This window comes from Adiantum capillus-veneris, chromosome 17, assembly GCF_014529385.1.
Source record: "Adiantum capillus-veneris isolate H3 chromosome 17, ASM1452938v2, whole genome shotgun sequence".
Lineage (NCBI taxonomy): Eukaryota > Viridiplantae > Streptophyta > Polypodiopsida > Polypodiales > Pteridaceae > Adiantum > Adiantum capillus-veneris.
Window position 1 is genome coordinate 6,690,622 of NC_140947.1, and position 72,089 is coordinate 6,762,710.

The following is a 72,089-nucleotide window of genomic DNA, read 5'->3' on the forward strand; positions in this document are numbered from 1 at the left end:
AAGAAGAGGTGTTTCACGACATTCCCGATCATCCAGAGTGGGGAAATGAAGCAGACAACGAGTCAACGGACAATTCAAGCGGAAACGAAGAAACTATAACGGATGTCCGATTTTATGATTTTCCGAACCAAACTAAACAACGCCAGAAACGCTATAGAGCAAAGAGAAAAACAAAGGGGGTTAGAACCAATTCGATGCCTAGAATAAGAGGAAAAAATCAATTCCTAATGCTAGTAAAGGCGGAAGATTGTGTTAAGGACAACATTTCTGAAAGAATGAGAGGCAATGAGCAAAAGAGATTACGAAAAGACAAAAGAAGCTCAAGAAATCAAGTTCAAAGGAATGAAACAAAAACTGAAACAGAAAAATAAAAAAAGAACAAGCGCAACAGAGAACACACGGAGTCAAGTTAGAACGTAGAAAAAAGTACAGAGAGCTCAAGAAAACTCCGAAAGAAGTTTGGACGACAGAAATTGAGAGTGGAGAGGACGAAAACGCCAAAATCAAGGAAAACATGGATGTTCCCTCTCACTACACGAAATTCACAATAGAGGATAGGAAGGTGGTATTAACCCAACCTATTCGAGAGACAAGGGAGAACGAATCTTATGACGGACCGGAGGATGCAAAAAAAGTTGATTTAGCAGCTCCAGGTGAGACACCTAGACCGGTGTACATAGCCACAGATTTGTCTCTAGGCGAGGAAGAGAGACTTTTGAGTCTTCTCAGAGAGTACAGGGATGTGTTTGCATGGTCTTATAAGGACTTAAAGGGAGTTGACCCATCAATATGCCAACACACAATCCCACTAAAACAAGACGCAAAGCCTAGCAGACAGAGACCATACACATATAATGATACGTTTGCTAAGCGAATCAAAGAAGAGATAGATAATCTAATGGAAGCTGAATTCATATACGAGATTGAACACACCGATTGGGTATCTCCGATTGTGGTGGTACCCAAGAAGAACGAAAAACTCCGAGTGTGTGTCAACTTAAAGAAAGTGAATGCTGCAACAATCAGGGACAATTATCCCCTGCCAATAATTGATCATGTTCTAAAGCGTGTATCAGGGAAAACAACATACTCCTTTCTTGATGGTTTTTTAGGATATAACCAGCTAGCCATAGCACCGGAAGATCAACATAAAACAGCTTTTGCAACGGAGTGGGGAATTTATGCTTATCGGGTTATGCCTTTTGGTCTAACCAATGCTCCCACAACCTTCCTGAGGCTGATGACGCATGCTTTCAAAGAATACTTAAGGTTGTTTCTAGAAATATACATGGATGACTTATGTGTACATTCTCTTCTGAGAGATGAGCATCTAGAACACCTAAGAAAAGTATTTGAGAAATGTAAGACATATCGTATTTGTCTCAATCCTGAGAAATGTGTGTTTATGGTCCGACAGGGCAGAATTCTGGGACATATTGTCTCACAAAACGGAATATCCACGGATTTAGAGAAGATAAAAGTTATAGTGGATATGCCTAAACCAACCAATGCGAAACAAGTACAGAGCTTTATGGAACATTGCGGATATTATAGACGATTCATTTACATGTACGCTATAATAGGCCAACCACTTTACAGGCTAATAGTGAACTTTGAATGGACAGAGGAGTGTGAGGAATCATTCAAGAATTGAAAGAGGCACTCATTAATGCTCCAGTCTTGAAATCACCAGATTGGGAGAAGATATTCCATGTGCATATAGATGCTTCGGCATATGCAATAGGATGCATTCTGGCTCAGCTAGAAGAAGGAAACATGGATTTTCCTATCTGTTACGCCAGTCAACAACTCAACAATGCAGAGAAGAATTACACCACAACAAAGCGAGAGGGATTAGGAATGATATATGCTGTGAAGAAATTTTGGCATTATCTTCTAGCCAACAAGTTTGTGTTTTTTACGGATCACCAAGCCTTGCTCTACCTAGTGAATAAACCATGCAATACCGGGAGAATAGTGAGATGGTTCATTATCTTACTGGAATTCGACTTCACGGTAGTAGTAAAGAAAGGAAAAACACATCTTAGAGCTGATCATCTTTCGCGATTGACGAATGGAGAAGACCCTATAGGAGTGGATGACGACATGCCAGACGCGTACTTGTTCAACATAGAAATGATACCGAAGTGGTCTCAAAATGTCGTTAGCCTATTAACCTATGGAGGAGAGTTTGATAGAAGAGAATACAACCAGAAACATATTGCTATTCAGCAATCCAAGAATCTTCAATTGGTTGCAGGAAGGTTGTATCAATTGGGAAATGATCATGTTTTACGACTATGCATCAATCCTGAGGTATATAATATATATCTGCGCGAGTCAGTATATTGTTGAATATCTCACAAATAGAACTGTCCCACAAGGAACGTCAAAAGCTTGTCAGAAATTTGTAGAGACAGAATCTAGAGATTACGCTTTAATAGGAGATCAACTCTATAAGAGAGGTAAAGACAACCAGCTTAGGATTTGCGCATCAGAGTCTGAGTATGTGATAATCCTGGAGCAAGCTCATGGAGGAGTAGGTGGAGGCCATTTCTCAGGTGATAAGACAACAAAACTTGTCTTAGCCGCAGGAATATGGTGGCCAACATTACATATGGACGTTGAGGAATACGTTAAACGGTGTGATGACTGTCAGCGGACCAAAGTACCACTTAAAAGAGATGATATGCCTTCTAGACCAATGATGGAGGCAAGAGCTTTTGCAAAATGGGGGATTGATTATGTCGGACCCATTTCACCTCCTGCATATAAGACTCATGCACAATACATCGTTGTGGCTACAGACTATCTAACAAAGTGGGTCAAAGCAAAGGCAACTCAAAAAGCAGATGCCAGGACCATGGCACAATTTCTATATGAATACGTCTTTGTACGATATGGATTGCCAATAGAAATTGTGAGTGACCGAGGCACACATTTTATAAATGAAGTGATAGAGATCCTTCTAGATGAATTCATGGTAATCCATAGGAAATCAGCCCCGTATCATCCACAAGCAAACGGACAAGCTGAAGCAACAAACAAAACCATATGCACGGTCCTTACCAAGATTGTATCCGAGTCGAGAACTGACTGGGACCAGAAGTTGCATTCAACATTATGGGCATATAGGGTAGCATATAAAACATCAATAGGAATGACCCCATATAACATGGTTTTTGGGCTAAATGCTATCCTACCAATAGAATTCTTGATTTCAACCTTAAGGGTGGCTAAGGATCTAGAGTGGATAGGGCATGAGCTTTTTGATAGAATAGATGACCTGGAAAAGCTAGACGAGCTTCGCCTAAAAGCAGTAGCTTCTATCTACGCTCAAAAAAGGCGACAAAAGGAATTTTTTGATAAGCATGTGCGGACTAAAGAGTTTAAGGTTGGGGACTATGTCCTAGTTTACACTCTGAAACAGCATGCTAAGAAGCTTAAAAAACGAGGGATGGGACCTCTGGTGACTAAAGATCTATCACCAAGTGGAGCCGTCAAGCTTGCTATATTAGACGGAGAAGAAATGCCCAATTGGATTAGTGGATGCAGAGTGAAAAAGTATCTTTTGCGCTAACCCAAGACATGCTTCTCAAAATACATCAAGAAAAGCTGCGTGTCCAGAAAAAGAAAAAGATTGTGGAGGAAGCGCAAGCCGAGGCGAAGGAAAGAATGGAGAAAAGAAGACTACTACGTCAGAAACAGCGCAATGAAGGAGCAATACGAATAAACGCAGTCGGTATAACAGAAATGGATAATGACAAAGAAGAACCCATCATTGAATGCAAAGTAGGAACCAACCAAATCAAAGCCAGAGCAGTATTGGATTCAGGAGCTCAAACTAACCTACTTTCACTCAGTTTGTATAGACAATTGACAAATGACACTAAATTACAAACTGCCAAGCAAGAGTTAAAGAGTTACTCTGAGAATTCAATCAAAACTGTCGGATGCACAGTTTTACATAAACAGATTAACCAGTATGTGTATCCTCATATGTTTTACGTGGTTGAAGACCAAGCTACACAACATCCATTATTGCTAGGACAACCATGGCAGAAGCAATACAATGCAATGATTGACTGGAGTTCTAAATCAGTGCTTATCAAATACGAAGGTGAAAGTCAATCAGTTAAGTTCACCAAAGGAGCAGAGCCAACTCCAATGGAAGAATCCAAGAACAAAGGTAAACAACAACCAGAGAAAAAGAAGAAGCAATGGCAACCAAAAGTTTCTATACAACTGGATTGCTTTTCGACGAGGAACTCTCAACATTGGATAAGGAAGACAAGCAATAATATAACAGCTCAACCTTGGGAAAAAACGGAGTCAAAGTTGGTATGGAGACCAAAAAAGGTTGTGCCAGAGAACACAAAGGTGGAAAACAGAGTCTTCAATACCAGACAACAGAGTGATTCCAGACAATCAAGGACAGTGAAACAGATCTGGATTCCAAAGACGTTCATGACGGCACAAAGCTATAGCAAGCAAATTTGGATCCCAAGGATTTGTAAACAGGAACTCCCTTCAGTACAATCCACAGAAACTCCTAGGTATTTCAAGGCAAGGAAATCAACACAAAGAACAAAGCAGGTTTGGGTCGCAAAGATTTTGTGGCAAGCACAAGCAAAGCGGAAGCAGATTTGGATTGTGAAAAAGAACAACAAGGTAAAGAAGAATCCATCTACTGATTCTACTACCGAAGTGCCAAAACCAACCCAAAACCCGACCACCAATCCTTCAATCAAACAAAGAGCAGCTTTATTGGAAAGACTGTTGTATCATCGCTCTACAATTGCATTGGGAACTTATGACCAAAACAACTACAATGCTTCGCCCACAGACACTTCATAGTCGTCCGAGAGGACTCAGACTAGGAGGGGGGGAGGTATACAGGTATACAGGAGCTACAAAGCAGCTACAGGCGACAAAAACAAAGAAAAACAAAAATTATATTACAAGGGCAGTGTCTTACATGATTTTACAATTTTTATGTTTGATTGCGGATATTGATAATATTTATGCACTTATATACCTTGTTTTGCAACAAGAAGAGATCAAATGATGAATTTGGGTCTCTAGACGTGTAAATATCACTAAATAAGAGTGTTTTTGGAGCTAAAAAGTGGAAAAAAGTGGTAATCCAAATCCAGAAATCACAAATAAGTGTATATTCATATACAAAGGGTTACCAGCTATTTATTGTGTATGTTTGGAATTTTTTGGCTTCAATTTTCTATTTTCCTTTATTTTTTATGATTTTCTTAATAAAAGTAAAAGAAAAATAAAAAAAAAGCAGGTGAAATGAGATCGGAAAAAAGAAAAGAATAGACGGTGATGGTCCTAATGACAAGGGCAACCCATGGTAAAAATTGGGTACAATTCTGAAAAAAATTGTGGAAAGTCCGAAACGGCAGAATTTTGGCAAGTGGACGGAATTCTAAGAAAACAGGTCAAACGGAGTCCGATTTGGGAAATTTCAGATCCTAAAGCGCATCTCACAACGAAATAGGAGCACATGAAAAATTTGGTGGCAAGTGAACTGGGAAGTTCGAAGTTAAGTATTTTTCACATCACTTTCAAGCTCATTCACACTATTACCTTCTTGGAGAAGGGCAGAGAGCCACAGGAGCACAGATCTTCTACGACCTTCTACGACTTCCACGAGAGCTCAGAGGACACTAGACATGAGAGGTAGACTCGTTGCCATAATCTTTTGATGCTTATCATTAACTTTTGTCGCGAAAACTGACCAAAACCAAGAAACAAGAGCAGACGGGGAATGAGGTAGAATGCTAGGTAGTGGCACAACCGCCTAACCAAACCTTGCAAGAACTTATAGGTGGGTTACCCTAGTATAGAAGATGGGTTTCTAACACTCAAAGCTCGAGAAAGAACGACTGGAAAAACCCTAGGTCAACAGAGCCTGCAAGAGGCAAACAGGAAAAAGTTGTCGAAACAACACGAAACTTCACAGGAAGTTCAACCACATCAAGGACAATGCAACCATAGAATATCTCCAAGTTTGAATCACAAAAAGTAGGTCGGAACAACCGATTTGGCTGCGGACACACAAAGCGTCATTTTGGCATAACGGCTGAAATTGACGACCGAATGAAATGAAACTTCACAAGCAGCTTCAAGTAACTATCGATGACTTATGTTTGCAAGAAAAACCCAAAAGAAAGCTGATTCACTTACCGATGGTGAAAAAGACGCTTTCGGGCAACCAAAGGGAGAAAGATGGAGAACGGGGAGCCAAAGTCAAGTTCAACCAAATAGAGGGCTTCACAACATATCCAATGAGCTGGAAATGCAACTCTCGAGAAGAAAAGTTGAAGAAATTCAACTCCAAGGCAAAAAGACGACTTCGGAGACTGAAATGCCTATAAGGGGGCTTTTTAGCTAAACTGATGACTTTTTAAGTTGAAAACTAGTTAGCAGGGCTTAGGGCACTAGCACAAAGCATTCTTTGCACAAAAAGACCAACATTTCAAGAAAAGACATCATACGCGTATGATGTCTCACAACATGAATTTCACATCCATTTCAACATTTGAGTGCATAGCCTCATTCCACATGTTAATCACATCCTATGAACCAAGTATCATGAGAATTGGAGTTAGAAAACCCAAGGAAAACCAAAAAGACGCAAAGTAGGCCATAAAATTGATTTTTGGTCCTAATTTTGTCAAAATAACTCCAAACTCATTGAAACTTTGTAGGATTGTTGTTAAACACATCTACAAGCTATCTGGAACCAAAAAGCACCATTTTGACACAAAAGACATCATACGCGTATGATGTCTATTTGCACTTACAGAGCCAAAACTGCTCATTTGTCATCATACATCCATTATATATATCTAATACATGCTACATATGAAATTTGGAACCATTTGGTCAAGAGGATCACCCCATTAGCCCAATTGAGGGAAAATCCTTCACCTAAAGCCTATTTTTGGCCCAAATCCAACATACTCAAGTCCAAACCAAGATTTGAGTAGGAACAGTCCTTCACTAGTACATGGGGAATCCACAGAACCAATCCCATGCAAAATTGATGAAAAAGACATCATACGCGTATGATGTCTCCAGAGCCATTTTAGCCCAAAATCTATCCAAACTTCATAAATCCACTGAATAAGCCTATCTAAAGCCAAATCCAAGCTTATAGAGAAATTTGGTCCAAAAATACACTAAAAGACATCATACGCGTATAATGTCTCACTATGTGATTTTGGCTCCTCAGGGCTTCAACCACCAAACAGAAGTGATCTACATGCCATTTGAAAGTGAACCACCAAGTTTTATCCAATTTGGATCATAAAATCCAATTCCCTTTCAAAATTTTTCCAGAGCCGGAACTAGACTAAATTGGCCAAAACTTGACCAAATGGGATCCAAACTCAAATCCAAGCATATGATAATCATGTATACACTATCAGCTACAAGCACAACCAATATGAAGTCATTTTGACACAAAAGACATCATACGCGTATGATGTCTCCAGCATGATTTTGAGCCCATTTTGCATATTTTTTCACCTACCTTGCATCCTTAGGCCCTGAATAGCTCATGTTTCAATTTTCAAGTCATTTGGATAGTTAAAAGCTTTATTTCGGCTTTCAGTACTAAAAAGACGCTAACTTCTGAAATTGGAGTTACAGGATCCATGGATTCCACCAAGTCATCGGCAACGAAGAGAAAAAGACCGACAATCAAAGATTCTATTGCAGAAGCGGAACCATTTGACATTCCAGCAGAAACCCTCAAGCCAACCAAAACTTGGGTGGAGGAAGCAGTATTGGAGAAAGAGGGAATAAAGATCTACCAGGGGACTTTCAGAGATCCTCAAGGGTAAGCGGTGGATGTGCCGATGATCCCACAGGAATTGGTAGATTATAGTAGGTCAAAAGACATCAGCAGGTACCTAGAAAGGGCAGACTTACACAGTTTCTTCACCTCGAGACCATCAAGTGTGGATACAAGAAGAGTGTACGAGTTGGAAACATCTATTCAGAAGGATGGAAAAGCCACATTGACAGCCATGGATGGAGAGAAGGTAGAAGTACAGATCACTCCGCAGCTAATTGCAGATGCATTGAAGCTGCACAACAAAGGGAGCTCGGTCAGGGAAAGAAGGGAGGCCTTAGAGGTCTATGGGCCCAAGAAACAGAATGCGACCTATGGAGATATGAAGGACCCAAGAGCGGCAACCCTTTGCCGACTGTACAACCAATTTCTTCATGTTTGCAGTAAAAGACCGCAAAAGTATACGACACCACCCCATGCCATTGCGACCACCATCACATGGGCATTAAAGAGCAATATGCCAAAAGAGGTGAATTACGCTCAACACATCCACGAGCAAGTAATTGCCATGCACAACGAGAAGCCAAAATACATAGGAGGAGAGGAAATTCTGACAAGAATAGCTTATGAAGCTATTGGAGCTAGAGATCAGTGGCCAAAGGCTCCCTCCCAGAATGAGTGGCTTAGAGAAGCCGACGAGGAGGAAGAATAGCCCGAAGTATCCAAGAGGGCATCCACAAGAGCACGCCGGAAACTAGAAGTAGTTTCAGAACCTGAAGAGGATGTGGACGAGCCACTTAAGAAGAAAGTAAAGAAGAAGGTTGCTCCCAAGCAAACCAAAAGTTAGAAAGCGGCAAGAATGGAAAGATTAGTGGAGCAGTTTAGAGCGGAAAGAGCTCTAAAGGGTGACTTTGAAGAAAAGTGGGTGCCAGACCCCACTAAAGTCGGAACTAGCTCGGCCAAGCCACATATTGATCAATACGATCAATATATTAAAGCTTATGAGGAGTCAGAGGCTATTTTGGAGCAGCAACCTGTCGAGCCATACACTGAAGAGGAGGTACAACAATTAAAAGCTACGCTGAAAAAAGACGACAAGGGGAAAAGGAAAGTAGATGGGTCTACTAAGCCTCAAGAGAAAGATGGGCAAGCCGACAAAGGGAAAGCCAAGGAAGCTGAGGACAAACATCCCTCTATGACTGATGTACCAAGCCCGAAGAAGACGGAAAAAATTGTGGAAGAGACCACAGTAGAGGTGGACACAGATGTTTTGGAAAAGCCGAAAGCTGAGACCAAAGAAAAGAAGATAGATCCAGTTCAGCAAAAGAGAAATGATTATGAGGATCTAGTAGAGATAGGATACACCGAAGAAGAGGCCCTTGAGGCAGCTTATGGGATCACCCTACAAAAACAAGATGAACGGAGAGGGACGGAGAAAAAGACAAAGAGCAAAAAAGAAAGTGAAGAGAAACTGGACGAACCGAAAATACTAGAAGAGCCAAAGCCAGTGGAGGTGGTGGCAGAAAGAGCTTTAGAGTTGACAGATGATGATGAAAAAGACATGCACATGGTGCATGAACTGCTTAGCAAGATAAAAGAAAGGTCCAAGGCAAAGGAAGTAGAGATTGAGACAACCAAACAAAGGGAAGCGGAGTTGCAGAGAAATTTAGAGAATGCTATGACTGAATCTGAAAGTCATAAAGCATCACTCCATGACGCGGAAAACGAGAGAGACGGCTTGATACTCCAACTAGCCGAGGCTTCAAGAGAAGTAACAAGTGCACAGGAAGCAAGGGAGCGGATAGAGGATGAGTTGGAGGCGGCTAAGGATGAGCTCATTGAGCTAAGGGAAAGAGTCGAGCTCCAAGAAAGAACAACCACTAGACTCAGGTCTACCCCTAGAGCTAGCAGAGCAGGAACCGAACAAGAGGGAGCTATCGTACCAGTTTTGGAAGACAAGGTCCGAAGCTTACAAAGAGAGCTAAGATTAGAGCAAGTGCAAAGGTTGCACATTGCGGAGGGATCATTGTCCGCAGAGGAGAGGCTCACATTAGAAAATCAAACACTACGGACAGAGAATGAGGCCCTCCGCAAACATCTCCAAGATCTACAAGAGAAACAAAGAAGAGAGACAGAGACACCACAAGAAGAATCAGGTGGAGCAGCCATAGAGCTACCAGAAACTGGAGAGGCAACCACAATTGAAGATCCAGCCCCAGCTCAAGAGGTGGCCTCGACTTCAAGAATCTCTGAAGAAGAAGAACAAAGGCTCCATGACCAAATAGAAAAGTCAACAGAGGAGAGTGCCAAGGCGGAAATGGAATGGGAGAGGAGACTCCTAATCTCCATTAGACTTCAGGGACTAGACACAAAAGTGCTCCATGAACAGTGGATGCAACCCAGCTTGCCTTTCCCTTTGATGAAATTTGAAGTGCTAAAGACGAAAAAGAGACTAGAAGGGGAGCAGTATGTCGCTCTTTACGAAGGCGACATCACAAAGGAGGAACAATCAAAGAAGATAGTAGATTCACAACCTAGATGGAGGAAAGGTTGGTTGGACAAATACCCAGCCTACCTCATCTACTTGGGTGGAGTCACCAAAGGAGATCCGGGAGGATACAACCTTCTGCCCGGTGCCAAGAGTCAGAAACTAGAAAGAGCATGGCAGGATTGCAGAAAAGAAGCCAAATTGGCTTAATTATCCCAGGATGCCAGGACCAAAGGCAGGAGAGAGAATAGGTAAAGCCTACATGGTGAAAACCCTAACGGGCACCATCAAGCTCTTTACTGGCTCTCCTAACCTTTCATGTCAGATGCTCAAGAAAATCTGCATGACTCTCTTAGCTTGCATTGAAGTGTTCGCGCCAGATAAAGCCACGACCTCGAGTCTACTATCGACGGCCGATACGATGTCTGATATGATGTACAATCTTTCATTGCAGCCTTCTCCAAAAGTGTTACACCTCCTATACCAAAGGATTAAGTTTTTTCCTAGCTTCCACATGCAAACATTCGAAGAAGCTTTCTACACCGGCTTTTTCACCCACGAAAGCAAAATATTCGGCCCAACCTTGACCATCGGCAACCTACGATACGAATCACATTTGCAGATGCTCAAGACGACAGGACTTTATTGACCAAGCATAAAAGTCATGTCAGGGACGACATGAACGTGGAGGGGGGGGAGTGTTGAGCCAGCAGAGGATCACACCCACATTTTTGCTCACACTCATCATTTTGTAACCATTGATTGTAATAAATGTCTTTCCGACATTAATTTTGATTTGAGCCATTCATTAAGTAACGGGACTCGATTGAGTTTCTAGCTTGTAATCCCGAAGTAATTTCACTTTCTGCTGTAATTAGTTAGAGATGTTCTCACCTCCAAGGCTGAGGTATATAAGCCAAAGTTTTTGTAACCTAAGGGGGATTATTAATCAAAGTGAATTTTTGAGCGCCGTGACTGTGTCTGAGAGAGAGAGAGAGAGAGAGAGAGAGAGAGAGAGAGAGAGAGAGAGAGAGAGAGAGAGAGAGAGAGAGAGAGAGAGAGAGAGAGTCTTATCTACTTGCTATGCGAGCTACGGAGCCGCCATTGGAGAAGCGACACCGCCATTGTGTTAGCAACGGCGAGAGCTACGCACAGATACCAAGAGTGCGCGCTATCGGCTTCTATGTGTGGTAAGTTCCTACGAGCTTCGGTGTGAGTTTTCTTCCAACTCGTGTGTCAGAATTGAGCGTGCAGCATATCTATAGAACCACAACGAGTAGAGCTACACATTAGTACCATCGGGGTCAAGTTTCGGTCACTTGTATATTTCGGCCTATCTTCATACGCGTTTACCGCATGGAGTGGTTATAGGTTGAGTTTGCAGTTCAAGTCTTTAGGGTGTTGTTCTTACCTAGTGTATAGACTTCCCCTTGAGTTTGAGATCGATTCAATGATTCTAGATCCTGTTTCGTATAGCATTCGTTCGTAGTTTGGATTTCAGTCACTTGCGTATTTTAGAACTTAGATTTGATTCCTTAGTAGTGATTGTCATTAGAAGGTCGAGTAGGTGATTTGACACCCACCTAGTTGTTTCCATGCGCCTGCGGGTCAGCGCCTGCGGGTCAAGCTCCATCCTCGTCTGACAAATTCTATTGTTGGTTGAGTTCTCGCTATTTAGCTTCCGCTAGCGGCGTAACCGCCTTAACACACTGTGATGGTTGAAATTTGAGGGATTCTTGAAAGTGCGTCTGCGACCACATTGTGCTTGCCAAGAGTATATAAGATTTGAAAATGAAACATTGACAAAAAGTTTTCCCATTTTGCATGTTTTTCCTGTAAGTGCTTTTGAGTTTTGAAATACTTCAAGCTTTGGTGATTGGTTCTTACAAGGAATTCATTGCCTAAGAGATAATGTTTCCACATCTTCAAAGCATGAACAACAGCTAACAACTCTTTCTCATAAATATCATTCCTCTTCTCTGCGTCATTTAGGCGTCAACTTTTGAATGCTACTGCATGGCCTTCTTGATTGAGCACATCACCAATGCAATTGCCCAATTATTTGCTTCAACTATGAATGGTTTTGCTAAGTTGGGGATGATGAGAATAGGGCCCCGAGTGATTGCAATTTTCAGCTTTTTAAAATTTGCCTCCTCTTTCTCCTTCCATTGAAAAGTTCTTTTCTTCTTGGTTAGGTCATGAAGAGGAGAAGAAATTTGGGAATTTTTTTTGATGAAGCGGCGATAGTAAGAGAATAACCCAAGAAAAGATCACACTTGACGAACATCACAAAGATCCGGCCATTCTTGAATTATTTTGATCTTTCCTGGATCCATTTGAATACCTTCTGAAGAGATCACATGCCCAAGATAATTTATCTTCTGCATGAAAAACTTACTTTGCTTACCATCAACGAGAAGCTGGTTCTCATGAAGAAGTTGTAAAATAGTTTCCATATGTTGAGGATGCTCCTCTTCATTCTTGCTAAACACAAGAATATCATCAAAGAAGGTGCCGACATATTGGCGGCGGGACCCCTAAAGATGCGCTCCATCATGCGATTGAAAGTTTTTGATGCATTAGTTAATCTGAAAGGAATCCCCAAGAATTTGTATAAGCCAAAAGAATTACGGAAAGCAGTCTTGTGGGTATCGTGTGGAATCACCCTGGTTTGGTGATAGTTGCTCTTTAGATCAATCTTGTTGAAAATCTTGGCGCCACCAAGGCGATCCAAAATGTCATCGATTTGTGGAATGGGAATCTTGTTCTTATGGGTTATTTTGTTTAGTGCACCATAGTTGATGCGCATTTTGAAGGTGACATCCTTTTTCTGAATAAGAAGAACTGCAGAACAAAAGGGCGAGCTACTAGGCTTAATCAACCCACAACCAAGTAGGTCTTCCACTTGCTTCCTGATTACCTCTTGTTGAGGATGGCTCACTCAATAAGGCGCAATGTTGGGAGGAGAGATAACAGGGATGTTATCTATTTGATGATCTTCAAGCCTTTCTAGAGGTAGTTGATAAGGAAGATCTTCTTAAAAACAATTTTTTTCCTTTTTAAGACTTTGAGTTTTCTTGATGTTCAACATGCATCTTATCATGACTATCATTTATATAAAGAAAACAACATTTCACACAATCCTTAATTGCTCTAGAGGGTTGAGTATGGCTTACCATGGGTATGGTGTCCCCACTTATGCCTGCTTTGATCTCATACTTTCAGCCTTTATGGGTGAACTCGACGGTCTTCTCTTGAGAGTAGATAGTTGAATCCACTCTATGGTTCCAAGGCATGCCAAGTATTCCATTTGTGGCGTCAAGATCTGCACTACAAAAGGTGTCTTGATCTTTGAAACCTTGAAGCTCAAATTTAAGCTTGCCAATGTAGGGTACAACTATCTTCAATGTGTCTTTGTCATTGGCATTTAGGGCTTGGTGAATCTCTAGGGGTGTCTCCATCTCGTCATTCTTCAAGCCAAGTTCTTTGGCTCAATTCCAAGAGATGAAATTTTCATTTGCCGCCCCACAGGATCCATTAGAAACAAAGCTTGCTTTCCTTGAAGTTGTCCCCAAGCCTTAAATAATTGACGCATTGATGGAGTATGGTTTGTATTGCCAAATAAATCTCGTATAGTGTTGATTGTGGCCATTGGCTTGGCTTTATCTTTAGAAGAAACCTTGTTGCTTCCTTTGTTTGCACACTGCTTTGCTATGTGTCCCTCTTTACCACATTTGAAGCACTTCCCTTCTTTCATATATTTTTGTTTCTCTTCCTAACTAAACTACTTCCTTGAAGGATATAAGGTTGAACAAAGCTAGGGAGCACCAGAGGACAAGTAGGGCTTCAACTTATTTGGATTTGGGACTGATTTTTTGTGATGATTTTGTCCCTCTTTTGCGGATGAATTTGTTTCCCAATTGGCTAGCCTCTTCTTATTTTTGTTTGAAAGAGAGTCTCCACTATTGTGCTCCAACTCCCATGTCTAGGTGCGATCTATGAGTTCCCTAAGATTAGAGCAAGAGTAGTGATTTAGAGCAGTGCAAAGTTTAAAATGCAAACCTCCCTGAAACTTCATTAATTTTTTGGAGTTGCTGATCTTCTTGAAATGTTGGACTTTTAAAAGTAACTCCCAAAACCTCTTGGTGCAGTCTTCCGAAGATTCATTCTTCCTTTGCCACACGTGGTCCCCACTCCATCTTTACATCCCTCCTGAAATAGAATGGAAGAAACTAGGTTTGTAGCATGCGGACAAAGATCCTCCATGATCTTGGAGCAACACCATCATACTCCAATCCCATCCACCAAGTGTGAGCTAGATCAGTCAAATGTAGAGTTGCAAACTTAATCTTCTCTTTCTCTTTATACTTATCACGACCATATAAAATTTAAAATTGACAAACAAATTTTAAAGGAAGATCAAGATTGTGGACCATCATACGTACTAAACTTGATCTTCTTCTCAAGTTGTGAGAGAGACTTTGTCTTCTTTGTCTTGTGCTTTCTTCCATGCCTAGATCTCAAAGTAGAGGAGGATGAACTTGTCTCCAAAGATGAAGAAGAGGGTGAAGAATATCGACTAAATGAGGTATCTCCTTGTTGCTTGAAGATTACCCATCTGAAGAGGTATTGGATGAATTTGATGAAGAGGATGTACTTTGGCTTTGATGGTTTCTCTTCCTTGAGATAGAGCATCCTCTTTTTACTTGTCCATTCTTCTTCACGACCCCGAGGGATTCACCATGGCAATTTTACCGCACCATGTAAGTGCAAGGGAGGGTTTATTTTTTACAAATTACATAAGAGTATAAGTTAGGGGCAGGCCCCCAATAGTTTATCTCCCAAGCTTAAAAAAAAGAGAGGGGGATATTATATTTATTGGGGGGGGGGGGGGGGGGGGCGAACTGACCCAGGTTGATTACTTGTAACAATTGGTCACCAGTGTGTACTAGAACTCAGATGAATTCCGAGGAATTTTTTTATCAGGTCACACATCAAATTTTGCATCAAGTCGATCATAGATAAGGGCTGATATGGACCAGGTCAAAGGTTGATGGAGAAAATCAAGGGTTGATTTACACCACCATTGGATGGGTCAGAATTGGACGAGTAGCCAGCATGTAGGCTGATTGGCACTTAGTTTGAAAGTCAAACTAAGACACATTGAGGGTACATCTAGTTATCAACAGAAGTGGTTCCTTAGTACGTAGCGAGTCACTATGCTACACACTCTTTGACTAGTTTTACTTAGTTAGATCACGTGACACCTAAATTTTATATGTAAGATAGGGGTATGATAGTTTTCTTCATTGACTATCATATAAGCATAGAAATGGGGGTCATATTCCCTAATATGAGTCGTATATAGGGGTTTTATTGAAGTTGCCTACTTGTAGGTGGCTTTCCATTTTGTATATATAGTGAATCCCCCGAGTTCACAACTGACGGGCTTCGTGATTCAGTTCCTTCCATTAGGATAATGTTGCTTTGCTGGATGCTCCCCCTTAGCTTCACTAGGCTCCTCACACTCCTTGGGTTTGAGTAGTTGTTCTCAGATGGAGGGGTTATCCTCTTGAAAACTTTGAAGGGCTTGTAAGATAGCAGTGTTAGCTTCTTCCATAAGCAACAAAGAGATGCTCAAGAAAATATGCACACAAGCAACTATAAGCACTAGTAGCATAGGGCTGAGGATCAAGCCAAAGCTGTGATACCACTGTAAGAGCCCCGTACAACTAAGAGTGCTTAATGCTTAAAGAACTTGACATAATATTATTCACAACACTTCAAAGAGACAAGAGGCAAAATGAGGGTTGAAGATGGCAACCCCCCCTCCCCGAAGGAAATAGATTTCTACTCAACCCAAGTTCCTTAGGATTGAGATCAGCTACAATCAACTCGAGAGTGAGTTTAAGTAGAATCACACTTGTAGATTATGCAAGATGACATGTGCACATGCATAAAAGTAAACATAAGTAGACTTCTCAAACATATGTACAAAGATAAAATTTAGTTGATGCATATGCTAGGGAAGAGATCTAGTGTCTTTGTTGCTTGTAGGATGAATAGAAGAGCGCAAAACTGAGGGGAAACAGCAATTTTTTTAGATTTATAGGTGTGATGTCTTGAAAAACAGCAAGCTAGAGAGAGAGATATGTCTTCTTGAGGATGAAGGAATAGTAAGCGTAGAGAGAGATGGTGATCGTAATGAAGGGGGTTTCTTGGGTTGATGGTAGAGGAAAATTCAACAAGGAAGAGATGGTGAAATGAAAGGGAAAGAGGCTTTATTTATAGGGAAGTTGCCTCAAGAGAAAAAGAAAAAGTTGAAGAGGATTGTGACAAGTGTTTAGTAAAAGATAAAATTGGTATGACAAGTGTTCACACAGTTGTCTCTTCCTTTGAAAGCTTTTTGACAAGTGTCTCATCTTTTGGACAAGTGTTCTGCCATGTGTCCTCCTTTTGGAACCTTCCTTCTAGAATCTCCCTTCTAGAAGCTTCCATCTTGGAACTGCTAAAAACACACATCCATATGGGTATTGAATAAAATTTCTTTTCAAGTACAATAATGTTTTTGATTCAAAACATGGATTTAACATCTCTATGAGAAGATAAAAACATTCAATGCTCACATATGCATAATGCTCACATATGCATAATGAGCATTCTTCATGATCATGCCATCTTATTGATTCTAACTATCTTTTCTGGCGGATCTATCCAACACTCCAAGGCATCAACCCTTCCTATGTGCAAGTATATCGTGATATGTATGAGTTACAAGAAGTCACAGGCACGTTGTTGGGTTATCTAGGTGGGAGTGTGCACTATCTATGTTCTAACCCACTGTGTAGGTCCACCATAACCTATGATGACTACTCATCGGTGATCATACTAAGGTGCACTGCTCTAGCTATCTTGTTTTTCAAAAAGAAAACACACTTGTAAAATTTAAGATTAATAAAAAAAGGATACAATTCTCTTCTATTGGGGTGTGAATCTAGATACAGTTTCTAAACACATCTCCAAGAATCGTGGTCCTAGGTTTGGATAGATTTGAACTTAGTGTATCTAGACATCTGTTAGAGATTAGTGAGATCTGGATGTGATGCCTAAGTGAATGAGATTACGATGCATCAAGATTTCTATGTGGATGAGATGATTGGATATTGGTGTGAATGCATCAAGAGTTTCGGAAGGATGAGATGATTGGATACTGGTGTGAGTGCATCAAGAGTTCCGAAAGGATGAGATGACTACACAGTAATCTAGGTGCATCAAGAATTCTGACGGAATGAGATAGCTAGATTGAATGATTGAAATACAAGTGTTCCATGTGAACTAAGTGTCTTATTTTGTGAATTGCATGCTATGTGGGATGTAGTGTCTTCTGAGGATAGTCATGGGCATGGTTTGCTTGATTGAAATGTGAAATAAAAAGATATGATAGTAACAACATTTAGTCAATCCAGACATCCACTAGAGATTGGTGAGATCTTGATGTGATTACTAAATATGTTTTGATGATCATCATTCTCATCTAAAGATCTCAAAGTGGATAGTGATGTGAATGTTCAGTGGTTGTCGTCTTCGTGCAAGTATTGGATATGCGTTGTCTAGTGCGTCAGTACTTAGAGTCAGTGTCTATTGAAGATTTTTTTTTTCCTTTGGCTGTTTTTACAAGCGTAATCAAGGGAGATTACAATTCTTTCAAGAGGGGGAGATGGCACAAAGTGATGATGTGGAATGACCAACTGGAAGAGAAATGGCCAAGTGGACAAGAGAAACTGGACCAACCAACTTGAGAAAGCTATCAAGAACTAAATAGCTTATGGGAGCAAGGGCTTTTGGGATTTAGTGCTTTTGAACTGAATGCTTTTGGGGCTCTGTTTTTGGGCATCCCTTGTAAGAATAAAAGAGCGCTTGGGTCCTCACTCTACAGAGGATTTGGATGCAGAGTGTGAGAGCGAAGGTCCCTCAAGAGTTGTACTTTGCAATGATTAATGATAAAGAGATACCAAAAGGGGCACCAAACCTTGGGGACAATACCTCTAGGCACAAAACTACGTCAGGCTATGCCGATTATCTCTCTCTCTCTCTCTCTCTCTCTCTCTCTCTCTATTAAAGTTCATTGCTTTCAAAGTTTTTGTCCGTGTGTTGCTATTGATTTGTCACTTGGAATGTCCAAGCCTGTTACAATGGCCATCTCCTATCTGAAAGTAGCCATAGAGATTGCATTAGATCAAAAACACATCACACAACAAGTTTTGGACACTTTCCACTATAATTCCTAGATCATCAAGAGCATCTTCCCCATGCGAGGCAGAGCCTCATCTAGAGAATCTCATGATGTTGAACACTAGTAGAGGGGAAGGGGGGCACATGGGATACTAGAAATCATAAAGCACAAATCTTTTGCGCCTTCAAACCACACATATCCACACCATCTCTCTCTCTCTCTCTCTCTCTCTCTCTCTCTCTCTCTCTCTCTCTCTCTCTCTCTCTCTCTCTCTCTCATCTGTGCTTCCTTATGCCCATGTTGCTTTATCTCTACAATCCCTACATCACTGTACAATGACGACATACAAAGAAGCATGTACGTACCTACTTTGGTGTTCTCCTAAGTCCTTTGTGTAAGAGAGATTTGATTATTCGAGAGAGAGTTTGAGATGTATGCATGCACTTTTTTTAATCTAAAGAATGTAGGGTCATACCGAATAGTGTGCACTTTTAGACTTATAGGAAAAATAATTTTCTTTTTAAGTTTTTCTTTTAAATTTAGAGAGAGAGAGAGAGAGAGAGCATAAAAGAAAAAAAATATTGTCAAGTGGCCATCTTTAGCCTTTTAACCACCATGATTTCTGCTTTGTTTAAATAAGTAAAGGAAGACCAGGTGATAAAATCACGAGGCATGTCATAGAAATGATTTGCGCTTATAAAAAATGTACAGCATAACTTAACCGGAAAGAGAGGCAAGTGACAACCTATTGAATCCAACAACACATGGTTTGAGAAGGAAAAAATTCTAGTTGCGAAGCTCTCTATTTTAAAAAGTGATAAAAACATGAGGTCTGTTTTTTTGGATCAAAATTGCATTGAAGAAGAATATTTCGGAGACAAAAGAATTGTTGTGTCCTCCTGCTTAGATTTGAGATCGAGGAAAAAACTATATTGACAAAATGGTAGTAGATTACAAAATTTGTATTTGATACACATGGTGGAACGAATGGAACAGGGTTTCGAGGTAGGTAGTGTTGAAGTACAATACTTAGTTGGAGGAATTGTTATTGTTTGGCATGAGGTGAACTCGGATTTTCTTTGCTCTTGGGGGGGGGGGGGGGGGGGGGGGGGGGGGGGGGGGGGAGGGAAGGGAGGTGTCCCCTCTGGTGGTCTTTGGTCTTGTAATGGAGTTTATTTTGGTTGTAGTATATATGTGGTTGAATGATCCGACCAAAAGCAAAATCTTGTGTCGTAGATGTAGTGAGGTTGTTGGCTCCTCACCCAAATATGGTCAAGCATTGAATTATAAATGGTTTTTTTTTCTTTAATTTGTTGTTAATAGTTGTTTGAAGGAAGTAGGATTGTTAATCCAAAATTAATCCATGGTCATGCTGACTTCCCCTATGTTGAAATTCAGTGAAGGAAGAAGAAATCCATGATTTGGCCAAGTATTTTTAAATTTTGTTTCAACTCCTTCTTGAGTGCAATCTATGGACATAGTATCAAGCTATAATGATAGAATCAGCACGCACCAATGCACAAATAAATTGAGTAGTAGTTTGAAAATCAGATTTTTTGATTTGTGGATTGAGCATAGTAAGACATTCATGCAATGGATTCCATCTTTGCTCCACACATGATAGAGTGACAAAAAAGTAGGTTGGCCTACTTGTCTAATCATGGTGAACACATTGCACTTGAGTTTGGTTTTGTAATCTGATGACGTTCGCAATGATTGAAGGTCATGATATCCTAGTTGGAATGATAGTATTTTCTCAATTTTAGTGTTTTTTAAAACATATTTTGCATATAATTTTCTACCTTGCAATTTTCTCTTCTGTAGACGCACCCATATAGAGCCAAGCACCTTGCCAATGATAATCTTCATCACCTTGAAGAACAAGTTTTCAATATCCATGGCAAAGCATCTATCTTTGTTTTTAAGCTCCCATTGTGCCACTTTTAGGTATTTTTTCTTTGCAAGGTGAGCGTAGGCTCTTTGTTTTCCAAAGAATAAAGATGGGAATGATAATACCTCACAATCGGCATCATCAAACAAGCTCAATGGAATCAATCCTGTGTAGGGTGCAACACTACGTGCATGTACATTATGATCAATGACTTGTTGTGAGAAGTAGATACCATGGACAAGGGTGTCTGAATGCTCATCCCCCAGCTCATCAACCTCATCTTCTTCTTCATGCAATATTACATGTGGACTCATATGAAAGCTAGAAGCCCAAGTATAGTTAATAGAGGATTTGTGCTCTTTGTACAAAGAGGTGTGAATTAAGTCCTTCAATGCTTGAATCACATAAAAGGGACGAACACCACCACTAAGATATGCATGGTCATACTCAACTTTATGCTTAGTCTCTACAAGGATTGTTGCGTGCTCACTATTGAAACATGGTAAGATTGCTTGAATTCTTGTTAAATCATCCATGACATTAACGACACTCCCTTGCATCCCATATTGACCCTCATAATTGAGCTCTTGAATTTTCGTGAAACAATTGCAAAGAGACACAATGTGTTTCTCAATTCCATTCAATAATGTGATACTTGCAATACTTTCATTCAATTGAGAATGTGGATAAATGCAAAAGAGTGGTGTTTTTTGAGTTTTTAAGCTTTGTTTGCAAGACAAGCACACTCTTTTATATGGAGCAATGCTAAATGTGTTCAATCCCACCAAGGTTTCAAGAAAAGAAACTTCCAATGAATCAAATGGTGCAAATTCTTTTGGAACAAAAGGCTTCTACAACTATAACATGCATACAAGGAGTGTCTAATATTTCTTTCACATATTTTTGTTTCTTTGATCCCTTATATAATGGACACACAACATTGTCTTCATGCAAAATTATCCATATAGAGTAAACTTTTGTTTGAATTTGTTTCAAAGTGTAAGAGGAAGGGACTTGGGTTTGAAATTGTGTAGCTATTTGTAATGCACTATCATTTGGAAAAGTCCTCACAACATCAAGTAAGCTAGCAGCAAGATCTTTAGATCAAAAGCAACACTTATGTTTCTTGTGTAAAGTTGATTGTGTATAAACAAACAAGCCATTTTGGCTAAAACAGACAAACAAGCCACGAGAAGAGGAAGAATAAGGAATGCAAGGATTAGAATTAAAAGAATGTTGATGATTTTGTTCTTGAAACACGTGAACAATACATTGCATCTCCAACACATGGCAAGCTAGAGTGATCAAATTGATTGATAGCAACACTCAATTAGTTCTTGTAAGCCAAACATTTATGATCTCAGTGTCTTGAGAAAGACTTTGTACAACAATGTGTTGACCAATTTTTCTTCTAGTTTTTGGATAGAAATACTCACATCACACACACAAACAAAAATGCCCTTAAAACATCTTGATTGCAAAAAGATTTCTTTAGAAAACCTGCATCAATTCTTGACGTCATGCCATTTATACAAAAGGTAGTTTTCTTGTTAAGAGACATCGCCATAATGCCTACATACAAAAGGATAGTGTTGACAGCTTGGCAAAATATTATCTTGCTAGATAGGTGTAAGGCAAGGCTACTATGCAAAGAGAGAAACAAGGTTTGTCTCTTATTACTTAGATTTAAAGATTTTTACATAACCTTGTGCATCTATTGAGAAGTGGCCACCTCTCTTCATTCCCACCAAGGAAGATTTCAAACCTACTAGATCAGTCTCATACATGTGCAAGAAAGAAGATATCAATCAAAGTATCTAATCAACAATCTTTCCATGCAAAGTGACTGCAATTAATTTATCTGTTAATTATGGAGTTTGATTTACCCCTTGTAATTTTTTGTGTAAAAAACGCACATTTGTAAGGCCCCCATTATGAGGATAAGCCATTGTGCATGAAGAAAAATAACTCACCAAAAAATACAATCACTCCTTGGAAATCAAAATTTTCACCGGAATATTATGGCTGGATGGCGGCTGGAAAGTGGTCGAAAAACGACCGGTTGGTTGGCCGGTTGGCCAGTAGTAATGGCTGGTGGTTGATGATCGGAAGTCAATGGCCGGTGGCCGAATTGAAAAGCGGACTTGTCTTCTCAAGGGCGGCCACACCTGGGCGGATTGAAGGGTCCGATTTGGACTTATCTACACAAGGGCGGCTACACATGGCTGCCTCTCATGAGAGAGGGCAAACCTTTTGGCCTATAAAAGGAAGCCATTTCTACACACATTTCACAGTGTGAAGTTGATACAACAAGGTGGGTGTGAGGTGGTGAGAGTGAAGCAAGGTGGGAGATCCAAAAGGGTATAATCCCTTTGTAACCTACTTCTTGTTTTGAAGTGCTAAAGCCATTGAGTGGTTGCTTTCCCATGGACGTAGCCCACGTTGGGTGAACCACGTATATCATGTGTACTACCTCTCTCTCTCTCTACTCTATAATCTCTACCTCTCTCTCTCTACTCTATAATCTCTTGTGTGTGTAAATTATCTCTCTCTACTAAGTAATCTACTCAATTATCTACTTAGCTGCGTCATATTTCCTACATTACCATCACAATCAACAAACTTTTCTTGAAGAGTGGGAACTTTCCATATTTCAATAGTCTTGTTACATGAAAAACACTAAGGGTTTGAACTTTGAAAATTACCTTGACCTGTTTTGCATACTCCACACAAATACTCCAAGAAAACACTATTGACATTCATAACCTCAAGAGATCCAAACACCTGAAAAGAGCATAACAAAATCACGCCATATACAAACAACCTCACCAATTTAACTAAGAGCATCTTATTGTCTTTCCAAATCCCATATTGGCGGTTTTATTTGAGCATATATCTTTGAAGAGTGGTTTGAGATGCTCAGACAAAGGCAACAAGATGTTATAATCCACAAAAGACAGAGTGTTGGAAAATTTCTTGAAACATTTATGTTGTGAGCCATACAGCCATAGAACCCTTTCTCTTTGACTTCATTGGTGATATGTTCGTGATGGCACAAATAAGAGCTACAATAACAACACAAAGTGTAAGAGCATACTAATAAAGTATGTTCAAGAATTAATATAGTATGCTTATCGTTGCTCTATCAACGTCAGCCGCCGCGGACCATTTGTGACAATGAGTCGGGTGCCACTATTACCATCACTTTTGGCCATGTAGCCCCGCATCCACCCAAAGCTACAGAGCCCTGCAATGGACACCAAGCATTAGAAAAAGAACTAGAAGGCCAAAATAAAAATCGGACCAAAGTATTGGAATTCACCTTGTACGAGAAAGACATACCACCTCCAAAATGTTTTCCTCCGCCAATATCACATGCCAACAATTAGAGAAATTTCAAGAGCAATACAACCAGGTTTGCACCATAGAGTAAGCCTCCTCAATATAAATGGGATAGGTCTGTCAAAGACCGATGGACCGAAAGACAAGACACGCACCCGAGCGGTAGTGAAAGCTCTTTGTGTCTCACCAATATATGTTATGACAATGTGGAGTTAGACAAGTGCTTGTCAAACGTGATGATACAAAGCAAAAAACTCCAGAGCTGTCCCAGTAGAGGGGACGACAAAATAGAGCAATACAACATCGTAGGATAGAGCATCACAACATTGAAGGACGACCCAGATCCGCCACAGATCGATGAATGGGACAACAAAGCAAAGCAGCACAACACCGAAGGCCAGAGAATTACGAGACCAAAGGACATCCAAGATTCTCCACAGGTCGGTGAAGGGGATGTAATGGAAATGGCCTATGAACATTGAAAATAGCGGAATCAAAAGAACTATAGTGAGCATTTTTATGAGACTACTTTGAGAACATAGAGGGTGAATTTAATTAGCGGTAGCAATATAACCATTATACTTAATTAACTTGGAACAATACTTTTGCAAGAGAGAGAATCAGAGAACATGACAACAATTGAGGACCAGATTAATGTGGAGCCAATCTCCCCTCCAAAAGGATTTTGTAGTTATAGTTTCTCCCATAAAGAGAGACTTGATACAATACAAGCTTTGTGTTCCTTAAGACCTGGATGGTGCAATGAAGATAGAGAGCTTCATGAACCCCAATTATGCCTGTAGCTTAGCTAGATGAAAGCATTAACTTATCCCCGATCGCAGTCCCAAGACCTCAAACACCTTCGAAGGTGGAGAGAGCTAGCATGTAATGAGGGTAGGGAAGAGGAAGAAGAAACATTCATATGAGAAAGAGATAGTTCCTCACTTATCATCACTCTTCTTGATTAGCATAGCATAATAGCATAGTAATAAAAATGGAGAAGATGGCAAGATTAAGCATTGAAGCATGTCTCTTGGTTGGATTTGCATTACATAGCCAAGAGTGTTGGTGTAGGCTCTCAACTTCTCAACAAGATTGGAGAAGGAGATGGAGTTCTTGCACTTTCACCAAGTGAGAATGAGCATGTGAGTGTGTGAGAGAGAGAGTATACCCCCCAAGCACACCCCCAAATTGCTTTGGTTGACCCCTCATTGTAGCTAATGCCTGCATTTGATCGGACCCCTAAAATCCTAGCCAATCACATACATAGTGCATATCAAGAAACCATGGTAGCATTTGGACAAGTGTCCTGCTTTCCCCTTAGAGAGAGAGAGAGGGCTTGGAAATTTCTTTAGACAATTAATTCTCATTGGACCCCTCTTAATCCTAGCCAATAGGATTCAAGCACCCCATGTGGCTAAGCATAAGGAGAGCTTGACATGTGTCCTTTTGCCCCTTGAGGAAGGGGTGCCTTTTCGGTGAGTGAGAGTTGGTCAAAATTACCCCTAGATTTGGGGCTCGCCTCTTCCTTTGTAGGGCATCTCTTTGACTCAATCCCCTTAAGTACCTTACCTCCAAGCATGGGAAGCTTCTCAAGAACCTTACTCATCATGTATAGGCTTAGCATGAGCATGGGTTCACACACTCTCTCATGCCCCTAGCTTGTAGGCTCCCCCCCCCCCCCCCCCCCCCCCCCCCCCCCCCCCCCCCCCCCCCCCCCCCCTCCCCTTCTTTGTAGGGTTGCTTGATCACTTTGAAACACCTTAAGAACATGGCCGGCTTGGACAAGTAACTTAGTCATCAAGCATGCCTAGCATCTTAATTTTTAAACACCAAATGCACGGGCCTAGCTTAACCTAAGGCCCTAGGTCTAAGTACTTTTAGCACTAACCTTTGTAGGTCTTCTATGAAGCTAACCATAAGTTCTTTAAACTCCATTGCTAGCTCTTTGACAGACCATCTCTCATTTGGACCCATTGACTTTGGCCCCGTGTTGAGATAGATCCACAAGCACATTTCTATATTCTTACTCTTGTTCCTATTTATTCTCCCACATTAAATGATCAGTTTAATATGAGAAAATCATTTGGGTTAGTTAGATATTAGATTTTATGACATTACCTCTCTCTTGAAATCATAGTTGTTCTTGACTATGAGGTAGAGAAGATAAAGCCTTAGTGATTAGTCTATGTTTATTAGCGGGTAGAGGATCCATTTTTACTCTACTAAATCATTCCAAGATGGATGACTAATCCATTTGAGGCTGGGGAAACTTAGCCACGCCACAAGCATGTTTGCTCTTGAGTCCATTTCATTCTCCCAAAGTAGAGTGACAAATTCTACTTGGTGTTTGAGAGACGTCGACATCACAAACATGCTTCTAAGCATGCATACTACTTAACTTCGTGCACAAGAAAAAGAGAATTAGTCTTATAAGACAAAAAATTGACCATTTAAAAGAAATATGTAAATTATCTTACTCTAATGTAGCATTGTAAGCATTGACAAGGTTCATACTATCCTTAAGTTGTACTCCTTGCATCCATCTAACATCTTTAAAAGGATAATTATTGAACTTAATAAGATATTGTTGGATAATATTACCATGCTATAGCACCTTTTTCATGCCACACATTTTGAAACACACTCTTGTATGTCTACTTTCATGGTATGTTTCTACTCCTTGAAGAGTAGGTTGAATGCCTCTATGACCTGCATACGGAGGAGCATGGGATTCATACATGACTTTCTCATGAAGACAGTGAGTAACACATAGCCTATTGCCATGGAGAAGATAACCATCCTGCAAGGTGAATGGTTCTTCTTTCTTCCCCAATGCCAGGGCTAACATTATGACTTTAAAGTCAAGGTCAATAGCATACTCATCGATCATAAAAGATAGATCATTGTGAGTTGCTATAGACACCGCATTGACTCTTGGTCATCATGAAAGTGCATCGATCACTTGATTGTACTTAACAACAATGTGAGCAATATGAAAATTAAATTGCAAAAAAAAAGCTTGGTTTGCATCATGAAGTACTTGAGTCTTTGGTGGACCGTTTGCAAAATAAATGGATTCACCAATAGAGAGTGCTTCCATGTGTCTAGGGCATGTAGAACAACTAAAAGATCTTTTTCATATATCTCTTGAAAGAAAAATTCACTCTTCTTTTGATTAATAAAAAGCTTGTTCTCCTCAAAGCTTGAAAAATCACTTGGAGATGTTGCTTCTGCTCCTCCAAGGACATGGAGTAGATGATGATGTCATCAAAGAACACTCTAGTGAATTTTTGGTAAGGTCTAAAGATTTTCTCCATGAAACGATTGAATGTGACTGGAGCATTTTTCAAACCAAAAGGCATGATAAGATATTCATAAAGACCAAATGTTGTACGGAACAGAGTCTTTAGGACATATTCAGTAGGTCAAACCTTTTAGCTTATCAGTTAGATCTTCTACCTGTGGTACGAGAAATCTGTTTTTGATAGTGATATGGTTTAGCGCTTGATAGTCCACACACATGCGGTATGTACCATCTTTATTCTACACTAAAAGGATTGGAGAACAAATGGGAGAGGAGCTAGATCTCACCATCCCTTTGCCTACCAGCTTTTATACTTGCCTCATGATCTCCTCTTGTTCAGCTTGGGAAACTCAATAAGGAGGCTTGTTAGGCGGTGAGCTTCCTGGTAGGAGCTCAATTTGATGGTCATCATTCCCTCATTTTGGAGGTAAGTCCATAGGGATATCATCGATAAAAACATCTTGGAATCCATTTAGAAAATTAGACAAGTCTGATTATTCTTGATTCCTACCACTTTGTTTTATTAAATCATTACATCATTTAGAGACTCTTTGACAAAAATCATGTACGAGAAAACTGATCTTTTCATTGATTTTTTAAAAGCAGGTGAAATTACAAGTGGTATAGTACGACATGACTCATTAGCATCTATATACATGCTCTTTTCCTTGTAGGTGAAGTAGATTCTCCTTTCGGGGAACTTCATGTTGGCAGCCATGTGGTTGAACCACGGTGCCCCTAGATAACATCCTCATGTTGGAGAGGAGAGATGAAAAAGTCTTCTTTGTCGATGTAGCTTTGGACATGAAGCCTCAACTTCCCAATCAAGGGAGTAACAGAGGCTTGTTGTCCCTTAAAAGCTCCATCGACAGCTAAAGTATCTCCCATCTCAAAAGCTTGAATGCCCAACTTAGTGGCCAACTTCATTGATATGAAGTTGTGAGTAGAGCCAGGGTCAAATAGGATAAAGGTATCATGCTCCCTTACCTTTCCCCAAGCATAGGAAAGAGGTGATCCTTCGCAATGACCATCCTCTTTTGGAGCTTCAACCGCGGAAGCTCTAGGAGTCTCATTGTGGACATTTCTTTTGGGGCAAGAATGATAGCCATATATGCATACGGGTTCAGATGACCTGGAAGATAGGTTTTTTAAGAACAATCTTTTTCTAGGATGGACGTTTTTCAAGAGCTAGGAGCTGCTTATTACAACACAAATGATGAGATTCTGCTACTTCAAAGAGGTTTGGAAGGCTAGGAATTGACGAGTATTCGATAACACCGTGGAATTATCCAGCTTCATAGAGATAATATAAGAAAGTAGGAGGGCAATCTTAGCCTTTGGGAAACATAGGAACTCTGATGAACGGAGCAGAATAATTGGTACCGACCCTCTAGATAAGGGACTGAGCCCTATCTTGCCGTGGGGTGGCTCCCTATTAACCGATGTATCTATGGTCTCTGGGAGATTCCATGGCTCGACACGAGCATGGCAAGAATTTGTAATTTTTTGAGGTTGTCAATATAAATTACTCACCATTGTGTATTTTGCAATTTAAAAAAAAAAATGAGAGAGAGAGAGAGAGAACATAAAAGAAAGAAAATCTTGTCAAAGGACCAGCTTTAACCTACCATGTTTTATGCTTTGTTTACGTAGGTAAAGGAAGAAAAAGTATCACTCATGCATACGAGCAATGATACTTATGCATACATATGGGCCCTTGTTAAACAAGGGGTTGTTTTACCAAACATAAAGAAACTTGTTTAAAGAGGGGGTTGTTTTGCCAAACAAGAAGGAATTGTTTATCTTACATGCTTTCGTTTCCATTCCTAGCATTTTTATCTATTAAAAATTTGTTTAACCTCTAGGATAAGAATGTGCTCTTTTTCTCCAAGTTTCATTTTTTTTTTGGGGGGCAAAACTCACAATTTGAGTGTATTGTATTAAACACATTATAATATTACAAAAGCAACCTCAAGCTCATATCGAGCCTTGAGGTGAAAAAGTTTACAAGCAAGATGTTTGCCGCCTCGTAGCATGGTCTTTCACCAAGCATTTGAACAAAATTTTTAGGCTTTACTTACCATATGTTGACAATAAGGCATGAGTAGTCCTAGACCAATCTTCCCAATTTTGCTTGCACCCGAGCGTCCATATTAGCACTTTTCTTTCTTGTATAATCTCTATGAAGCTTGCCACCTCAGGATCTCCTTCGAACACCCGGTTGTTCCTTGTCTGCCATACATTATTGAAGAAGAAGTATCTAACTGTTTGAGTGTGTTGATGAGGAGGGCAGGATTTTCCAGCTTCTTACCACCACAATCCCTTTAAGCCACGGTTGCCTTATTGATCGTTCTTTGTCTCGTGCTACTCATTGGAACGCATTCCCAAGCAACACCATGCGACACTAAAAACCATGCATCGGGATCCTCTTGTAAAGGAACTAACTACAAAGCTAGCTTGCATAACAGCAAGGTGGAAAGGGTATGGATACGATGACAATTTCTATAACATCCACAATCTTGGAGGAAACCGTGAAGGAGGATGTTGATACACGTGATATAGGGTAAGAACATTCTCAAGTATGCCTTATTTAGAACTTTCCTTGTATCCTAAATGTCCTAATGAGCTTGGTTATGCTTTTGTGTAGATGTTGGCACGAAGGCGAATAAGGAAAAAATAAAATTAAAGGACCCATCCATGTTACAAAAATAAAATGCTCCTCTTGACATGAGCATTGTAGTTTCTATATGTAATGCATTAGAAAAATTTTGAACTCATTTTTGGGCCTTTTAAGAGTGCCACATCATCAAAGTTGTACAAAAGAAAGCAACCCGGTAAACCCCTCTAAATATTGCTTAGAACCCCATGATATGACCTATCATTGAAAAGTTCTTGAAAAATGGATGCTAAAGAGCCAAGGTCCAAAAATTTTGGATGACTTCTATGAAAGTTATGCCATTTTTTTTTCAATCAACCAGGTTTTGTTACCGTTACGATAATCTAAAATCACCTTTTTCTAGATCTACATGAAGGCAATGTCCGATACATGCATGCTATATATCAATAGATAGCATTTGAAGAGTAGATTCTAAATATCCACCCTCCGACAAGTTTGGATCTTATTTGCAAAAAAATTACCGATCCCCACTTTTTGAAAGCTATGCCACATCAACAATTCTTACAAGGCCCATTTTTGAGTCCAAACTTTTCCTAATGGTGTGAGCTTTCAAATGTTAAATAACAATTGTACAACTCAGTATGTTTAAATATTTATAATATTATCTCAAGAATTTGGATGCATCCTTGTCTTAGTATAGTATGTTTTTTTTATTCATGTTGTATACACTCGTGTAACAAGTATCTGGAGATGCTTTGGACCTCCCCCCCCTTGGGGGGCCTAAATGTTCAAGTAGTGGAAAAGAAAAGAGTGGGCTCCCGGGGTTCGAATGTGTCCATCACTGAAGCCCTGCCAAGCAATTACTCTATATTCTTCTTCAAGTATGAAGAGATGGCTATAAATGACCTAGGTGGATGTTCAAGAATTCAGCCCTTTATCTCTTCAAATGGTTGTTGACTTCTCTCTAGAAGGCGTGATATCTACTTTGTGTCCTATCTCTGTAGAGCTCTTGAATCTTCCTTTCTACTTGCATCCCTTGTTCTTGGGGATTTCACCTCAAAAAAATGTTTGTATACCATAGGAGTTCACAAGAAGGAGTTTTTTATTCAACACATTGATGTAAACTAGCAAGATCACATTAACAAGAGAGGGTTTTTTATTCAACTTTAGAAAAAAAATATGTTAGCCTTAAATTCAAAAGTATGTGTCTCATTCAGACTAGTGAGCATGGACATATACCCCCTAAGGCTCCTCACAACTAGATCAATTTTTACTAACATATGTCTTAGAGAATTATCTAGCTCTTTGAAGAATTCCCTCCAAAAAATGAGATCGAACTTTTATCTCTATCAAAAATTGAATATGCAGATAGCTAGGCCATGTAGCTTGTACATATGTTCAATGAACAACCTAGCTAACTTTTCAGCTCTTTTTTAGCACTGAAACCTTTTAATCTCAACATCTTGCATTTTAGTGCAAATTCTAGGACATTCTTAAACAAAGTCAGCTAGTAAAATTATTGTTTGATGGTTCATAGATGTTATGTATCCTAGGATGAGCTTCTGATGGTCTATCATCACTTTTAATAAGAATGAGCACCAAACTTTGGGAGAGGGGACATGGAGTCACTATAATAAACAAATTTTTCTGAGGTATGGAAAACTATATCTGATTTCACTTTAAGCTATAGCAACCACCTCCCTTCTTAGAAAGGAGTACTAGTTTAAAGAAATTAGGTGCAATTTTTTTGGGAAGAGGAGTGAAAGCTAGCTTGGAGTGACTATAGAAGCATAATATTCATTGGGGAAAAGTTATTGACACCATACCATTGAGGGCGAGTACCTATTCTACAAAGGAAGAGTATGCATATCAACTACTGTGAGCTTCATTGCCATGAGGGAGTCACTAAAAATAATTTAAGATAGCACATGGGCTCAATAGAAGTGCTTTCTTCCTCTTGTAAAGCTACAAAAAATTTATGTAAATAAGGTTTTTTTAATAAATTGAATAGAAAGGGTTCTTTTAATATAAAATTTGTTTTTAAAATTCAAAAATATCTCAGGGGTTCTGAAATGCATGCACTACTATAGTGACCCCCTAAACCATCTCCCAAAGTTTGGTGCTAATTCTTATTAAAAGTGATGATAGACCATTGGTCGGTCATCCTAGGATACATAACACCTATCCATCAGAAAAAAATAATTTTAATAGCTCGAGATTGTTGTATATTGTTGATGTTCTTAATACTATCCACTCACAATTGTGAGTGGATAGTATTAAAAATGTCCAAGAATTTGCACTGAAATGCAAGATGTGTGAGATTCAAAAAATTCAGAAGCATTAGGGTTGGAGGATTACTCCATCCACTTAATATTCCAAGTGGAAATGGGAGAGTATTTTCATGGATTTTATCACTGGTTTGTCTAAAATGAATGAAGGGAATGATTTTGTTGATATAATGGGAAACAAGTGAAAGGGTTACGATGGCTATCTAAAACAATAAGAAAATGATAAAATCATTAGGTTGAGTTTAATTAGAATTATATAAGGTGAAGCATTGTTTGGGAATGATTATTTTATAAAATGATGGAGTTTTCTCCTCGCAAAGAATCAAATAAAAATTATTACCAAAAAATTTGAACTAAGTTCTCACATATTTCACAGACTTTTCTTCCCTTTACCATGGTTTTCCTATTATTATATATATGTGTGTGTGTGTGTGTGACATATATATATATATATATATATATATATATATATATATATATATATATATATATATACATATATATATCATGATAGAGGAAAGAAAAATCGATGAAATATGTGAGAACTTAGTTCAAAACATATACTAGCAAACATTTTGAACTAAGTTCTCACATATTTCATCGGATTTCTCTTTGCTTTATCATGATTTTCTCATATATATGTGTGTGTGTGATATATATATATATACATATACTAGTATGTGACCGGCGTGCTGCTCCGGATAATTGGAAGCAAGGCTTAACTCTATGACACTTTCCTTCCTCATCTTCCCCCCAAGGTGGAAACATGTGCAAACATTCTCTATGCATCGATAAGGTAGTTTAGGCTTAGCTTCATACCCTACTTGAGTGCTCAGCTTTTTTATCACATTCAAACTTGCTTTCCTCATATTTCAAGCCTCCCAACTACTTCATGGATGCTCAATTTCCACCCTCATCTCCATCATCCTCAAGCATCGAGAGTCATCAATCAACCTAGCATAAAGCATTTGACATTTTTTATTTGGTCCCATAGGTCATATTATCACGTGTGACAATAATACTCTTTCTCTCTTCTCTCTATGTATGTACGTGTCTCTACAAAATGTGTGTTTGTGTATGGGAGGTGGGAGAAACCTTATATATTTATATATATTTTACTCTAGTTGATTATATGGGAGCATGCGCTTGCGCTCTCTCTCTCTCTCTCTCTCTCTCTCTCTCTCTCTCTCTCTCTTAGACTGCTATATTTACTTTATAGTTAAACTACTACATTTACTTTATGTAAGAAAAATGTCTTTTGACTTTGATTTGCCAAAAAGATTTGTATTTTTGCAATGTTACCATTCAGTTTTTCATTTTAAATCTTCTTGCCGTTCACTGTTGCATTTTAGATTAGAAGTTTTCTATGGTTTTTTTGAAGTCAACCAAAGTATGACACATGGATGTCTTCTCCTTCCTTGAAATTTTAAGCTCATAGTATAGAATATGTGTGTGTGTGTGTGTAGAATTTACTAGAATTATGCCAGGTGAGCTTCACTTTAGCAATAAAAGGAGAGAATGCAAAAGAAGTCAAGCCATGTGAGAATGTGACATGAAAGGTGAAATAACAAGGTGAAAGTTCACTATGGCCTGCATAAGGCTATAGAGATGGATTTAATAATAAGAAGCTTCTTTGAGAGAGGGAAGACATGAAAGCAACATCAATATTTTAAAACATTTGTTATATTAATTTTTTTGAAAATAAGTATAACAATAAACTATTTAGATTACAATATATTCAAAAAGCACAAAAATAATTACTAAAAATATATTTGAAAAGCAGTAAAAAAGAAATCTTTTTGCCATATGACACTAATTAGAAAGCTTTATCCAATGTTCTAGAATTGCAATCTATTCAAAATGCAACCCTTTACTAAGGCCTTATGTAATAAAAAAGAAAAGAGGATTTTTATTGTTTTCACGAAAAGGTAGGTCTAATTGGTATAGGAAATAATAAAATTTCAATATATGCCCAACTCTCTTCTCCTTATTTGTTTTAGAAAAACAGGGTTGAATTTAAGTGGAATTATACAAGGTGAACCTTCAATTTGACATTGTAAAATAATAGAATGCAAGAAAGGTTAAGCCATGTGAGGGTGTGAAATTTAAAGACCCATATGTATGTATGTAATTGCTAAACATACATACATGCATGCATGTGGGTGTGTGTGATATATATATATATATATATATATATATATATATATATATATATATACACACACACACACTAAGAAACATTTTGAACTAAGTTCTCACATATTTCATCGATTTTTCTTTGCTTTATCATGATTTTCTCATATATGTGTATATATATATATATATATATATATATATATACACACACACACACACACACACTAGTACGTGACCCGCATGTTGCTGCAGATAATTGGAAGCAAGGCTTAACTCTATGACACTCTCCTTCCTTGTCTTCCCTCCAAGGTGGCAACATCTGCAAACATTCTCTATGGCTTAGCTTCATACCCTACTTGAGTGCTCAACTTTTTTATCACATTCAAACTTGCTTTCGTCACATTTTGAGCCTCCCAACTACTTCATAGATGCTCAATTTCCACCCTCATCTCCCTCAAGCATCGAGGGTCATCAATCAACCTAGCATAAAGCATTTGCCATTTTTTATTTGGTCCCATTGGTCATATTATCACTTGTGACGATAATACTCTTTCTCTCTTCTCTCTATGTATGTATGTGTCTCTACAATATGTGTGTTTTTGTATGGGAGATGGGAGCAACTTTATATATTTATATATTTGAAAGTATGTCTACCTCAACTCTTCTCTAAGGCTTCCTTCTAAAAGGTGGTTAAAGTAGCTTTGAAAGTTGCATTTGAAAGGACATTATTCCTTTCTTTTCAAGATTTTCAAGGCTCTTTTGAGAGACACATATCTTACAACCAAAATTAAACTACCTTCACCCCTATGCATACTAAAGCCTTTAGCATGCCAAAAAGATCTATTTATCGTTTTAAAACCAAAATAACCTTTAAGACAAGTCTCAATCATCATTGAAAACATTAAAAAGTAAAATAAAAAGATTTATTTAATATTATAAAATCAAAATAACATTTAAGATAAGTCTCACTCACACTGACAATATTGAAAGTCTGTTTAACTCAACTCTCCTCTAACGCTTCTTTTAGATAGCCAAAAAGAGGTGAAAAGTTATCTAGGTTGTTCATTGAACATATCTACAAGCTACATGTCTAGCTGTCTACATATTCAATTTTGGGGTGTACATTCTTGCTCACTAGTCCGAATGAGACACTTTTTGCTGAATTTAAGACTAACATAATTTTTTTTCTAAAGTTGATTAAAAAAACCTCTCTTGTTAATGTTATCTTGTTAATTTTTTTCAATGTGTTGAATAAAAAACTCCTCCTTTTGAACTCATGTGGTGTAGTTACATTTTTAAAGGTGAAATCCCCAATAACAAGGGATGCAAGTAGAAAGGAAGATTTAGGAGCTTGAGAATACTCTTACCCTATCTGTCACGTGTATCAACACCCTTCTTACCGATTGCCTTTGAGATTGTAGATGCTGTAGCAACTGCCATCGTATCCTGACGTACTGTTATGCAAGTTCGCTTTGTAGCCAGTTCCTTGACAAGAGGATCCTGATGCTGCATGGTGCCTAGTGTTGCATGATTATGCTTGAGAATGTGAGTAGACGAGTAGCACGACACAAAGAAAAATCAAGAAGGCAACCATGGATTAGAGGGATTATGGTGGTGAGGATGAAAATGAAACTTGGAGAAGAAGAGCACGTTCTTATCCTAGAGGTTAAACAATTTTTTGATAGACAAGAATTACTAAGAATGGAAAGGAAAGTATGTAAGGTGAACATCTTCTTCTTGTTTGGCAATACAACCCCCTCTTACAAAACAACCCCCTATTTAACAAGTGCTTGTATACATGGGTCATACTTTTTCTTCCTTCACCTAATTAAACAAAGCACAAAGCATGGGTGGTTGAAGGATAAATCTGGCCACTTCACAAGCTTTTATGTCTTTTATATTTTCTCTCTCTCTCTCTCTCTCTAGATTAAAAAAAACACTTTAAAAAAAAAAAATTTGTTATATCTATACTATATATGAAGCAGCTTAAATTTTCCAAGGAAGAAGAGACCCTCCATGTGTCACTCAATGCTTCACTTAAGAAAGAACCTTATAACACCTCTACTCTAAAATGCAAAAGTCAAGATTAGCAAGATTTAAAATGCAAAAGTGAATAGTAACATTCTAGGAAATGAAAAGACTTTTGGCAATTGAAATCAAAGACTTTCTACTTACACAAAGTAATTGAACCTATGTAAGTACACATAACAAAAAGACTTTGCAAAATGTAAAGTCAAAAGACTTTCTACTTTACATAAATTAAATGGTCCAAGTTAAGTGCACATATTAAAAAAATGACAATTGTTATGGATATTTTATTGTTTAATAAAAATCTAATTTTTAAATATAAATTTGCCTTTGTTTTTTCAAAGGGTTTTTTTTGCTTTCTAAAAGAAGCCTTAGAGAAGTGTTGGGTTAGGCATACTTTCAATGTTTTCAGTGAGATTGAGACTTACCTTAAATGTTATTTTGGTTTTAAAGTATTAAATGGATATTTGTATCTCATCTTTCATTTCACTTCCTCACATGGGTTGCCTTCTCTTGCATTCTATTCTTTTAGAATGATAAAGTGAAGCTTCACCTTGCATAATTCTAGTAAGTTCTATGCATATACACACACACACACACACACAATATAAACAAGTAGCGATATAATATATGTTAATGAGTTCTTTTTATTATAAATATAAATATATTTATTTATTTATCTATTTATACACACACACACACACACACACACACATATATATATATATATATATATATATATATATTCTAATGAGCAGATTGGTAAAGAGAAGAAAAACCAGTTGAATGATGTCAAAACTTAGATTAAAAATCTACAAAATTTTAGAAAATTGATATTATTTTTTGATCGCTTCTTTGCGAGGAGGACACTCGATCAATTAATGAGAGAGAGAGAGAGAGAGAGAGAGAGAGAGAGGGTGGAGGGGGGGGGGGCGGGGGGGGTTAAACAATGTTGTATGTGACGATCCCCTTTTTCTTTGATATATAAACTCATTGTTAGTGGATCGCCGTGAGACGGATGTCTGTAGCATAGCTATTAGGCACTAACATAATGTCAATACTCAAAGAAGTGACTCAAATGGGGTACAAAGACTCTTTGAGATCATCAATCTCAAGAAGTGAAGCTTAACAATCAAACACAACAACTCTACAAGCAAACCAATACTTAATGATTTGTCATATCTATATTGTATATGAAGTATCTTAAATCTTTCAAGGAAGGAAAGACCCTCCATGTGTCAGTCACTCACTGTCACTCACTGCTTCACTTAAGAGAAAACCTTATAAAACCTCTATTCTAAAATGCAAAAGTCAAGGGGAGGAAGATTTAAAATGCAAAAAAGTGAATAGTAACATTGCAGGAAATGAAAAGATTTTTGGGAATTGAAAATCAAAAACTTTCTACTTTACACAAAGTAAGTGAACCTATGTAAATACACGTAACAAAAAGAGTTTGGAAATGTATAGTCAAAAGGCTTTCTACTTTACATAAAGTAAGTGGTCGAGATTAAGTGCACATAACAAAAAAATGATAATTGTTATGGATATTTTATTGTTTAGTGAAAATCTAATTTTTAAAGATAAATTTGCCTTGGTTTTTCCAAAGAGTTTTTTTTAAGATCAATATTGATATCTTTACAAAATTTGTTTTCAAATAATTTTTTTCGATCAAACTCACAATAGTGAGTGACTGTATTTAAATCTCAAAGAAATTACAAAACAGTCTCAAGCTTAAGCCGAGCCTTTAGGTGCTAAAGATTACACAATTTTCCTCTCCCCAAGGCTACCAAGAACACAGTAGGTGTACTATAATAACAAACTTTTACTTACCGCAGCTTGCCACAGCGGCATCAATGTATTTTGAAAACAAAACAAGTGTATTTTAAATTTTTTTAAAATAACTATAAAGAGACACTTCTATATAGGACCACCGTAATTTAAGCTTCCCAGGCATCTTCCCAAGGCGGGAATTAAACACAAGGACCAACTGTCCCCGGAAAAATTGCCCTGCTTTCGGGCGATCCAGCCATTTTTTTCGTCGGGACTGCAGATCCTATAGCACCACAAAGCTATGCAACCGCTATTCGTCTAGTTCTTGCAAAACATCCAAACGATAAATAACAGAATCTTCCGGAAGAAGCCGATACGCAATCAGCATCCGCAGACTCGGAATCACATGCTCCACTGGGGTGATTGCCTCCATGCCAAACGCCAACTTAAAAGGAGTCAATCTTGTTGCCACATTATAAGTTGTCCGATAGGCCCATAAGGCGGAAGGAAGTTTCACATCCCAATCTGTTCTATGTATATTCACTAACTTTGTTAATATCCGAATCAATTGCTTATTAGTTGATTCTAGTTGCCCATTCGTCTGAGGATAATATGGAGAAGATTTTCTGTGCAATACAAAATAAAACCGTAGCATTCTCTCCATCACCTTATTCAAAAAATGACTTCCCCGATCACTAACCAGCTCAATAGGACAACCATATCTGGAAAAGATATCCTTATATAAGCACCTAGCCACAGAAACTGCAGTATTATCTCTTAAGGGCCATGCCTCCACCCATTTGATAGCATAATTCGTGGTTGTCAAAATATACTTATTACCCGTGTGAGCTGCAACTGGTTTAAAAGGTACAACAAAATCCAATCCCCACTTTTGAAAAGGCTCCAAGGGCAAAACCGGCTGAAAAGGCATTCTGGACCTTTTAGTAGGTTGCCCCATCCGCTGACACACATCACACTACTGCACATAATTTCTCACATGCTGAAACAATGTAGGCCACCACAATCCGGATTGGAGAACCTTTCGAGCCGTGATTAATGCTGCAAAGTGGCCTCCCGCAATACCGATATGGACTTCCTCCAAAACCGCTTCCTGCTCTTGTGGTAGCACACATCTGAGTAATACATCCGTTACCGTACGATAATAGAGCTTCTCCATAATACTCTCAAAATTCCTGCTTCTGATAGCCATACGTTTTCTTTGATGAGACTAGACAAGAAGGAAGGCATTTCGCCACTGTCGAGAAAATGAAACATCTCCTCATACCATGTCCATGGGATGCTAGGGATGACCCTTGCCTGTTGCGGAACTGTTGTATCCTCTGCAGCCATACCTGTTAGAAACAGAGACGCATCTGGAAATTCATCAACTACACCCATCGGCGTCTTACTAGAATCTAACTTGGATAGGTAGTCAGCCACCGCATGCTGAGCTCCTGGACGATTTATGCCCTCAAAGTCAAATTCCTGCAGCAAAAGCACCCATCTGGCCAATCTTCCCGTCAAATTCTATTGACGTACCAGGTATAAAAGAGCCGAATGATCCACATGGAAGAAAAAACGTCGGCCCAACAGATAGTGTCGAAATTTCTTCACTGAATAAATCATCCCTAAACATTCCCTTTCGGTTACTGAATAATTCCTTTCTGCGGGATGATAATCGTCTGCTGGCATAATAGACACATTGCAACCATTCTTGACTTTGTTCCTGCATCAACACACTGCCAATAGCTCGATCCAAAGCATCCACAAACACATGAAAATCCTGACCCCAATTCGGAGGAAGCATAATCGGAGCTTTGGATAGCTGAAGTTTTAATCTCCAAAAAGCCAGATCACATTTCTACGTCCATTCAAAATCTATAGCATGCGCTGCCTGAGTAATCGGGATTGCCAAATGCGCGACAAACCATAAATGCCTCCCATGCCAACGGGCTTGACCCAGGAAAACCTGACACTGCTTCTGAACATCGGTGGAGGTGCTTCCATAATTGCGGCTATTTTATCTGGATCCACGGAATACCATCCTCGAAAATTATATGCCCTAATAGCCTGCCACCACTATGAACATCAAATGCACACTTTAAAGGATTCAAACTGAATTTCACCTCTCTGCATTTTAGAAAGCATAACCGTAATTGCTTCAAGTGCTCTAATTGCGCTCCAAAAACACTGGGATTATCCAAAAAAATTCTCATAAAATACGTCAAATAAGGAACAAAAATTTTAAACAAATCCCTTTGAAAAGTTGAGGACGCATTCCGCAATCCGAACCACATCACTGTGCATGCAAACACCCCCCATGCGGTAATAAAAGCTGTTCCATTCTTATTTGGTTATATCTACTAAACCCATCCAGAAAAGTATACATCTCATGTCCTACTACATCATCCAAAATGAAATCCAAAAATGGAAGAGGAAAAGGATCTGGAACAGTATCCGCATTCAATTTCCGGTAATCCACACAAATTTGGATTTGCTTGTTCTTCTTTGGTACGACCACAATTGGAGAAAACCACTCCGGATTATCAATAGGGGTAATAAAATCCACTTCCAAAAGACGATCAATTTCCATCTTAACTTGCTTTGCCACATTTGGATTCATCCTATATGAGTGCTGCTTCACTGGCACCGCATCCGGTTTCAGATTTATCGTATGTTGATAAAACTTCGGGTCCAATCCCTGCATATCCGCATATTCCCATGCAAAAACATCCTTAAATTCTATCAGCAACTTAATCAAATCGCCTCTGAAACTTGCCTCAAGCTGCTTATTAATGTAGATGTGCTGCGACTCCGCTTGCTCCCCAAGAAAGACCTTCTCCAATTCATCTTCTTTAACCCTTGTAATTTTCTCCATCTGCGCCTCAAACACACGTTCTTGCTGAATAACGTCCTCCAATGATTTAGGACTTGGAAACGCCTGTTGTTGCTCCCCTATTCCTGCTGGAGTTTCTGAAACCCCCACCGAGTTCCCCTTCGAAATCAGAGAAATATCCGCCAGATATAAAGGAACCAAATCCAGATTAGCTTTCAGATATTGCTCCTCTTCATCCTCTTCTAATCCTTCCACCATATTTATTGTTTCTACTATTACAGGCCATGCTGCCTGAACTGGTTGTCTGCATGTTCCCAACATCACCCGCACTTTCCTTTGACCCTTTTTACTGTAAGCATATTTGCTTCCCAATTATGCTTTACCCTCGCTTGTCGTAACTAGGGTCTTCCCAAGATAATGTGATAATTCTGATTATGATCCTCAATATTCAAGACTACTACTAAGGAAACGGCAAAAGATAAGCCCACCACATCCAAGACAATGCCCCGAAGTAACCCCACTGGTTGCACTCTTCTTTGATCTGCCATGCGGACTACAAAGGGTGCAGGCTCCCAATCACTGAGTCCAAAACGCTCACAAGCTGCTTGAGTAATAATGTTTACTCCCGCTCCTCCATCCAATAGTACCTTGTCAATGTATGTTCCATGGTATCTAATTGAAAGCTCCGGAATGCGGGTATCCGTGATCCTATTTGCCAGCAACGGGGCTAAAACATCCTCCTCTATTTCAACTTTCCCGATGGCGACTTCTCTTAGCTCTGTAGACTTTTGTCGTAGTAATGCCTTATGAAAATTCGGGACCAATTTCAGTAATGAACCCAGAGGTACTTGTATTGGCGACATGTGGGCCTCTTTCCAAACTGAATTCCAATCCTCCTCTTCTCTAATATCATCCTTATTTCCAGCTTTTCCTTCCTTTATTTCTAGGCCCACGGTCGATGGTCCTAATGATTTCAATGGTGGTGCGGACTGTGGCAACCAGGACACAGTCTTTTTCCGCACTTCTTTCTAAGCCGTCCAATCCAGAATCTTTATATCGGATGTTGGAACCACATTTTTACCCGATCACGTGATCAATGAAACCACTGGATCAGACTCCTCCAATCCTTAAATCTGAACCATAGCCACACTAGGCTGTTTCCCTCCAGCTCGTTCCTGCTTCTTCCGATCATATTCCATAGCTTCAATACACTCGGATCGCCAGTGCCTACCCCCCAAACAGAAAAGGTATGTCTTGGGGCAATTAGGATCTCGGCCACCTCTTCCTTGACCTCGTCCTCCCCCTTGACCCCGTCCTCCTGCTTGACCTTGCAAAGGAGTCTCTTATGTATGAGCATGAGCCATCGCCACAGCGGGCTCTTGTCCCTGCCCTGTCTGTGGTTGTTGCCATGTAGAAGAGTCTCCTCGACTCCGACGACCCCGACCATTGAAATAACATTCCACTGTATTATGAGTATTGGTCGTGCAAATTACACACCACTTCTGAGCAGCATGGCCTGGATTCCGACACTGGGTACACCATAGTTCCTTTAGACTTTTAGCCACTGCAACAGATTTCGACAATCCGGATGAAACACCTTTCCCGTGACGCTGGGAATTTTTTCGAGGTGTCTCTTCCGACTCTTTCCCCGAATCGCTGCTGCCTAAGTCTGAGGAGTCTGATGCTGCGGACTCCAACTCCGAACTATCACTGCTGCTGTCTTGCGACTTCCGATGAGATTTCTTCCTGTCTTTTTTCTTTGATTTCTTTGGGGATTCCGTATCCTCTAAAGCTTCTCCTGCTACTACAGCCCTAGCAATTACATTATCCAGTGGAGTAGTTACCTTATCCACTGTTGGCATAGCCGTCCTGAGATCCTTGTTGAGCCCCCGCAAAAAATAATCATTCAACACATCTGCTGCCGGCCTTTGTGCCTGAGGTACCCTCTGCAAAAGCATCCGAAATTTTGCAGCGTAATCCTCCACTAGCAACGATTTCCTCCACTGGCAACGATTTCTGCCACAGCGTTCGAAGCTTTTCCAAATGTTGAGGGACTGTCTTCTCCGTTCTAAACCTTCGTAAGAATGCTCTGGATCCTTCATCATATGTTTGAAAATGATCATCAAGGTATTCGGACAACCATTTCGCAGCTTTCCCCGAGAGTGTAGATTCAAACACTGATTGTTGATGGAGAGGAATCACCACCCCAGGATGATTCAATCCATAAGCTTTATTGAATTGGAAAAAATGTGCATCAGGGTCTTCTCTCGAAAGACCTCGAAACCGACTATACTTAATCTGAGTATGTGCCATCATCCCTTGCCCAACTGTACCTCCTCTCGGAAAAAGCTCTCGAACACTAGGAGGTGGGGACAGTGACGGAGACACCCTCGGACTGCTTACGGGAGATGGTGGTGGAGCAACATGTGTGGGTGAGGGTGAACGTACGACAGGAGCACATGACTGACTGCGTGGAGTATGCCTCACCCGCCGCAACCGCCTACCACGCACCGAGCTTGGTGATGGAGATACAGATTTCTCAGCTTGCGGGCGGTGAAGAAAAAACAAATGTATCCGAACCACCTCTCCTCCGATGTCTTCCTATAATTGGAACCACAGGGTCAGGCGGACCCTGCGACCTAGTGCGCATGCATGTTCATCGCAGGTCGTGCATCACGCATCGTGGTCACCAGATGTAATGGCTATTTCCCGCACAGGAGCAATATGCATTACGGGAATGATTACCCGCAAAGTACCTTACATTATGTGAATAGCAAACACATAGAAATAGGATAGAAGATAGGACACCGTACACAGGCACATAACACCTCCTGCTTCATTCATATGTAATCCGGACATAGAGTTACAACAACAGATGTAATGGATAACATAAAGGTAAGGTACATCAAAGACAGGTATGCCCCCCATATACAACCGCTGCTCCAACGCAGATCAGGAACGGTGCACACACTCCTCCTGTCCCATGATATCTTGTGAAGAATTGCTGCCACGACCATCGCATGACTCCTGATCCGCAATGTCCAGACCTCCGCAGGACTGCAGGACCGCATTGTACGACTTATGCCGTAACAGAGCACTGAGAAGAAATAACCTAGAATTGTACAACTAGCCACATAAACAAATTGAAAAAACCAAAAACCAAATGAAAATTCTCTCTAAAGTATTAAATTTTTTCCATGGTAAGCTAAATGGAGAGAGGATGATAGTAGCCTCAGAAAGATAGGCACTTCCATCAAGAGCACACTCTGCAAACTCTCTCTCTCTCTCTCTCTCTCTATCTCTCTCTCTCTCTCTCTCTCTCACACACACACACACACACACACACACATACACAAACACATCCAAGAGAAGAATTTCTAATGCATATACATTCCTATACACACAGACACACACACACACAGACACACACACATATAAATATACATATAGATAAACATATATATATATATGTACACATACACATCTATATACGTACACTTATACATATATATACATACACACATATATGTTTATACGTACACACATACATATATATACGTATACGTATACATACAGATATATATAAACCTATATTATATATATATATATATATATATATATATATATATATATATATATATATAATATACATAAACATATATATGTGTACACACACACGTGTGGGTGTGTGTGTGTGTGTGTGTGTGTGTGAGAGAGAGAGAGAGAGAGAGAGAGAGAGAGAGAGAGAGAGAGAGAGAGAGAGATGTATACACTCACACATACACATGAGAAGAATCTAATGTAGAATAAAACCAAGGGGTCTTAGAGATCAATCTAACAAGTCAAACTCAAGATTTGTTACTTAGAGAGAGAGAGAGAGAGAGAGCGGGGGGTGAACAATCTTGTATGTGAAGATCCTCTTTTTCTTTGAGATAGAGAGAAATATATATTTATAAAACTCATTGTTAGCGGGTTGCCGCAAACGAACGTCTACAGCATACCTATCAGGCACTAACATAATGTCAATACTTAAGGAAGTGACTCAAATGGGGCATGTAGACTCTTCGAGATCGGCAATCTCAAAAAGTGAACCTTAACAAGCAAACACAACAACTTTACAAGCAAACCAACACTCAATGATTGAGAACATTTGTCTATGTCCTTTCTCACAGCTCTAGGTCATCACGCCTTTTTGACACTCGAACAGACTTGAAATGCAATGAAAATTTAAGAGGAGGTCTAGGACACCTAGGGGCACTTTCTTACCAAGTCTGGTTGTAATCCGACAAGGTACCAAAATCACAATCCATCATGAAAAAGGTCTTGAAAACTGCAATAGACCCGTCTTCAAATGACGCCCTATGGTCTGAGAACACTCTCCTACAGTCAAAATGAGTAAAAACAGTGGTTTAGACACTCAAATCTGAAGATTAGGCTCACTAACATGTAGTTGCGAACCTCAACAAAAATGACAATGCTTACACTTCAGTGAAAGAGCAAAGAAAGATGAATGCAATGCAAACTAAAAGAGGTCTTGAAAACTGCAATAGACCAGTCTTGAAATGTTGCCCTATGGTCTAAGAACACTCTCCTGTGGTCAAAATGACTAAAAACAGTGATTTAAGCACTCAAATATGAAGATTAGGCTCACTAACATGTAGTCGCAATCCTCAACAAAACTGACAATGCTTACACTTGAGTGAAAGAGCAAATAAAGAGGAACACAATGCAAGTTTCAAAACTGAAAATGGACTACCCAATCATTAGTTGCAATGATTACAAGTTGGAGCAGCTTCATAGCTTGAGCGTATGTACAACAGAGCTCTTTTTTCTCTAAAGATAAGCCTCTTTTCACATTAAGGTTATTGACCTTTATACCTAGGACCTTCTAAATGGCCATTGACACATTCACATGGACCTTTACAATTGCCATGACAGAATTACAACTCAGGGAATTGACCTGCTACTCTAGAATCAAGATTTACATAGAGTGTCACTACACTAGCTCGGCAAAATAATAAATTACAAATGTGGTGTTTGGCTACGTGTTTGGCCAGGTGGACGCCAGTTCTATCAATCCTGAAACATTCCCCCCTTCCTAGCTCGTGTCATCCCTTGACACCACCTTGTGCAGTCTTGTCATAGAGTTGTCTTCAGCTTTTTCTTTAAGGTTGGTCGTTAGCTTGGGAAGTGCTTTGGCATTGATGACGCTCCCCCCTTCCTTGAGTGATTCATATCTGCCTTTTTGTTGATACATGATTTGATCTTTGATTTTTGAGGCAACTTTTTTTCTTGTTGTGCATTTGCCTCTTTGTTACTAGTCTTGGCTGCCGCATGAAGATGGATTTTGACATGTCTCAGTTTGTAGAACTGATCCTTTTTGTGGCGTGGACATTTGTTTTCAAGGTCTACTTCAATTTGAGTTGTCCGCAATAGATAGCCAATGTTGAAGCATTGTGTGATCTACGTATGGTTGTTGGGGATAGCTCCCTTGCTGAAGTTTTCATTTGCTTGTCATTGTAGGTCAGTTTTTAACTTATGGATCTTTGTTCCTTGCGATAAGAATGTTGTGATTTACAACTTTATCTCCAAGTCGTTGATGTTTGCTTTCGGGCGGCAGCCATTTCCTTATTATTGATGTAGAAGGAATATATACAAGAAGTTGATGATGAGGGTTACTACATTAGGGTCTTAAAACCTGGAGGACCAAAGGGAAAAAACCCAATGGGAAAAAAGTGCCTCATTTTTGTACTTAGGAGTAGAATAAGCAAATCACATTCTAATCAGATTTGGGGCAAAAGTTAGAGTCAAGAAACCAGAAAACCATAACTTTGGCAAAAAGGCCATAAGACTCTGAAATTTAGAAAATCTGACCAAACAGAGCTGAAATTGATTCAAATCACAAAGGGGTAGTACCAAACACTGGGAAATACTTGTCAGAGGGAGCAGACCAAATTTCATCAGATTTGGCCCAGGTACTACGATCACAATCGGTGTACCTATGTGCCAGATTTTGACCAGATTTGTTGTGTGCCTTCCTTATAAGATTCTAAACAAGTTTGTTTAAAGAAACAACACCCAAAAACATCAAAAATCAAGAAAATTAGGGCACTTGGACAAAACTAGCATGACAGACCCAGAAACTATAAAATCTTGGATTTTGGTGATTCAAATTGAAAAAGACTTGGGGGATAGCCTTAAAACATCAGTGTCTACAAGCATGCCAAATTTGGTCTAATTTGGGCTCATAACTACGATCGCGATCGGTGTACCTAAGTGCCAGATTTTGACTAGATTTCATCTGTGGGATCCTCAGGTGTATACAAACATAAAAGTCTAAAGGACCTAGAGCCAGAAACCTCAAAATACCTGTCAAACCATCTGAATACGGGCCCAGATCTGACTCATTTTTTACCTGTTCATAGATCTAGACTATTTAAGATATCAGGAGTTGTCAAAACTCAAATTGGACATACTGTCAATAATCTGCAAGAAAAATTGTGTTGAAGTCATTGTGAAAGTGTTGAATCTGTTGACAGTTGGAATGATACAGTGATCTCATAGCCATCAAGTGTATTCATTTGCAGAGATCGGTCAAGTAACAATCCATGCAGTCGCGCCGAGGTTGAAAGATCACTCCATCTTTAGGTAAGAGGTTTGGATTCAGTCAAGTAATTCCCACTTTCTCCATGTTTTTGAGATCCGGAAAACAAATCAACATCTGACACCGAAATTTAGCGGATCAAGCAAGTGTTGTATCAACGGAGGAGAGTGTAAACCAAGGGGTAGTACGACCGTTAGAGCCGATCCTTGAAGAAGGCATCTCCGATACTTCTTCAGAGAGATCTTACGAGTATTTTATAGAACACTTGGGACAATTAAAACTAAATGGAAGAGAAAACATGGCAGCAGGACCATCAGACCCCTCGGCCACAATAAAGCTATTGTTCATCAAGTATCAATATGACAACAAGCAAGGTGCCAAGATATACAAAGATGGTATGGACTGCTACTATGTGAAAATAGAAGATAGACCAAGCGAGTTCAGGGACTTAGTGCCTGTGAGCTATAGCGGAGATAGGTACCTAGATGACAAGGGTATCATGTACTTGGTAGTACTGAATCCTAACATTGTAGACAAGTGGGGATTGATGGGCACGAAAGCCAAAATAGATGAGGAACATGAGGAAAAGGCACCAACAATGAGATTACCTAATGCGAGGGTAGGGCGAGAAAATGAAACGTTGAGAGTCAACACAGATAATGTCTACCTGGGGTTATACAAGTATAATAATGGAGAGCAAGATCTCTATTATAGATGCGAGGAACCCTATGTCGGAGAGATGACTGAGTGGACAAGACTTTATGTCTTCACCTACACAGAGGGAGCGGAAACGAAAATTGCCACCTACGACAAGTATGGAAGACGATATGCAGCAATCTATAAAAAAGAGTTGGAAGGATATGCGTACTTTGGGGGACCAGTTCACCAGTATTATGTTACTCCAAGCCCACTAAGACAAGAACCTACAACTGTTGTGCCAGAACCGATGACCACAAGTGGAGAGAGGACTCATGTAGCTGATTCTTTCAGTCAACCTCATTATTTGATGCCAAGCCCCATGGGAATGTTACATTCTAGAGAATCAATGGCTACTAATCGAGGTAGTGCGGTTCCTATCTCTACACATACGGCAGTAGGTCAGACATTTGCAGTGACCCCATCACATTTGCCTCCTAGTAGTAGATTCGGGGCAGGGGAGCCAATGAGAGCAACCCACAACATCCATGATGCCCGAGAACAATTAAGTCGAGACACGGGAGCAATGAGACTGATCGCAGACCATAGACGGATTAGACCATCCCAAGTAGAGAAGTGCATGCCGAAGAAGTATAGCGGATCAGGGGATCCATATACCCATGTATCTCTCTTCAAGCAAGTTTTAAGAGCATAACAAATCACTGATTTCCATACTCAATACGAGGGATTCGGGCTGACCTTGGAAGGGACGGCCTTAACATGGTTTCAACCTTTGAACCTAGAAACTTGTCCGAATATTGAACATGTATTACGCGAGTTTGCGGAAGAATTCTCAAAACGGGGTATAAAGCATAATACTATATCATAGATATATGCTTTTAAACAAAGGGAGAATGAAAAAGTGAAGGAAGCGACCTTGAGATTCAAGCAATACATTGAGAGGTGCCTGAGGAGGGAATTACCGCAGGACGAGAGATTGTCTGTGCTCTTCGTTGAAGAACTTAGGAACGAAACCTTGAAAAAGGACCTTCACTTGAAGGCTACAACACATTTCAACAGGTTACAAGGGAAGCGTTATATATTGTAGATAACTGCAAAGCATATGGGGAAGTGTCAGAGGGTACTGATTCAGTAACCATTGGCTCTTCATCTTTTAAGAGCGAACCCTCTACCAAGAAAGATTCTCAGGCATCCTTGATGCCAGCAGCTGACCAAATGATAGAGGAGGTAACAAAGACAAATCCGGTGATGAGACAGTCTCAGACGAGGAAATGTGACATATGTGGGGGGATCACCCGACGCCGTGGTGCACACAACAGTCAAAAGCACCAGTTGCGAATGGACAAGGACTGAAATGGTGCACCATAGAGAAAAAAAAATGGACAAATCATGGCACGCAAGAGTGTTTTTACAACAAAAACTATGTGAGGGAAAGACCGTATGGACCTTGAGCAGGACCATCCCAGCCACCTCCTCCAAGATATCAAGTTGGACCAAATATGAATGTAGTAGTGGGAGAAAACAGACCTCAACCTGTGTTGGGTCAACAACCTCCATTACCACAGGAAAATAGAGCCATGATTAGGTATGCTCAACCTTGTGAATCATCACCAGGAACAAATAGTACACTTCAAGTAGATGAGGAACATGAGGAAAAGGCACCAACAATGAGATTACCTAATGCGAGAGTAAGGCGAGAAAATGAAACGTTGAGAGTCAACACAGATAATGTCTACTTGGGGTTATACAAGTATAATAATGGAGAGCAAGATCTCTATTATAGATGCGAGGAACCCTACGTCGGAGAGATGACTGAGCGGAAAAGACTTTATGTCTTCACCTACACAGAGGGAGAGGAAACAAAAATCGCCACATACGACAAGTATGGAAGACGATACGCAACAATCTATAAAAAAGATTTGGAAGGATATGCATACTTTGGGGGACCAGTTCACCAGTATTATGTCACTCCAAGCCCACTAAGACAAGCACCTACAACTGTCGTGCCAGAACCGATGACCACAGGTGGAGAGAGGACTCATGTAGCTGATTCTTTCAGTCGACCTCATTATTCGATGCCAAGCCCCATGGGAATGTTACATTCTACAAAATCAATGGCTACGAATCGAGGTAGTGCGGTTCCTATCTCTACACATACGGCAGTAGGTCCGACATTTGCAGCCACCCCATCACATTTGCCTCCTAGTAGTAGATTCGGGGCAGGGGAGCCAACGAGAGCAACCCACGACATCCATGATGCCCGAGAACAATTAAGTCGAGACACGGGAGCAATGAGACTGATCGCAACAGAACCTGAATCACAAATGTACGTAGACGAAGCCTATCAATTGTGGGGAAATAGCAAGGGTATGGCACCACCAACGTATGTAGCACAACCTTCGAGAGATCAATATTTGGTGGATGAAAGAACACTAATGTTCATTGCGAACCAGAATTACAAACCAAGAGGATATCCTAATAGGGCAGGACAACCTATGGGACCACCTCCTCAAAATCATCCACCAATTGGACAGTGCTATAACTGTGGAAGTACGGATCATTGGGAGCGTAACTGCCCTTTCAAAGGCGAAAGAGTGAAAATTTTTGGGTTTTGTGACGGATGTGGTGTAAATCACATATTGCCAGATTGCCCAAACAATCCGGACAACAAGGGAAAAGCAACTATGAATATTGTGGGGGTGTTACCAAGTGCAAGAAGTGGATCAGAAACCGATCCCATGATCCAAATCAATGCAATAACCAGAGCCCAAGCCAAGGACTTAGAGAAAAACAAGCCCTTGGAGGAAAAGGTCGAGTTGCCGATACCCACAGAAAATGAGAGTTTATCTGTGAGAACCCAGCGAAAATCCTGGAAGGCAAAATGAGACAGGATGAAAACAAGAAGGTTGAAAACCCAAATTGCCATGCAAAACGAATTACATGAAACAAAGGAGCAACTGAAACAAGAGAGAGATAGTAAAACTGTTGAGGACAACAACAAGCCGAGGAAAGCGTCTTCAGGGGGGTCAGTCTTGGTTGAGAAAGTGCTAGAGCCTTTAGATGCTCTATTACAAGCGTACGAAGCAAGGCTAAAAACAAACCAAACCTTAGAGCAGAGATGGTTAACTTATCCTCAACCAAAAGTGGAAACGAAGCATCTGGAAATGTGTAAACACCTCATTGAAACAACCCAAGCATTGATGGAACCTAAGGTGGTTGGAACCCGAGAACAAGAAGTGCTGATTCACAAAGAGCGAGAAAAACAAAAAATCGATGAACCAAAACAAGGAAACGGACCCAGGTCTGAAACGATATTGTCATTGGATCACCGAGTGGTGCCGAACACCACTAATGACGCTAAGTCAATGACGATAATGCCAATTCCAGAAGTTGAAGAACAATGGCCACAACACTTATGGAAAACCATTAGAAATAGAAAGAACGGAAGTGCGACGTTACAGTTTGCTCCAATTCCTGAGATTAACTTGGATAACGGATTTTATCCAGGAGATATACAATCGTTGTATGGGGATGCGGTGACGGACGCAAAGCGTACCCCGAACCTCGACGGCCTCTAAAACGACGGGGGCCGAATGGCGCGCCTCGAGCCTGCCACGGTAAAGTGAAAAGGGGGCACCACCTAGCTTTGAGCGGCTAGGACGCAAACCACGATGATATGAACACCGCAAACTTACACACCGAGAGAGAGAGAGAGAGAGAGAGAGAGAGAGAGAGAGAGAGAGAGAGAGAGAGAGAGAGAAATTTTGCAAATGATGAAAACCCTCAGGGGTGTGAGGGTGAATTATTTCTGCAATATTTACAAAATGGCACGCCGTGGTGGTAGAGAGGTAGGGAGAGGAGGTGGTGCAACCTACTTGGTGCGTTCTCTACGACGACTCAATGATTGTGAATACTTACTACCAAGAGCGTGCATACGTGTGTGCATCAACCATTGGAGTTGAGAGATGGATGTGGTTCCCTTCGCATGGTGCAATTCCCAAGGAAAACCCAACACACAAGCCCCCCCTCCATATGATGGTGATAGTGTCAATCCTTCCCACTACAGTCTACCAAATGCTTGGCTCCTCATTAATTGCCCCCCCCGATAGTGACCTCTCAGTGCCAATTTATAGGTGTTGGCTGCTTGGATTATGGTAATCCCAGTGTGGTTAGGGTAAGCTTAATCGGGGAGACAAAGCAAGTGGTAGGCCCGGTGTGGTTGACCCTTGCTTTGTTTTGGGAGGTTATTAAAAGATGGGAATCTCTAGGTGGGCCTTTGTGACCATCACCTAGAGAGAGGATATTTACAAAAAAATGAAAGTTTACAATGGCTCGGATGAAAACTGAAGGTAATGATGAAAATAACCTATAAATTACTGGAATGGCATCGTGGTTGCGCGTTGCCGGCGAATGGTGTGCTGCCGGTGAATCGATGTCGAGCGTACTTCTTTTCGGAGTTGGCCGGGGCATGCCTTCGGCGCATTTTCTCTTTTTGCTGTTGGTGGCGCGTGCTTTGGATCCTTCTTCTTTATTCGTCGATGTCGTAGTCGTTTTTTTCCTTTGTATTTGTGGTGCGGTGCGTATATGCGTGTGTGTGTGTATGTATTCGTGCATGAGGGTGTGTGTGTGTATGTATATGTGTGTGGGTGCACGAAAACGTGCGTGGGAAGGGGATTTATATATATACAATATATATATATATATTTATTTATTTATTTTTATTTTTCTTTATGGCTGACGGCGGGCTGCCTGCCAAATTACGCAAGGCGGATGGGGGGGAAGATGGGGTAGAGAGAGAGCGTGAGTGTGTGTGTGTGTGTAGGTATGGTGTGTGTGTATTGATGACAGTCTCTTGCGGTGCGTGAGCGCCCGGGTGGGAGAGAGAGGGTGGTTCTATTGTGGGCTCGTGCACAGCGCCAAGGGGGGGGGGGGGGGGGGAGGGTGATGGTGTGTGCGTGTGTATGGAGAGAGAGAGAGAGAGAGAGAGAGAGAGAGAGAGAGAGAGAGAGAGAGAGAGAGAGAGAGAGAGAGAGAGAGAGAGAGAGAGAGAGAGAGATTCTACTACCGCTATCCGTGAGAAGGAGAGAGAGATTTTCTGCGCGGCCTGAGCGCCCGAGATGGAGAGAGAGAGAGAGAGAGAGAGAGAGAGAGAGAGAGAGAGAGAGAGAGAGAGAGAGAGAGAGAGAGAGAGAGAGAGAGAGAGAGAGAGAGAGAGAGAGAGGGTGGTCCGCACTGGGCTGAGAGAGAGATATTGTGAGGGAGAGGGAGGGATAGGGTATGTGGGTAGAGAGGGTGTGTAAGGGAGGGAGTGTGTTTGGATAAGGGAGAGAGAGGGAGAATTTTCGGCGATTTCACAGGCTCATGGGAGAGAGAGAGAGAGTGTGAGGGAATAGAGGGAGGAGGGCCGCGCCTTGTGGGCCGACAAGAGAGTGAAGGAAGGGGGGGGGGGGGGGGGGGTTTCTATTGTCTTGCATGGGAACTTGAGGACGAGAGGAGGGAAGCAAGTCAATGGGTGGGAGTGAGGGAATATATCAGCGGGCCAAGGGGGAGGGAATGAGCCGAGGGGAGGGTGAGGCGAGCGGGTGGGGAAGAGGGGGGAGGGGTCGGGGAAAGAATATTAGCGGGCCAAAGGGGGGGGGGGGGGTAATGAGAGTGGGGGGGGGCGGGGAAAGTGTGGGGGGGAATGTAAAGGGTGAGTGTAAGAATACGGAGAGCGGAGGGGGGGGGGGGGGGGGGGGTTCCATGCGTCTCACACAGAGGGAGCACGAAAGAGGGGTCGGGGGGTGAGTGCTCAAAGCTTTCGCCTGGCCGGGGGGGGGATGAGAGTGGGGGTAAATCGGGAGAGAGGATATTAGGGAGGGGTATGTAGGGAAAATGAGAGAGAGAGAGAGAGAGAGAGAGAGAGGAGAGAGAGAGAGAGAGAGAGAGAGAGAGTTATTTTATCCAATGCCCGTTGGGCGGAGGCGGGGGGAATAAGCTTGGGGGGGGGGGGGGGGGGGGGGGGAATAAGTTTTTTTTTTTTTCTTTGATTTTCGAAATTCGGCTATCATTAGCCCTCTCCCTTTGGCTAGAGGCATTCATGATTCTATCCCTTCTTCTGCTTCTTCAGCTATAGAGTTAGAGGGTTCTCCCTCTTCTGGAATGTCTAGCACGAATTCTGGGTCAAACCTAAGAAAATACCTTTTCAGTCTCCATCCATTGACCCTAGTCTTGTGAATTCTCCCATCTGCTTCCATCAGCTTATAGCTGCCGTTGTCATAGCGTTTCTTGATGATGAATGGCCCTTCCCATCTGGGTTGAAATTTCTTATCCTTCCTAGTGTCAAATCTGTTGTCGTATCACAGTACTAACATGCCTTTTTCCAGTCCCTTTTCTTTAAGCCCTTGATTGAAAGTGAGCCGATGTCATTCTACCTATGATGCATAGTGATTTATTGCTTCTTCCCTATCCAGTTGGAGTCTCTCTAGATCCAAGATGTGGTTTTGGAGGTTTACAATTGGATGATGTGTCTAGCTAGCCAAGACTCGTAAGCTGGCTACAGCTGCTTGGCGGTGGTGGGTGATGATAAAGATACCTGAGCCTGAATCTTGCTAGGGTTAGCCTCGATTCCTTTTGCTGAAATTACATGACCAAGGAGAGTGAATTTGCTCTCACCAATGTGACACTTGTCCACGTTGAGTTGGCCACCCAAGGTTTGCAGCCTGGTTAAGCCATCACAGACTTTGCTTAAATGAAGGGCTTGTGAGCTATAAATGCAAAAATCATCTATGAAAATCCGTATTGATGTTCCAAAGTAGGTTTGGAAAACAAAAGTCACATAGCGTTGAAACGTGGCCGGGGCGTTAGTGAGGCCAAACGGCATCACTCTGTAGGAAAAACATCCCCAAGGTGTGATGAAGGTTGTCTTCTTCTGATCCTCCTCCGCAATGCTAATCTGGAAGTATCATGAGTAGCCATTGCATACTGTGTATCGCTCGTGACCTGCCACTTCATTGAGTATTTCATCCTGGAATGGGAGGGGAAAGTGGTCCCTCTTCGTGGCTGCATTGAAAGGTTTATAATCCACACAGACTCTCCACTTACCATTTTTTTTTGGTGTGACTACTACTGGGGAGACCCATTCTGAGTCTTTGACAGGATAGATGAAACCTGCTTGTAGCAAACTTCTCACTTCTTTAAGCAATGCCTCTTGTTGGATTACTCCAAGTCTTCTGAGCTTTTGTACTACGGGTTTACTGCCTTCCTTGAGCTTTATGTGGTATTGTACTACTGTAATTCCTGTGATCTTATCATAGCCATCAATGAACAAAGTAGTGAAGTTACATAGCATGGAGACATACTCCTTTCTTTCTTCATTGGTTAACTCATTTGAGAGCATTTTTTGTAGCTTACCTGCATTCTCCAAGGACTGCATACCTGATGATCCCTCTTGGTTTGTCGAGGTTGTTTCAGATTGTGTTAATCTGTTTGGGTCTTTTAAGAATAACTCCCATTACTTCGATGCTACTGTCACTTCCATCGGTGGTATGGTCGTCTCTTCTCCTGAGGTAGACGAGTAGTCACTGGTGGACTTGTCTTTTGAAGCCTCCAAGATCATGTTGCGCTGCTTTCCAGTCCTCATGTCGTAGAATATGGACTTCCCTTTATCATCCTTCATCTGGATCATCCCGGTGCTGCAGTCTTGTTTAGCTTCCATAGCCATAAGCCAAGGCCTCCCAAGAATGATGGGGTAGCCTTCCCCTTTGTGTGGCATGACAAATATGTCTACCTCCACTTCTGTATTGAATGCTTTCACTTTGACCGCATTTACAATGCCTACGCATTTCACTCTTACATTGTTTGACATCTTGGCTCGGCACGGTGCCGGCCTACTTACCTCTAGACCTAGATGGTGCATCATCTTCTCACTCATGACACATATTTGCGCACCACCATCTATGTAGACGTTTGAAATCCGTTGCCCCTTGATGTGAGCGTCCATGGTTGGCAGGATGTAATCAAGATCCCTCCCAGAGATAGCCCCAGCTATCCTGGGTCTTGATTTCCTGGTACTTACCATTTTCGTCCATTGCCTCCTCATTCTGGGTGCAAGGTGGAGTAATTGGGGCCAAGTTATCTTCGGGCCCTGCATTAACACATCCTGAACTAACTCATAGGGTTTTGCATACTCACCTAGTGAGAAGTCCACGATGTCTATCTTCCGTCGTGGTTTAGCTGCTTGCTTGCTAGACTCGGCCTTCCCTTTCATCTTCTGTTCTCTTTGAGATGCCTCCTTTTGTCTTGCACGTTTCACTCCCATAGCATCCACTTCTTCTACCTTCGCTTTTCCTTTGTGCTTCTCTCGAGCTGATTCTTTTACCTTCGCCTTCCCTTTAGCCTCCAAGCTAATAACACTCACCGCTTGGTTGACAGAAGGTGGTGGGGGTAGTGGTGGAATGAGAGGTTGGGGTGGTGGTTGTTGTTGTACAGGTGATCGAAGGATTTGGACCGGTGGAATTGGTCCTAGATGCCTAGGTGGTGGTGGTCTTGCTCTTGGCGGAGAGATCTGATTTTGTCTCCCCCCTCTATTGAAATTCTGCCTCCTCAGGTGTAGGCAGTAGTGCATTCCATGGCCATCTTCCCCGTAATTGTAACAGTGGTACTATGGGTTCTGCCTTTGTTTTCCCCTTCCTTGTTCTAGGTTTCTGCCAGATGCATGCCCTTGCGGCATCAGATGCACTGATAAACTCTCTAGTTGGGTGGTGATCAGACTCTGTAGGTCCTGCTGTTCTTCTGATGCCTCCTGCGGTTGGACTCTATGATTGGCTGTTGTTGCAGCCACTGGGGTTGGTTGGGCTGAGCTTGTTTCCTCTGACTCATTTACTCTTGCTTGCATGCGCAGCTTCTTGTCTTTAAGGCGGGCTACTTCGACTGCCAACTCATATGTTGCAGGAAACCTTCCCTTCACCTTCTCTCTAAGTGGCGACCATAGACCAGCAATGAAACAGTCCTTCTTTAGTAAATTAGGCATTCCTTCGCCTTCATCCAGTGAGTCAACCCATCTCTCCCATAGGTCCACAAACTTTGACTCGTAGGTGGCATACTCCAGCAGGCCTTCCTACTTTAATTCTGTCAGTAGCTGCCATAGATTCTCCGAGGGTGTGCCTCCACCAAACCTCTTTACAAAAGCAGCCCTTAACACATCCCATGCATTCTTGGTAGCCTGGGGCAATGCATTATACCAGGACTTGGCCTCTACTTTCATCAGTAGAGGAAAAATTCTAAGTCGTCAAACGTCGTCATCTTTGTTGGAGACGACACAAGCAATGTCGAAATCATCCAAAAAGTCGGTGGTGAGATCCTCTCCCTTCTTTCCACTGAACGTGGGGAAAGAAACACTTGCCATGGTGATGACTCAGGAAATTACAAAACCTTTTTTTTTTTTTTTTAACATTAACAGTAGCGGCTCATGGCGGCTTTTTTATAGGGGTGGGTGGATAGGTTAAAACAGGATAAAAATAGAGACATTAAAGGAATGATGGTAATCTAATATGGGGAGAATGATAGGGTTCGGGGAACTGAGGATTTCTCCTAGTACCACCGCACCGAATAGGTGTACGATCTTCTTTTGGTAGAAGACTTTCCTATCTACATAGATATTCACATGCATATGCTGCAGGAATCTGAACGGGAATGCCGTCGGCCCGTTTTCCATTATGCACAGAGGGTGAGATACTTACTTAAACTCTTACCGTGCCAGTGTTGATGAGTCGGCACATCCACAAGAGGTCGTCACCTTTCATGGGCTCTACCTTTCCTTCGTTGCTCAGCACGTACGGGGTGATGGCGACGCGTCTAACCACTCCCAACCTTTTGGCTAACAACAATTGCAGGTAATTTCCGTAATCGGCGTGTTGCATGAATTCTACTCCATTCAGTTGCAACTCGTCCCTAGCCCACTGGGTTTCTACCGTGGTAGAGACGTTCTTCAGGATAAGCTGTACAGGGAGAGGAGGAAGGTCCTCCACTCGCTTCCCAAAACAACGAGAACAGTAGCCGAACCACTCTTCTCTAGGACATGGGAATCTTCTTACCACTTCCTCTTCCGGGTTGTCGAAGTGGATTGGTAGCACTCGCATGCGTCGTGCAAATCGGTAGGCGACCTTCCGCTGCTTAGCTTTGGATGACTTCTTCCTTGACAAAGTGGGTACAACCCGGCTTTCTGAGCTTGAAGCACTTGCTTGGCCAGATGCTTCTCCCTTCAAGGTCATGTGTTTCTAGACTGGCTTACCTTCTCCTTGCCTTTAGCTCGAGCAGCCCCTTTAGGCCACTTTGGAGTTATATCTTTGACTGCGGTTTCTTTAGGGAAAAGAGGTCTCACCGTTTGCTTCCCTTCCTTGACGTGAAGGATTTCTTCATGATGAATGTCGATGTAGATGACTTCAGCCCTTTCACTGCCTTCATTGCTAGCACTCATTGACAGTGTTCCTTGGTTGACAACAGTGATGGCAATTCACCAACCTCCCACCTGATGCTTTCGATTTATAGTTAGAATGAGCGACACAAGATGGAGAATTTACCTCTTGAATGCTGACGACGCTGCAGCCTGGCAGTAGCACCTCAATAAAGGCGGCTAGTGCCTCCTTCGTCTCCTCTTCTTCCATCCTCTAGTTAGAAAATTCCTTCAGCCATTCGTCCATGATTGATAGTGGGCATAGCTTTCAGCATTGTAAACTGAAGGGTCTTAGAAAATCCCTCCTCCGTGGGGTGCCAAAAGACGGACGCAAAGCGGACCCCGAACCCCGACGGCCTCTAAAACTTCGGGGGCCGAATGGCGCGCCTTGAGCCTGCCATGGTAAAGTGAACAGGGGGGCACCACCTAGCTTTGAGCGGCTAGGACGCAAACCACAATGATATGAACACCGCAAACTTACACACACACAGAGAGAGAGAGAGAGAGAGAGAGAGAGAGAGAGAGAGAGAGAGAGAGAGAGATTATGCAAATGATGAAAACCCTCGGGGGTATGAGGGTGAATTATTTCTGCAATATTTACAAAATGGCACGCCGTGGTGGTAGAGAGGCAGGGAGAGGAGGTGGTGCAACCTACTTGGTGTGTTCTCTAAGACGACTCAATGATTGTGAATACTTACTACCAAGAGCATGCATACGTGTGTGCATCGACCATTGGAGTTGAGAGATGGATGTGGTTCCCTTCGCATGGTGCAATTCCCAAGGCAAACCCAACACACAAGCCCCCCCTCCCCGTGATGGTGATAGTGTCAATCCTTCCCACTACACTCTACCAAATGCTTGGCTCCTCATGAATTTCCCCCCCCCCCCCCGATAGTGACCTCTCAGTGCCAATTTATAGGTGTTGGCTGCTTGGATTATGGTAATCCCAATGTGGTTAGGGTAAGCTTAATCGGGGAGACAAAGCAACTGGTGAGCCTGGTGTGGTTGACCCTTGCTTTGTTTTGGGAGGTTATTAAAAGATGGGAATCTCTAGGTGGGCCTTTGTGACCATCACCTAGAGAGAGGATATTTACAAAAAAATGGAATTTTACAATGGCTCAGGTGAAAATTGAAGATAATGATGAAAATAACCTATAAATTGTAAAGTGTGAGCTTTGTCCTAAGGTGTGAGTCAAGGAGAGGAGAGTGGATTTATCCCACATACTGTGGAGCAAGGCTGTAGAACTACTTAAAGCTCATTTCTTGAATCAATAAACACAACTCAATCTCTGGAAGTTTCTGCAGCACAAATCCACAGGGAAAGTGTGTGTGTGTGTGTGTGTGGGGAGGAAGGAGCACTTAATGCATTTACCCATTGTTGGGTTTATGAGATAGGGTCGGTGGGACCACTACCTAATAAGGCTAAAGCCAAGTTGACCATTGGCGTGACCACACGCGTGAAGGCCCACTCGCGGACGTCAACCAGGCGGTAAGCCGTTTTTTTGTAAAATTTCAGGTCCGAACGGACCTCGGCCGGCCAGTCGCGCCCATTTTTGCTCCGACAGTTCCTGTGCCCGTGCCCGCGCTTGTCCGATCGCATCGCCCGACTGGATGACCTACTGCATCCGACTGTTCATTGCTCGGACTGCCCCCACCTTGCCCCTTTTAGCCCGGACTGCCCGAAAAGATGCCCGCTTGCCCGGCTTACCCGACCCCTCTTGGGCCCCCCTTCCCACGCCTGCTGAGGCCCGCCCTTTGACCAAGCTCCCGGGCCTTAAAAGCCCCTTCCCACAATCTAAAGCTTTGAATCCTTCCCAACCACAGAAGGAGCTCTTCCCACGGCCGACTCCCAATTCCCATGAACTGGCTGCTTCAAAGCCTCCCAGAGCCCTTTAAGGGCTTGCTCCCACCAAAGCTGCAGCAAGGCTTTCAAAGCCTTCTAAAAGGTATTCAAAGGCGGACCTTGAGATCTTATCAGGAACTCCAAGGGCTACCAAGTTTACAACATTACGGAAACAAATTTATAACCAAGCTTCAAGGAATTCTTTTGAGCATCAAAAGCAAAATCAAAGAGTCATTTCCCCTATCTGTGAAGAGGGGCTTCACTGACGGTGAAGAGGAGCTTCACATTGAAGGGAACTTCCAAAGTACACATTGATCTTGCAGCCAAGCACAACAAATTTCTTGCAATGTATGTAATTGTATTTGTCTACATGGATGACATTATGTGCTTTTGTAATGGGATAGACATTGGCATTGGAGAGTCTCCAAATTGCTAAAATCTCTCTATGTGTGAAGATTTTGTGACAAAGTGTATGAGAAACACCGCATGCTTGGGCTCTCGGAGTATGACCAAGATGGAAGAGAGCATTAATTTTTGCATAAACCTTTTCATAGGATATTTGCACATATTGTTGCATGTCATTATGACGCATGGAATAAAGCATGATTGTACCACAAAAAAGGGGACAGAAGTACTCGTTCGAGGGGAGGATACGAAGTCAGACCATGAAGCAGTTAGAAGCAACAACAAAAGCAACGAAGGCAAGAGACCTCATAGAGGATCAACTCACATAGTAGAAGACAAAAAGGACGAAGACGAAGGTAGCGTTTGGGAAGACCCATTTTGAAGATGCAGACTCTCTACTTGTAGGGGAGGACTTTTTCCTGTGTGGATACCAACTTATCATCCTGTGTGGACATCACCATCCTTTGTGGATATTTCTTGTGTGGATTTTACCGTCCTGTGTGGATATCACCATCCTTTGTGGACTTTACTTTCCTGTGTGGATATCACCATCCTGTGTAGATTTTGTTAGCCTGTGTGGATCATGCATCTTCAGTATCTTGTCTTAGTCCAAACCTCAAGGGGAGGATTGTAAAGTGTGAGCTTTGTCCTAAGGTGTGAGTCAAGGAGAGGAGAGTGGATTTATCCCACGTACTATGGAGCAAGGCTGTAGAGCTACTTAAAGCTCATTTCTTAAATCAATAAACAACAACTCATTTTGCACTACATGCTTGTCTATGGTGAGCTTGTGCTAAGCTAAGTTAATACTCAAGATTGTGTTTATGAGTCCAAGCTAATCTATCTTGGAACCTAATTCACTTGAGTGATAAGCTTGCTTACACACACTCACACACTTGCACCATGTTTCTCTTTCATCCACCATACTTAGCACGATCCAAATCCTAACATAAATTATTGGAATGGCATCGTGGTTGCGCGTTGCCGCTGAATGGTGTGCTGCCGGTGAATCGATGTCGGGCATACTTCTTTTCGAAGTCGGCCGGGGCATGCCTTCGATACATTTTCTCTTTTTGTTATTGGCGGCGCGTGCCTTGGATCCTTCTTCTTTATTCTTCGATGTCGTAGTCGTTTTTTTCCTTTGTATTTGTTGTGCCATGCGTATATGCGTGTGTGTGTGTGTGTATGTATTCGTGCATGAGGGTGTGTGTGTGTGTGTATGTATATGTATGTGGGTGCACGAAAACGTGCGTAGGAAGGGGCTTTATATATATACAATATATATATATATAATTTTTTTTTCCGTTGATGGCTGACGGCCGGCTGCCTTCCAAATTACGCAGGGCGGATGGGGAGGAAGATGGGGTAGAGAGAGAGAGAGAGAGAGAGAGCGTGAGTGTGTGTGCGGTGTGTGTGTGTGTAGGTATGGTGTGTGTGTGTGTGTATTGATGACGGTCTGATGCGGTGCGTGAGCGCCCGGGTGGGAGAGAGCGCGTGGTCCTGTTGTGGGCTCGTGCACAGCGCCAAGGGGGGGGGGAGGGTGATGGTGTGTGTGTGTATGGAGAGAGAGAGAGAGAGAGAGAGAGAGAGAGAGAGAGAGAGAGAGAGAGAGAGAGAGAGAGAGAGAGAGAGAGGGTGGTCCGCGCTGGGCTGAGAGAGAGAGATTGTGAGGAAGAGGGAGGGATAGGGTATGTGGGTAGAGAGGGTGTGTAAGGGAGGGAGTGTGTGTGGATAAGGGAGAGAGAGGGAGACTTTTCGACGACTTCACAGGCTCATGGGAGAGAGAGAGTGTGAGGGAATAGAGGGAGGAGGGCCGCCGGACAATAGAGTGAAGGAAGGGGGAGGGGGGGGGGGGGGGTGGGGTTTGGCAAGCAGTGAGACAGCACCTTCAACCTCATTCCAGCCGGTCTTTAGTCCTTGCTCAGCATCTTTATCTTCAAGAAGAAGCTCCAAATTTTCTTGAAACTCTTTACCTGCAGCTTGTAAGAAAATATCTGTCTTCTCTGCATCTAGTGTGGCCCTTTCTGTCCTAGTGAGTTGTGCATAGCACCGCTCAAATTCCCTAAGTAGCTCTGTTATTGATAGTCCTTGCTTTGGCTTGACTACCCATTCTAAGAATGTCCTTTTGGTCACTCTCTCCGAGTCCTCCATGAAATATTCCTCCTTTAAAGCTACTTTGAGTTCTTCCCAATTTCTCCCATGCCCATTTTTAATTGCTCTAACATGCTCCCTAATTTCTGGAGCAACAACTAGCTCAAAGCTTTGAATCATCTCACCTTCTGACACGCGATGCAGCTCCATCTCCTTCACATACTCGCGTAAGTACTTGGTTACATCTTTGCCATTGAACTGATCCATTCTGTTGACGACCGCTTGTATGGCCTTTGTTGCTGAAATCTCCCTTCTTTCAGTAGCATGTTGTTGTTGCATGAACATTGCAAATGCTCGAAACATTTGCATTGTTGCTGGGTCAAAATGCATACCCTGTTGCTCAACATGATCACCCATGGTTACCCACAAACTCTCACCCTAGCAGTTTCGCGTCGGGTTCACCAAAAATATGTCGAGAAATTTGCGGTCTTTCCAGGAAAGCACCGGGCTTATGGCTGTGAGAGTTTGTGAGAGAACTCAACAAAAACTATATGAAGGAGTTAAACCATGGATGCCATGAAGACTAGGGTTTGGAAAGAAGTGCAATCAAAGAAGACTCACTCTTTCTCTCTTGCACTCACACACACACAAAGAAAGAACGCAAAAGAAAATGTCAAAACAATACGAAGATGAAAACATCAAGGCTATGGTCATATCGTATCATGGGTAATATGAAAGGGTTAATGGATGAGTTAATGGCATTCAATCTTGGCTGACCAAATAGGCTACGAATTGTTCTTTGGAATTGTAGTTTTGTGCTTACCATAATATATATATTTTGCCTAGTGATTGGGATTAATTGTGTGTACAAATCCTCTTGGTTCATAGCAAGATAACTACGCTTACATCAAAAGAAAAATTATAGTCTATGAGAGGTAGTATGATGGGATCCGGTGATAGAAGTATTTCATTGAGCCTTTCAGGGCCGAAGAGAAACACTATACGTTGTTGAAAGTGTATTTTACGGCTAATCCATACGTTAATTCTAATAGATCGTACAGAGTGAAAGCGATAGAAATGATCATCATGTGGGTTATTCATCTAGGATAGTATGTGAGAAATGTAGATACGAGAGAAGTGAAGAGATGAGAAGTTTCCCTCCCAAGCCCTATTCTTGCCCGTAGGCAATAAGGATACTGCGGGGAGAGATGTACCTGTAGCAAAGAGAACCTAGAGAGGATGAATTACTAAGAATGAGAGAGATAGGTTTGGTTAAGGAGATGAGATTAGGTACATATATATATGTTGGATTAGAGATGAAATGAAAACAACAAGAAATCAAGAAAACATCAATGTAGAACACATCTTACTTGAAACCCTTCGGCACCATTATTGATGGGAGAGAGAAGAAGAGGGGAGAATTCAACGTTGATTGATACGCCAAGTACAACACCTTCTTTGATTAGAGTTGATCCTCCAAGGATGGCGTACAAGAATGGCTAGTTTTCCTCTAGGAGAAAGTGTAGGCTTGGGCTTATGTTAATGGGGCTAAGTACAATTAGGCATTACTACTCACTCCCTCAAGAATTCCTCTCATCAATGGCTTGAATGCTTTTTTTTTCCAAGGAAGAAGAGGTCCCCTTTTATAGGTGAAGGGAACCCACAAGGGTTTACACAAGAAGAGAGGAGCCAGTGTGAACAGGAATTGGAAAAGTTGGAAATGAGCTGTCCCTGCATGATGTGGGCAGACTGGGGTCCAGTATTTTGATCATATCTCCTCAACCTTAGCTCCAAATAAAAAAGTAAAAATATGGGCAGAAACTTCAGCTCATTAGCTACGATTTTCATTTTAAAATCATTCTCCAATTCGGATTGGAACCTTGTGTAAAAAATTCATCAAAATAGGGTCCATTTCTGGCAGCAAAAGTCTTCATGTGGTCCCCTTAGCCTAGACTTTCATTTGATTCCAAAGGACACCTCATGCCATATGAAATCATGACATTGCTCCTTGACAAAGTTTTGTAATCATGCTTGCAATAATGCATTAAAATAAGTGTATCTTTGAAATCATGCCACCTAGTGTCCCACTAGGATTTGATTCTCTCCTAGTAGCTATTTAAAAAGAAATATAAGAAAAGTATAAAAAATACATAGAATATATATATATTGGAGTTTACCCTAGATATAGGATCTAGCTAGGGTGTGAGATGATAATGAAATAGTAGAAATAAAGAATCAATGCTTTTTTGCCCCAAGTTAAAGAGGCGGAGCTATTGACACTTTTCCCATAGTATTTTTTTTGATGGTAAAGTAAGAATACATTACCCTTGAGATAAATAATAAGATGAGATAGAAAGCTTATTTTTATACTTACATATGCATATGTACATTATAGGAAATATAATTATGTATCTAAAAAAATACAAGATAGATTTTGTAGCATGCGTTCCCACTATGTACGTGTCACAGCACGACACCCACCCCCTCTAAACCTGCACATCCTCCGGTATGTGCCACATTGTCTCTTTGTAAGATTGTACATCTTCCTTGTCTTCTTCTTCACTGGATGATTCCAGGGCTTCATGTTCACTTTGATCTTCACCTGTGTTTCTCTCTTCTTCCTCATCCATATCTTCGAGATCATTGTCTCCTCTTCTCTTAAACATTTTAATCGTTTTTCCTGCAATGGGAATCTTTACTTCTGTACCATCTAGTTCAGACAAGCTGTAAGTAGCATTTTCATGCACATGCTTTACAACATACGGTCCAAACCATCTTTTTGAGAACTTACGCATGACTGTATGCTGGTTATCAAGGCTACTATCATACACTAAAACCCAGTCACCTTTGTCAATTGCTTTGCTCCTGAGTCGATGTCGCTTATCAAAATAGTCCTTGTTTTTCAACCTTGCATTTTTGAGTCGTTCTTTTGCAGCTTCAATGTCTCCAGGTCTTCTCTCTAGCTGCCTTATACGCAGTGCAAGGAGATCTTCCCTACTAAGCCCCTCTTGCCAAGGTAGTACATTCCATGTAGGAATTGTATCTTCAATCGGCATCACTGGCTTTTGACCATACATTAGCTCCGCAGGCATGTAGCCAGTTACTGAGCTATGTGTTGTACGATCAGCCCATAAAGCATATGGTAACAGTTTTGGCCACTCACCAATTCTTCCTTCGCAAGCCTTGGCCAAAGCTTTGATGATAGGAGGATGCCCTCTTTCACTCTTTCCATTGCCTTCAGGGTTGTAAGCTGTAGTAAGAGAAAGCTTGATCCCTAATCTAGAAAAGAACTCCCTTGCTTCTTCGGCATCCAGTTCACCTCGATCTGCAGTGATTTTTCCCACACAACCATAACGGCAAATCACCTCATCAAGAAGGAATTTGCACACAGCTTCTGTGGTCTTAGCTCTTAATGCTCTTCCTTCAACCTGGTTAGTTAGGTCCTCTCGTGCAAGAACCAAGTATCTCATCTGCCAGAGTCCTAAAGGCATCGTGACTAGATCCACAACCCATTTATAGTGCATGGCTAGTGGATATGTAGGGTGCAATCCATCACGATGTCGAACATTTGAATACATTTGACAAGTTACACATGACTCTACAAACTGAGATACATCTTTATACATACCCTTCCACCAGTATTTTTCTTTCAACTTGGAGAAGGTTGCCCACACACCCCTGTGTCCAGCCCATAGACTCTCATGAAACTCTTGCATGAGCTTTACTTGAGTCTCTTTTTTACATATAACCCGTTGTGGTGTAGCACCCTTTTGTTTAGGATGCTTCCACAAGTAACCATCCCTTAAAAAGTACCCATATGCTTTCCTGCGTATTCTCTTGAATTCTTGTTCAGACCAATCATCCTGTTTTGTTAGAGTACTCAAGTACCTTCCAATAGAAAGCCAATCACCTTCATAAAGATCTTTCAAGAACAATTCAAGTGAATTAGTCATGCAGACATTGTTACCTTTGACATGAGAGATAGAATAGAATTTTGTGCCTACATCATCTCCCTCATCAATCATTTGTGACTCATCTTCATACCTTGCCCTTGATAGCATATCTGCCACTGTATTGTCTTTACCTGCAATGTGCTTAAACTCGGGATTTAAGGACTTAATGTAGGCAATCCACCGCAACATAGCAATGTCTGGTGTTGAGCAGCTTGTAATCATCCCAAGAAGTGGTAGACAATCTGTTTCTACAACCACACATGCACCAATTAGGTACTCTTTCCCACTTTTCAAGGCTGTAACCATACCCCATAACTCTCTCTTTATCTGTGGATAGTTTCTTTGGCGAGCACTTAGTACCTTTGCTCCAAATCTTACCACATACCTGTGTCCTTCTTTGTCATCTTGCCCTATTGCCCATCCAATCCCTGTAGGACTGGTATCTACTGTCACAATCACTGGCCTTTGACACTCATAGTCTACCTTTCTAAAGTCGTTGCTGACTGGAGTAACTCCTTTAGCTTTTTCATGGATTTTACATGTGCTTCTGTCCATTTAAACTTTTGATTCTTTCTAAGCAGCTGATAAAGAGGATCAGCTACATGTGCATAATGTGGAATCCAAATAACATAGAAGACACATGCTCCCAGAAACCTTCTAACCTCAGTGATGCTAGTGCATGTTTCTTTCATTCTTTGGATGGCATCTACCTTTGATGGACAAGGTTTCCTACCATATGGCCCGCACATGTGCCCCACAATGAGCACTTCTTTGACACCAAACATAGACTTTTTCCCTGACAATGTAAGATTCACTTCTTCCAACCTAGACAAAATTTTATCACAATCATTTATGTGATTTACCACAAACCTGCGACATCCCTTGAGATCCAAAGCTTCATCTTTGTCATTTTCTTCACATCCTTTGATAGGCAAATCATCAATGAAAGGCATTGTGATTTGAGGAATAAAGTCACGTAAGACCTTATTCATCCCATTCATCATATGTGCAACCGAGTTGGTTGCTCCCTGTGGCAAGGTACACATCCTTACCAAACCCAAAGGTGTCCTCATGGTTGTCAAGTCTCTGCTTTCGATTGCAAGCTGAAATTGATCATACCCTGAGTAGAGATCCCCCATTGAGTAGATTGCCCTCCCTGCAAACGCCTCTGCAAATTCATCCACAATTGGACCTGTTCCTACATTTCTAATTGTAACCTTGTTCACTGGTTGCATATCTTGGATGAAGCGTAGAGAACCATTCTTCTTTGGAACTGTGAACCACCTGTTTGAGTATGGAGCACAAGAAGGCTCCAAGATTCCCATTTTGATTTTCTCATTCAGTAGCTCTACTAACTTTGGCAAATGAGCCTTTGGAACCGGAATAGGCCGCAGATTCCAAGGCACATGAGGTATTGTGAAAATTACCATAGGAGCTACAATATAAGGATCAACACATCCTATCTCATGTGGCTCAAATGCAAAAGCCTTACCATGCTTTGAAAGCATTTCTTTGAAGCACTTTGTCTCCTCCTGTGTTAGAAACTCCTCGCAACCAATCTGCAACTCTTGAAAAGACTCCTTTGTGAAGGTATGCCCGATCTTTTTAGGATTCCGCAAACTTGGTTGTAAAGAAGCCTGTTCAATCTTTTCCCTGTTGTTGGGTGGTAAGGGTGAAGCTACTGGTTTCACCTTCTTTGCTACACTCTTGTATTTAGTTTCAACATGGACTTCTGGGCCTACTGTTTGGCTTTCTTTAAAGGCTTCTATTACTTGATACATTTCCATAGAGCAAACTTCCACAACTTCATTTTCAAGATGCAAACTAGACCTCATTATAGCATCAAGCTCACCCATAGTATCTACAAAAGAAACTTGTTCACACAAACCCAAAACATTTTCAGTAGGCTCTAGCAACCCACTCTTTTTCATGCACATTTGTACATTATGCACATATTGCTTATCACATCTCTTCAAATCTTCAAGTTTTGTAAAACATACTGATCCATTCTTTGTTACCAAGGAGCTCTTTGAAAATGCTTCACCTATTTTTGGATCAGGCGAGACCCTTTTTCTTTCTGTACCACTGCAATCCCGCTTTACAATGGTACTTGGCCAAAACCCATCATTTCTCTATGATCATGAAACTCTTTGCTCACCTTTGGTAGAGGATGTTCTCTGAGGTTGTCACGATTTCTTTCATGGTTTACACAAACTGTGAGAAATTGGACAGCACGTTTACCATCTTTGCTACGTATCCTAGCATATGCTGAACCATCGTCCATTACCTTTGTTTCCATTCGAACTCCCACAATGTAGGGCTGTCCAAGGATGAGATGATATGAAGATGTATCCTGTACAAAGAAGTTTTGGTCAATCTTTACATCACCTATTGTCACCTTCACACCTGGACATGCTGCATACAATTCACCGGATGAATTGTTTGCCACTTTTACCATCCAACCATGATCTGTGTCCATTGGCCATTTGCACTTGTTGTAGAGACTCTTTGACATTATGTTTATTTCTGAACCATGGTCAATCAAGGCAACAAATGGCTCTTCAAGATCACCTACCTTGACCAAAGTTTCTGTAGTAGCCCTTGCCCAATGACTTCGTGAATAGTAACTCCTAGGAATATCTTCAACTTCTTCATCATCATTTGAGAAATGCACTTGCTTCACTCTCCCACTAGATTGGTAGCATCCTACCACAGCTCCATCATTCTCCTTATTTTGCAGTTGCATCCCTTGTGTCTTTGAGGTTTCCCCTTCAACCTGTGGACGAGAAACTTCAGCAAGGGTTTGCCTCTTTCTCTTGATGATGTCAATGATCTCCTCATGGAATTCACGCTTTGCAATGCCAAGAACTTCTCCCAAAGTAAACTCAATCTTGCTATTCAAGATCCTTTCCTCCAAGACTTTCTTTAAATCTGTAGCAACCTCAATATCAGATTGTAGTTTATAAGTTGGGCCTTTTGTCTTACCTTTCGTTGGCTCTTTCTTCTTTCCTGTTGTAGACTCCTCCATGAGTACTTCAGGTGGAGATGCTCCTTGTGTTGAGGGTGTTTGAGAAGGCATTGAGTCGCTTCTTCCCCCACTTCTAGAAGCTCTTTTTGATGGTCCTTCATCAGCATTCTCACGTCTGCGCTTCTCTTCTACAATTGCCTCATTTTGTTGGCATTTTGTAATGTAGGCATGCACTGACAATGAGTCCACTGGATCATTCCATCCGTTTCTAGACGTATGCAATCACCTGCTTCATGTAGAATCTCTTTTGTAAGCTTTCCCTTTTTAGCTAATTGCATGACATTTGGCCAAATTTGACCATGATGGTCACTCACCTCTTCATCACAAAAATGTTCAATTTTTACTCCATAAGTAGCTGCCTCAACTGAAGAGGTGGCATGCTTGGTTGCCATATCTTCAACTAAGGTTTGCATTCCCCCCTTCCCAAAGTTAGTTCTCAAGGGTAGACCTGTCTCTCTTAAGTGGATTTTACCATCCTTAAAAAAGACAACATCTTTTGACAAAGCATCACTAAAATCATCACAATCCCTTCTTACATGGTTTGTACTATCACACCAAATACATCTATTAACAAACCCTTCTTTGGGTTGTTGTCTTTGCCTAGGAAGTGGCCCTGATGGTTGGCCTTTTTCTTCAAGCTTTGCAAACTTCACCTTCAAGTCACGCATTCCCTTCACAAGCTCATCTAGCATGGACTCATCAAACTTAGGAGCGATAAAAGTAGGCTTTACCATTTTGTCAGAAGTTGAGGTGGAAGGACTTGTAGTGTTTACTACCATCTTGTCCCTTCTTCTTTGTCGTTTGGCAAGCAGTGAGACAGCACCTTCAACCTCATTCCAGTCGGTCTTTAGTCCTTGCTCAGCATCTTTATCTTCAAGAAGAAGCTCCAAATTTTCTTGAAACTCTTTACCTGCAGCTTGTAAGAAAAGATCTGTCTTCTCTGCATCTAGTGTGGCCCTTTCTGTCCTAGTGAGTTGTGCATAGCGCCGCTCAAATTCCCTAAGTAGCTCTGTTATTGATAGTCCTTGCTTTGGCTTGACTACCCATTCTAAGAATGTCCTTTTGGTCACTCTCTCCGAGTCCTCCATGAAATATTCCTCCTTTAAAGCTACTTTGAGTTCTTCCCAATTTCTCCCATGCCCATTTTTAATTGCTCTAACATGCTCCCTAATTTCTGGAGCAACAACTAGCTCAAAGCTTTGAATCATCTCACCTTCTGACACGCGATGCAGCTCCATCTCCTTCACATACTCGCGTAAGTACTTGGTTACATCTTTTCCATTGAACTGATCCATTCTGTTGACGACCGCTTGTATGGCCTTTGTTGCTGAAATCTCCCTTCTTTCAGTAGCATGTTGTTGTTGCATGAACATTGCAAATGCTCGAAACATTTGCATTGTTGCTGGGTCAAAATGCATACCCTGTTGCTCAACATGATCACCCATGGTTACCCACAAACTCTCACCCTAGCAGTTTCGCGTCGGGTTCACCAAAAATATGTCGAGAAATTTGCGGTCTTTCCAGGAAAGCACCGGGCTTATGGCTGTGAGAGTTTGTGAGAGAACTCAACAAAAACTATATGAAGGAGTTAAACCATGGATGCCATGAAGACTAGGGTTTGGAAAGAAGTGCAATCAAAGAAGACTCACTCTTTCTCTCTTGCACTCACACACACACAAAGAAAGAACGCAAAAGAGAATGTCAAAACAATACGAAGATGAAACCATCAAGGCTATGGTCATATCGTATCATGGGTAATATGAAAGGGTTAATGGATGAGTTAATGGCATTCAATCTTGGCTGACCAAATAGGCTACGAATTGTTCTTTGGAATTGTAGTTTTGTGCTTACCATAATATATATATTTTGCCTAGTGATTGGGATTAATTGTGTGTACAAATCCTCTTGGTTCATAGCAAGATAACTACGCTTACATCAAAAGAAAAATTATAGTCTATGAGAGGTAGTATGATGGGATCCGGTGATAGAAGTATTTCATTGAGCCTTTCAGGGCCGAAGAGAAACACTATACGTTGTTGAAAGTGTATTTTACGGCTAATCCATACGTTAATTCTAATAGATCGTACAGAGTGAAAGCGATAGAAATGATCATCATGTGGGTTATTCATCTAGGATAGTATGTGAGAAATGTAGATACGAGAGAAGTGAAGAGATGAGAAGTTTCCCTCCCAAGCCCTATTCTTGCCCGTAGGCAATAAGGATACTGCGGGGAGAGATGTACCTGTAGCAAAGAGAACCTAGAGAGGATGAATTACTAAGAATGAGAGAGATAGGTTTGGTTAAGGAGATGAGATTAGGTACAT

The 72,089-nt window shown here is 41.2% G+C and overlaps 1 long non-coding RNA gene across 1 annotated transcript; it reads right to left on the reverse strand.

The window, feature by feature from the left end:
- Positions 1-23,263: 23,263 nt before the first annotated feature.
- Positions 23,264-35,843, reverse strand: LOC147436755 (uncharacterized). The gene is made up of 2 exons (XR_015184702.1): positions 35,522-35,843; positions 23,264-23,678 (listed from the first exon to the last, which is right to left on the reverse strand). It is a non-coding gene; the product is annotated as an uncharacterized LOC147436755 (long non-coding RNA).
- Positions 35,844-72,089: the final 36,246 nt, after the last annotated feature.